The sequence below is a fragment of the Salmo salar genome, chromosome ssa20, assembly GCF_905237065.1.
Source record: "Salmo salar chromosome ssa20, Ssal_v3.1, whole genome shotgun sequence".
Classification (NCBI taxonomy): domain Eukaryota; kingdom Metazoa; phylum Chordata; class Actinopteri; order Salmoniformes; family Salmonidae; genus Salmo; species Salmo salar.
The window spans coordinates 71,949,630-72,020,796 of NC_059461.1; the positions used below are offsets into that span (position 1 = coordinate 71,949,630).

Here is a 71,167-nt window from a genome sequence, read left to right on the forward strand (position 1 = left end):
CATAGAAGTAGTTTAGCTTGTCTGGTAGGCTCGTGTCACTGGGCAGCTCTTGGCTGTGCTTCCCTAGTCTGTAATGGTTTGCAAGCCCTGCCACATCCGACAAGCGTCAGAGCCGGTGTAGTACGATTCGATCTTAGTCCTGTATTGACGCTTTGCCTGTTTGATGGTTCGTCGGAGGGCATAATGGGATTTCTTATATGCTTCTGGGTTAGAGTCCCGCTCCTTGAAAGCGGCAGCTCTAGCCTTTAGCTCAGTCCGGATATTGCCTGTAATCCATGGCTTCTGGTTGGGGTATGTATGTACGGTCACTTTGGCGACGACGTCTTCAATGCACTTATTGATGAAGCCAATGACTGATGTGGTGTACTCCTCAATGCCTTCGGAGTTTGTACTAGCAAAACAGTCCTGTAGCTTAGCATCTGCTTCATCTGACCACTTTTTTATTGATCTAGTCACTGGTGCTTCCTGCTTTAATTTTTGCTTGTAAGCAGGAATCAGGAGAATAGAATTATGGTAAGATTTGCCAAATGGAGGGTGAGGGAGAGCTTTGAATGCGTCTCTGTGTGTGGGGTAAAGGTGGTCCAGAGTTTTTTCCCTCTGGATGCACATTTAACATGCTGATAGAAATGGATTTTATTTTCCCTACATTAAAGTCCCTGGCTACTAGGAGCGCCGCCTCTGAGTGAGCGTTTGCTTATGGTGGAATACAGCTCATTCAATGCTGTCTTAGTGCCAGCCTCTGACAGTGGTGGTATGTAAACAGCTATGAAAAATACAGATGAAAACTCCCTAGGCAGATAGTGTGGTCTACAGCTTATCATGAGATACTCTACCTCAGGCGAGCAATAGCTTGAGACTTCCTTAGATATCATGCACCATCTGTTATTTACAAAAATACATAGCCCGCCACCCCTTGTCTTACCAGACGCCGCTGTTGTATCCTGCCGGTACAGCATATAACCAGCCAGCTATGTTGATAGTGTCGTCGGTCTGCTACAACTCCGTGAAGCATAAGATTTTACAGTTTTGAATGTCCCATTGGTAGTTTAATTTTGCGCATAGGTCATCTATTGTATTCTCCAAAGATTGTACGTTTGCTAGCAGAATGGAAGGAAGTGGGGGTTTATTCGATCGCCTACTAATTCTCAGAAGGCAGCACGCCCTTTGGCCCCTTTTTCTTCGCCTCCTCTTCATGCAAATCACGGGGATCTGGGCCTATTCCTGAGAAAGCAGTATATCGTTCGCGTCGGGCTCGTCAGACACGTTAAAGGAAAAAAAGGATTCTTCCAGTCCGTGGTGAGTAATCGCAGTCCTGATGTCCAGAAGTTATTTTCGGTCATAAGAGACAGTAGCAGCAACATTATGTACAAAAAACGTAAATAAACGAACGAAAAAACACAAATCGGTTGGGGACATGTAAAACGTCTGCCTTCTTCTCCGGCACCGTTTTTATGGGTTAAGGGGAAAGAGAAAGGTGAACACATGGCAAAACAGGAAGATGAGTGTTAGGCAGTTTGCATCAATAAGCTTTTATGGGGAAATAGTAAAATCAGGAGCATGACCATTAAAGGAAATTGATCAGACAGACAGGCCTTACACTCTGATTAAACAATGGGTGTATAGCACATTTCACACATTGTTTGTGTGTACAACAATGTTTGCCACGTCTCCTATAGGGGAGAGACTATCTTCACACTTTTTTCAGTCCTTATTATGTTCATAAAACTGCACTCTGTTCACTTGTGTGCTTGTGCATGGCTCATTACAGTTGGATAACAATGTTGAACCCATTTCTATGTCCTGTCCAGGGGTGAGTTTGGAAGCTGCAATCATCTAAACAGTCAGGATGCCATTCAATCTTGACCCCTAACAGGCTCTAGTGAAATAAATTAAATGCTTGGTAATAATTTTGTCCCAATGCTGTTAATCGAGGACAAAAGAGGAAAAAGTAGTTGGGAAGAGACGAGAACTCTCTCCCACCCAGGAAACAAAGTGGAGCAGTGTCATCAGAAAATCTCCCTGTCGTGTCCTTGAGGAATTGATCAGTCGTGGAGGAAAGGATGGAGCGCAGGAATGAGAGACGACAGGAGAGTAAAAAAAAAAGACAGAGGAAGAATGGATCCAGACGAGGCCTCATTATTTATTTAAAACTATAATTATTAAGGGCTGCTTTATCACCGTCTTCCTTCTCTGGTTTGAATTTTTTATGTTATTCATGAGAAGAAAAAAAAATAACTTTAGAAAAATCTTCCGTTTATTACTGCGGCACAACACTGTCGCATTACTTATGAGATGATTACTGTGCTGGAGCCCCCAACTGTACACCAACCAACACTGTATTTGGGAACACACAGGAGCAGACCTGAAAGTGCTAGCTACCTCTCAGGAATAGACAAGCGGGCGATGGAAGACTTCGGTATCATCCCTCCAAGGTTATTATTACCCAATCCGATGAGGCCGAGGCTTCACAACAAGGGCAGAAATAACTATTGCCCTTCCTCTGTAGAAGAAAAAAAAAGAAATGAGATGCCGGCCAGCATGCATGTTAAAAAATAAATAGTATTTTATCTCATAGTGGGAGTTTAGCAGGAACAATCTCATCCGCAGCCAAGTGAGACAGGCCATATTAAAGATTCTCATTACTGGGCCTCTCAGAGTGGCCCATCCCCACCAGAGACGGCCGGCCAGCCTCTTGACAAACATTAATATGGAATGAAAGTTGAAGGATGTATTCTCTGCTGCCACGTGGAGGGGAACGGTGGGCTTTACTGGGAGACCCAAGCCCGTTATTGACAGCTCCCCAGGGGCAAAAAATTGTCTGGCCAGCCCAAGCTATGAAGGTGTTATCATATTAATGGGTTGGCCTCGGTTGCATCACAGAAGTAGGCCACATGGCTCTCAAAAGGGAAAAGGCCACCCCAGAGACTGGCACCTTTCTCAAATCCCACTGGCCACATACTCCATCCCTGTACCCACTGGCTATTCACTACTACCCCATCACTGTACCCACTGGCCATTCACTACTACCCCATCACTGTACCCACTGGCTATTCACTACTACTCCATCACTGTACCCACTGGCCATTCACTACTACCCCATCACTGTACCCACTGGCTATTCACTACTACTCCATCCCTGTACCCACTGGCCATTCACTACTACCCCATCACTGTACCCACTGGCTATTCACTACTACCCCATCACTGTACCCACTGGCTATTCACTACTACTCCATCCCTGTACCCACTGGCCATTCACTACTACCCCATCACTGTACCCACTGGCCATTCACTACTACCCCATCACTGTACCCACTGGCCACATACTCCATCCCTGTACCCACTGGCTATTCACTACTACCCCATCACTGTACCCACTGGCCATTCACTACTACCCCATCACTGTACCCACTGGCTATTCACTACTACTCCATCCCTGTACCCACTGGCCATTCACTACTACCCCATCACTGTACCCACTGGCCATTCACTACTACCCCATCACTGTACCCACTGGCCACATACTCCATCCCTGTACCCACTGGCTATTCACTACTACCCCATCACTGTACCCACTGGCCATTCACTACTACCCCATCACTGTACCCACTGGCCATTCACTAATACCCCATCACTGTACTCACTGGCCATTCACTACTACCCCATCACTGTACTCACTGGCCATTCACTACTACCCCATCCCTGTACCCACTGGCTATTCACTACTACCCCATCACTGTACCCACTGGCTATTCACTACTACCCCATCACTGTACTCACTGGCCATTCACTACTACCCCATCCCTGTACTCACTGGCTATTCACTGCTACCCCATCACTGTACCCACTGGCTATTCACTACTACCCACATCACTGTACCCACTGGCTATTCTAACTACCCCATCACTATACCCACTGGCTATTCACTACTACCCCATCACTGTATATACTGGCTATTCACAACTACCCCATCACTGTACCCACTGGCCATTCACTACTACCCCATCACTGTACCCACTGGCCACATACTCCATCCCTGTACCAACTGGCTATTCACTACTACCCCATCACTGTACCCACTGGCCATTCACGACTACCCCATCACTGTACCCACTGGCTATTCACTACTACCCCATCACTGTACCCACTGGCCATTCACTACTACCCCATCACTGTACCCACTGGCCATTCACTAATACCCCATCACTGTACTCACTGGCCATTCACTACTACCCCATCACTGTACCCACTGGCTATTCACTACTACCCCATCACTGTACCCACTGGCCATTCACTACTACCCCATCGCTGTACCCACTGGCCATTCACTAATACCCCATCACTGTACCCACTGGCCATTCACTACTACCCCATCACTGTACCCACTGGCTATTCACTACTACCCCATCACTGTACCCACTGGCCATTCACTAATACCCCATCACTGTACCCACTGGCCATTCACTAATACCCCATCACTGTACTCACTGGCCATTCACTACTACCCCATCCCTGTACTCACTGGCTATTCACTACTACCCCATCACTGTACCCACTGGCTATTCACTACTACCCCATCACTGTACCCACTGGCTATTCTAACTACCCCATCACTATACCCACTGGCCATTCACTACTACCCCATCACTGTACCCACTGGCTATTCACTACTACCCCATCCCTGTACCCACTGGCTATTCACTACTACCCCATCACTGTACCCACTGGCTATTTATTCACTACTACCCCATCCGTGTACCCACTGGCTATTCACTACTACCCCATCACTGCACCCACTGGCCATTCACTAATACCCCATCACTGTACCCACTGGCCATTCACTACTACCCCATCACTGTATCCACTGGCTATTCACTACTACCCCATCACTGTACCCACTGGCCATTCACTAATACCCCATCACTGTACCCACTGGCCATTCACTAATACCCCATCACTGTACTCACTGGCCATTCACTACTACCCCATCCCTGTACTCACTGGCTATTCACTACTACCCCATCACTGTACCCACTGGCTATTCACTACTACCCCATCCCTGTACCCACTGGCTATTCACTACTACCCCATCACTGTACCCACTGGCCATTCACTACTACCCCATCACTGTACCCACTGGCTATTCACTACTACCCCATCCCTGTACTCACTGGCTATTCACTACTACCCCATCACTGTACCCACTGGCTATTCTAACTACCCCATCACTATACCCACTGGCCATTCACTACTACCCCATCACTGTACCCACTGGCTATTCACTACTACCCCATCATTGTACCCACTGGCTATTCACTACTACCCCATCACTGTACCCACTGGCTATTCACTACTACCCCATCACTGTACCCACTGGCCATTCACTACTACCCCATCACTGTACCCACTGGCCATTCACTACTACCCCATCACTGTACCCACTGGCCATTCACTACTACCCCATCACTGTACACACTGGCCATTCACTACTACCCCATCACTGTACACACTGGCTATTCACAACTACCCCATCTCTGTACCCACTGGCTATTCACTACTACCCCATCACTGTACCCACTGGCTATTCACTACTACCCCATCACTGTACCCACTGGCTATTCACTACTACCCCATCACTGTACCCACTGGCTATTCACTACTACCCCATCACTGTACACACTGGCTATTCACAACTACCCCATCACTGTACCCACTGGCTATTCACTACTACCCCATCACTGTACCCACTGGCTATTTATTCACTACTACCCCATCCCTGTACCCACTGGCCATTCACTACTACCCCAGCCCTGTACCCACTGGCTATTCACTACTACCCCATCACTGTACCCACTGGCTATTCACTACTACCCCATCACTGTACCCACTGGCTATTTATTCACTACTACCCCATCCGTGTACCCACTGGCTATTCACTACTACCCCATCACTGCACCCACTGGCCATTCACTACTACCCCATCCCTGTATCCACTGGCCATTCACTACTACCCCATCACTGTACCCACTGGCCATTCACTACAACCCCATCATTGTACACACTGGCTATTCACTACTACCCCATCACTGTACCCACTGGCTATTCTAACTACCCCATCACTATATCCACTGGCTATTTACTCACTACTACCCCATCCCTGTACCCACTGGCCATTCACTACTACCCCATCCCTGTACACACTGGCCATTCACTACTACCCCATCCCTGTACCCACTGGCTATTCACTACTACCCCATCACTGTACCCACTGGCCACATACTCCATCCCTGTACCAACTGGCTATTCACTACTACCCCATCACTGTACCCACTGGCCATTCACTACTACCCCATCACTGTACCCACTGGCTATTCACTACTACCCCATCACTGTACCCACTGGCCATTCACTACTACCCCATCACTGTACCCACTGGCCATTCACTAATACCCCATCACTGTACTCACTGGCCATTCACTACTACCCCATCACTGTACCCACTGGCTATTCACTACTACCCCATCACTGTACCCACTGGCCATTCACTACTACCCCATCGCTGTACCCACTGGCCATTCACTAATACCCCATCACTGTACCCACTGGCCATTCACTACTACCCCATCACTGTACCCACTGGCTATTCACTACTACCCCATCACTGTACCCACTGGCCATTCACTAATACCCCATCACTGTACCCACTGGCCATTCACTAATACCCCATCACTGTACTCACTGGCCATTCACTACTACCCCATCCCTGTACTCACTGGCTATTCACTACTACCCCATCACTGTACCCACTGGCTATTCACTACTACCCCATCACTGTACCCACTGGCTATTCTAACTACCCCATCACTATACCCACTGGCCATTCACTACTACCCCATCACTGTACCCACTGGCTATTCACTACTACCCCATCCCTGTACCCACTGGCTATTCACTACTACCCCATCACTGTACCCACTGGCCATTCACTACTACCCCATCACTGTACCCACTGGCTATTCACTACTACCCCATCCCTGTACTCACTGGCTATTCACTACTACCCCATCACTGTACCCACTGGCTATTCTAACTACCCCATCACTATACCCACTGGCCATTCACTACTACCCCATCACTGTACCCACTGGCTATTCACTACTACCCCATCATTGTACCCACTGGCTATTCACTACTACCCCATCACTGTACCCACTGGCCATTCACTACTACCCCATCACTGTACCCACTGGCCATTCACTACTACCCCATCACTGTACCCACTGGCCATTCACTACTACCCCATCACTGTACCCACTGGCCATTCACTACTACCCCATCACTGTACACACTGGCCATTCACTACTACCCCATCACTGTACACACTGGCTATTCACAACTACCCCATCTCTGTACCCACTGGCTATTCACTACTACCCCATCACTGTACCCACTGGCTATTCACTACTACCCCATCACTGTACCCACTGGCTATTCACTACTACCCCATCACTGTACCCACTGGCTATTCACTACTACCCCATCACTGTACACACTGGCTATTCACAACTACCCCATCACTGTACCCACTGGCTATTCACTACTACCCCATCACTGTACCCACTGGCTATTTATTCACTACTACCCCATCCCTGTACCCACTGGCCATTCACTACTACCCCAGCCCTGTACCCACTGGCTATTCACTACTACCCCATCACTGTACCCACTGGCTATTCACTACTACCCCATCACTGTACCCACTGGCTATTTATTCACTACTACCCCATCCGTGTACCCACTGGCTATTCACTACTACCCCATCACTGCACCCACTGGCCATTCACTACTACCCCATCCCTGTATCCACTGGCCATTCACTACTACCCCATCACTGTACCCACTGGCCATTCACTACAACCCCATCATTGTACCCACTGGCTATTCACTGCTACCCCATCCCTGTACCCACTGGCCCACCCTGTATACTCACCAGGGATGTACAGGTATAAAACAAATAGGTGGGTAAACCCTAATACAAAAAACATGTTTATAGTATTAAGTGAGAAACTGCTATTCCAAAAATAAAATGTGATTAATCTGAATTAACTTGAGTTTACCGTCCACTACACCACTGATTTTCACATGGGGAGGATCTTCAATGACAGGTAGAGCCGGCAGGGACAGAGAGATGATAGAGACAGAATAGAGACATACACCCTTTCTACCGCCATTCAGAAATGACATTTGCTAAAGTTACTACGACAAGTAGACTAGCAAGCATTTATCAAATCTGCACTGCTAAGATTTGAAGAAAAAGACAAGCATATAATTGATATTCACTGAGTGCTGCTGTGGAGTTAATCTCAGAAATAGCGAGAGGCTAGCTGCTCCTCTTCCTCTCCTCTCCACCGTGACCCATAGGGTGGGGATACAGTATATTTGATGAAGAACCCTCCAGAGCCAAGAGGTCCTTGTAGCAGTAGACAAAAAGTAGACCTGACCATGGCATTTAAACAATCTAGTCCAGCTCTTTAGCTTCTTTATCTGCTGGGAAGGAAGGGGTCTCTCACCACAGCCTGACCACTCATGGCACAACTAAATTAGGGGCACTGAGGGGAAACACACAATAAACACACACACCCACACACAGAGCTCGCTCGCTCAGCAGGACAAGCCATGGCTGGCTACTGCTTTTCAATGCAACTTTGTGGAGAGAAGTAGGTGCTTGTAGGAGCCCCTCAGAGGTAACATCAAATCCCTCTCCTCCTTCCCAATCAGAGGAGTGGGAGACCTGGAGCAGGTCTGGGTGTACTTTTAGCTGCGGTGCCAGAGGCAGCAGCTGCACTCTTTACTTGCGCTTATGGCATCAATATAAATGACAGATAATTAATTTTGTGACAATGTGACAATTAAATTAGTCTCAGCAAAACAACATAATGGCGATTTGTTATGCTCTAGAGAGCAATAACACACCAATCATAATCAGCAGCTATGGCTGCACAGAAATCTGCATGTTGTTGCAAACACAATTCAATTCCCCATTTAAACTTTCCTCCCACGCAAACTAGATCTAACTCTGGTTAAATATATTACACAATTTGGCCTCCTGAGTGGCGCAGCGGTCTAAGGAACTGTATCACAGTGCTTGAGGTGTCAGAACAGACCTTGGTTTGATCCCAGGCTGTGTCACAGCTGTCTGTGACAGGGAGACCCATGAGGCAGCGCACAATTGGCCCAGCACCATCCGGTATAGGAGGGCTTGGCCGGCTGGGATTTCCTTGTCCCATCGTGCTCTAGCAACTCTGTGTGGTGGGCTGGGCACCTGCAAGCTGGATGATGTTTCCTCCAACACATTGGTGCGGCTGGCATCCGGGTTCAGCGAGCAGTGTGTCAAGAAGCAGTCGTGTTTCGGGGGACGCATGGCTCTCGACCTTTGCCTCTCCCAAGTCTGTAGGGGAGTTGCACCAATTGGACAAGACTAACTACCAATTGGATATCACAAAAAAGGGGGGAAGGTCTAGTTGGGACTGTGTGAATAAAGTTAAGTTGATTATGTTGTTGTGTATGAGGGGAGAGCTACTTATTGAGAAATAAAGCAGTAAGATCTGTATAACTTTGATCTCTCTTTATCAAGAACAAGATAGAACACAAACTGTGCTTTTGGCTTTGAAATGGTTACAGCTCTGGACAAACAGCAATTACCTGACAAGGGAGGATGTGATGTTATCCAAACTGAAAATGTGCACACATAACTTCACGAAGGCTTCAATTAAAATGTGTCTCTGTATAAAGGCTTGGCACACAGTGCCGTCTGACAAAGAGAACAAAGAGCCCAGTGGTGTATTGTTAAAGAAATGTCAACATCGAGTCTGGCAGCAATACACTGTAACAGTTCCCTTAAAAACAGTCCTTCTCTGGTGCTGCTTCTTAACTCATTACAGCAGTCAGCTCCCATTCTTCCCTCCCCGCTGTCTCCTGCTTATAGCCTCCAGTCAGCTCCCATTCTTCCCTCCCCGCTGTCTCCTGCTTATAGCCTCCAGTCAGCTCCCATTCTTCCCTCCCCGCTGTCTCCTGCTTATAGCCTCCAGTCAGCTCCCATTCTTCCCTCCCCGCTGTCTCCTGCTTATAGCCTCCAGTCAGCTCCCATTCTTCCCCTCCCCGCTGTCTCCTGCTTATAGCCTCCAGTCAGCTCCCATTCTTCCCTCCCCGCTGTCTCCTGCTTATAGCCTCCAGTCAGCTCCCATTCTTCCCTCCCCGCTGTCTCCTGCTTATAGCCTCCAGTCAGCTCCCATTCTTCCCTCCCCGCTGTCTCCTGCTTATAGCCTCCAGTCAGCTCCCATTCTTCCCTCCTCGCTGTCTCCTGCTTATAGCCTCCAGTCAGCTCCCATTCTTCCCTCCCCGCTGTCTCCTGCTTATAGCCTCCAGTCAGCTCCCATTCTTCCCTCCCCGCTGTCTCCTGCTTATAGCCTCCAGTCAGCTCCCATTCTTCCCTCCCCGCTGTCTCCTGCTTATAGCCTCCAGTCAGCTCCCATTCTTCCCTCCCCGCTGTCTCCTGCTTATAGCCTCCAGTCAGCTCCCATTCTTCCCTCCCCGCTGTCTCCTGCTTATAGCCTCCAGTCAGCTGTAGCTACTGTCAAAGGCACTTGCTACTACAGTCCGGTTACTTGCTTATTCTTTGCCTAAAGTTCGCTGTGTGCAAATGTGGTGGCAGTTAACGGATTAACTTATTAGTAGCGATCATAGACAGGCAGGGAGGGGAGGGGCTGCATGCCAGGGTCTTGATGCTGTGGTTTGGGGAGACGTGTGTGTGTGTGTGTGTGTGTGTGTGTGTGTGTGTGTGTGTGTGTGTGTGTGTGTGTGTGTGTGTGTGTGTGTGTGTGTGTGTGTACCGTTGTGCTCCGGCCCTCCAGGGTGTGATGATACCCTAGGTTAGTGTCTTAGAGCCACAGGCATGGTGCTACAATATATACCCCAAGCTGCCCTTTCTCCACCACCAGGGATGGTGCTACAGTATATACCCCAAGCTGCCCTTTCTCCACCACCAGGCATGGTGCTACAGTATATACCCCAAGCTGCCCTTTCTCCACCACCAGGCATGGTGCTACAGTATATACCCCAAGCTGCCCTTTCTCCACCACCAGGCATGGTGCTACAGTATATACCCCAAGCTGCCCTTTCTCCACCACCAGGCATGGTGCTACAGTATATACCCCAAGCTGCCCTTTCTCCACCACCAGGCATGGTGCTACAGTATATACCCCAAGCTGCCCTTTCTCCACCACCAGGCACAGTATATACCAAGCTGCCCTCTCTCCACCACCAGGCATGGTGCTACAGTATATACCCCAAGCTGCCCTCTCTCCACCACCAGGCACAGTATATACCAAGCTGCCCTCTCTCCACCACCAGGCACAGTATATACCAAGCTGCCCTCTCTCCACCACCAGGCATGGTGCTACAGTATATACCCCAAGCTGCCCTTTCTCCACCACCAGGCACAGTATATACCAAGCTGCCCTCTCTCCACCACCAGGCATGGTGCTACAGTATATACCCCAAGCTGCCCTCTCTCCACCACCAGGCATGGTGCTACAGTATATACCCCAAGCTGCCCTCTCTCCACCACCAGGCACAGTATATACCAAGCTGCCCTCTCTCCACCACCAGGCATGGTGCTACAGTATATACCCCAAGCTGCCCTTTCTCCACCACCAGGCACAGTATATACCAAGCTGCCCTCTCTCCACCACCAGGCATGGTGCTACAGTATATACCCCAAGCTGCCCTCTCTCCACCACCAGGCACAGTATATACCAAGCTGCCCTCTCTCCACCACCAGGCATGGTGCTACAGTATATACCCCAAGCTGCCCTCTCTCCACCACCAGGCACAGTATATACCAAGCTGCCCTCTCTCCACCACCAGGCATGGTGCTACAGTATATACCCCAAGCTGCCCTCACTCCACCACCTCCTGCCTGCTCCATCTGTCAATAGTGCCTTTTCCATCATTATTTAGAAATAAACACTTTGGCAGAAGGTAAGCACAGAGAGAGACGTGGCTAAATGAGAGACTTTAATGTGCTGCATGGGCCTCGAGAGCTCTCCAGGCCTGGTCCTTTTCAAGCTAATCGTGAGCTCTGATGAGATTTTAAAAAGCGAGCTTAAGCTGTTGTATGCAATTTACGCTTATTAGGAGGCCATTTCACAAGGATTAATTATCTGGCCAATTATTTTGAATTGTATCATGCGAAAGGTGCTGTAGGTGACAGGGGCGAGGGAACAGCCTGGGGCGGAGCCCAGAGTGAGCCTGTGCATTTTAATGCCGTCTGAAATTAACAAGCCTGCAGAGCAAATTACATTGACCTGGATCACACACACGTCAAGAGTGAGGAGACAGAACCTGGCAGGAAACCTTTTAACCCTTTACCCGGCCATGGACACAGTCAGCCTGCCAATTGTACTTGCAGACAGACATGAATAGGGAGAGACATAGTCTACCAACACCACTGCTTGAGTTGAACAGTTTTTAATATTAATTTTCAAAGAAGAAAATCGTGCAAAATGCACCTTTAAATGTCTACATGGCACAACGCTCATTTAAACTTCGGACGAAGATCTCCAATGAAAAGATGCCCAAGCCACGGGAAAAGAGAACTGCGAAGAGATTGTACTTTAAGACCAGCGGCACAAGAAGCATGCCCTTATCTGTTTGGAACTTGTCTTCGAGTTATGGAGATTTGGTCTCACGCTTAGACTCCCAGCACAGAGAAATAAATAAACAATAAATAAAACAAACAACAGACAAGCAGGTCCCAATCAATACCCTGACCAGTACACCGGTATAACAGCCTTTCTTCCAAGCCACCCGCCCGAGCTGCTTGCGGAGGAGTAAGACAAACAGGGTTTGTGAAAGGGCCCCAGCCCCCAGTGGAGCCAACCTGCCATTGATTATGGTGATGTCCTTTACCATCCGGGCGCCTCGCTCTGCCACCACCCAGACAGACGGAGACGAACCAGACCAGTGGTCCACTGTTTATCTTCAGACACTGCATGCTTGCAGAACGATATGAATAAGCAGTCAACATTTTTTTAAAGGGACACTTCACCAAAATTACAAAATGCATTGAACTATGGATAACTGGTTCAAACCACAAAGGAAGCACCTCCTTTACACACGTAGTCTTAATCCTGGTGTTGTGAATACATATTGTAGGTCTAACGCAAGACAGTTATACTAATCTCATTAAGGTATTTATCAATGAGCAGATAAAAAACACAATCTGGGATATTTCTAACATTTCAATAACCCAGACAGATGGACACCTGTCTAAAATTGTACCACAGACAGCCACAGAGTGGAGGCTCTGAATTGAACTTCTCAGCTCTTTGACTGGCTGGCTCTCTGGGCTGGAGTGTGTGTGACTACTGTATCTGCATAATACATCCTGTGGCATTTGCCACGGCTGGCGGTGGAGGGGGATGAAGGGAGCAGGCGGCTGCCAGTCATCCAGTGCTCAGTGTGACATTTGTTCCTCTTCAGTTGTCATGGGTACTCGCTGATGTGTTCACACTCCCGTTTTATCTGGGTTTTGGTTGGAGGGGGCAAGACACCGCAAATCTAACCCCTTAAAACGCTCATATAACCCGGTCTCCCGCCTCTCCCTCCCTCCTTCTCCCTCAGAGCAACCGTTACGCTCCTCTGAATTTACTACTTTCACGCCTCTTATTGTCTAATTCCATCTGCACCTGGGCCTCGTGATGAGACTTCAGCCCTGATGCTAGCCAACCACACACTACCAGCAACTTAACTCTCATTGTAAGACAAGGGTCTAAACATGAAGACAGAGACAGATATACAAATGCACCCTTACACACCCACACACCCACCCACACAGACACAAAGAGTTAATTTAAGTATGTCCCTCATATGTCCAATTAAAGAAAGCTGCCATTATGAGTTTTGTTTTTCCCACCCACTTTACCCATTTTTCACTGGTAAAAATACACATTAATTTAATTGCATTCAACATAGATTTTGTTACTGTCCATCAATTCCACTAATGGATTAGTGCTTGCTTGAACAACTAGACTGATGTGGACAACGTTGGTATTGGACATGTCAAAGATGAATGCTTCCCAGTTGCCAAGTAGGAGATGGTGGCTTCACTCAATCAACTTGATGTGTGCACATAGAGCCAGGGCAGTAGCACTAAGGAAGCGAGAGAATGCTCTCCACACACTGCAAAAACAAGATTTTAAACTCAATTCATATTATTTTACATATCACATAGTGGTTTTGTAAAAAATAACAATATAATTCAGGTGCAGGTTTTAGAGCCAGGTCAAGCAAACCGTTCAGGGTGACATTATTATCATCCAAGCCCACCCAGTTTCCCAGTTGGCCTAATGTAACCTAATCTAATTAATGGAACACAGAACGTTACCGTGCTAAGTGACTGTGCCCGTCTCTATTATCCTTGGAAACTCAGTGGCTAATCCCAGAAGCTAGTCATTTTGCACGTTCATGTACGGTATGTAGCCTCATACAGTAGTCTTTCTGAAGCAAGTCGGGCGACAGGTAGCCTAGTGGTTAGAGCGTTGGACTAGTAACCGAAAGGTTGCAAGATCGAATCCCCGAGCTGACAAGGTAAAAATCTGTCGTTCTGCCCCTGAACAAGGCAGTTAACCCACTGTTCCTAGGCTGTCATTGAAAATAAGAATTTCTTCTTAACGGACCTGCCTAGTTAAATAAAAGGTAATGTTTTTTTTTTTACTGAATTCTCATGCATTTAGATTAATGCAAAATGTTTTGGACACTGATTAACACCAACGATGACACAGCCTACAGGGATGAGGTGAGAGTCCTGGATGGGCGGTGCCAGGAAAATAACCTCTCCCTCAATGTCAACTAAATGAAGAAGCTGATAAGAGACTACAGGAGACATCAGAGAGAGCACACCCCCCCATCCACAGGACCGCAGTAGAGAGGGTCAAAAGCTTCAAGTTCCTCAGTGTGCACATCAATGACAACCTGAAATGGTCCCTTCACACAGACCGTGTGGTGAAGGCGGCGCAACAATGCCTCTTCCACCTCGGGAGGCTGAAGAAATTCGACTTGGCCCCCTCACGAATTTCTACAGATGCACCACAGAGCATCCTGTCGGACTGTATCACCGCCTGGTATGGCAATCACACCGTCCGCTGCCGCAGGGCTCTCCAGAGGGTGGTGCGGTCAGCGCAACGCATCACCCAGTGTAACAGGATGGCCAAGAAGATCACCAATGACCAAGCCACAGCCTGTTCACCCCGCTACCATCTTGAAAGGTGGAGACAGTACAGGTGCATCAAAGCTGGGCCCGAGAAACAGCTTCTATCTCTAGGCCATCAGACTGTTAAACAGTCACCACTAGCCGGCCTCCACCCAGTACCCTGCCCAGAACCTTAATCACCGCTGACTCTGCTATAGAGGAGTAATAAAGACCAGGTTTATTCATTTGTTGGAATAAAAATGTTTTACTTAAAAAAAAATATATATATATATATATATTGATTTATCAGGCACGCAGCACCCGTACTTCCTGCGGCTATGCTCTCTGACAGAGGAGTTATGGTGCCTTGGGGAAAGAAATGTAATGGATGGATGACTGGAGAAAATGACCTTACAAAAGGATGTTGCGACTGAAGTAAACTGAGAAAAAGCTGTATTTTCAAGGAGGATATCTTAAAATGCCTGCTATACATACACAAATGACAGGCATGCTCTCCCACATTAGACATTTTGTGAACCCTTCTCCCTTGCAAAGTACTTGTAATGTGAGTAAGGTGACAAAAGAAGTGACAGATTTTGATCAATCACGTGTCTTCCTTTTTCTCCTATTTATTATATATTTAGTAAATCCAAACTCAGTCACAGGTAGGGGGAGGAAAACTAAGGCCTTGTAAAAAATATTGACAAGATCATTTAAATAGGAAGAACGCTGGAACAAGCATCTGCCCTTCAATTTGCCACAGATGACAATTACTCACTGAACTGTGTTGTGTATGTGCGTGTGCATGGGTAGACCCCAAAAAGGGAGAAATACTCCGTGTATGATTGGGGTGCCACACAGTGGCTGAGAAAGCTCTCACTTTCAATCTCTCTACAATGGGCGAAATCCTCATAGCCCGGGGTTATTATTCAACAATGACATTTCTCAGCCAATCAATATCTCATCATTGGAGTCGACACAGCCAGAGGGGTATACTACGAAGCAAGCTAGATCTAATCAGGGTTTTCTAACCCTAGCCAGCTTCAGTTGGCTTCCCATTCCAGCTCAGGCTTCATTTGTACTACGTTGGCGGATTTTGCATGTCAACCTGCTGCTAACTCTAGCAGCTTTGTAGCTGCGCGTGGATGTTGCACGTGGCTAGTCGAACGCTAAACTCATCATTGAGACAATGCTTAAACATCAATCCACATGGGCAAATCAGTGTCACATTTTAATTTGTGCCGGAATCAAAATGAAAGAAAATTTCTTGCAAATTCAGCAGGCTATTGTGTGAAATAATTTAAAAAATGTGCCGTATTTCTGTTATTACTTTCGTGTGGTTATCAATGCACAGCACATTTTTTCACTCCCATTGATCAAATAATTGTATTTGAATTCTGTCTGTTTGAACGCCTATTTTTATATGTTTACATACCCCTTTATATATGAAGATTAACATATGACTGCATTGAGTTTGAACTGTTGTATGCATTGCCCAGCCCAAATCAATAGCTCTTCCAGGTAAAACTACACATCAAGTGAAACACTGTCAAACTTTAGGCTGTTTAAGGTGGAAAAGGATGGTATGATAAGGGCATAATGGGCATAGTAGGATATCAAATGTAAAAAAAATAAAACATGACACTAAAAAAAACATTTTAACTCCCTCACCCCACTGTCTTGCAAATTGTGATACAGTTATCCTCCAAAGTGACTGACAAGCCAGGCTTTATCGTAACCAATAGAAAGGCAAAACAATTAAGGCAGTTTCACACACCGACTGTACAATGCCAATGAGATGAGATAGCTTTGTGACAGCACTGCCAGTGAGCAGGAAGAAAAAGACAGAGTGGGAGAAAGCATTGAAGAGAAAGTTCAATTTACATTTTGACCCATTTATGAATATGGAAAATGTAAATACAGCCATTGAATGAATTATTGAATGTTCTATTGTATATAGGCTATGGTAGGGTATATACAGTGACACACACGCACACTCTACAGCCCCTTACAAACCAGAATAAAAAACACATTCAATTATATATTTTACACAACCTAGGCTACCCAACATTGAGAAAATACATTGTTACATATTTAATGAATTCAGTTTTATTTTCTACCACTGATCACATTTGACAACCAACCAGGTGCCAGGTGTAAACAAGTAAGAATAGTTTTGTGGTTACATACAGTGCCTTCGGAAGTATTCAGACTCCTTGACTTTTTCCACATTTTGTTACATACTTATTCTAAAATGGATGAAAAAATAAATAAATCCTCAAATCGACACACAATACCCCACAATGACAAAGCAAAAACAGGTTTTTAGAATTGTTTGCAAATGTAGTCAAAAAAACTAACAGAAATACCTTATTTACATAAGTATTCAGACCCTTTGCTCTGAGACTAGAAATTGAGCTCAGTTGCATCCTGTTTCCATTGATCATCCTTGAGATGTTTCTACAACTTGATTGATGTCCACCAGTGGTAAATTCAATTGATTGGACATGATTTGGAAAAGCACACACCTGTCTATATAAAGGTCTCATTGTCAGGGCAAAAACTAAGCCATGAGGTCGAAGGAATTGTCAGTATAGCTCCGAGACAGGATTGTGTCGGGGCACAGATCTGGGAAAGGGTACGTACCAAAAACACAGTTGCCTAAATCATTCTTAAATAGAAGTTTGGAACCACCAAACACTCTTCCTAAAGCTGGCCGCTAGGCCAAACTGAGCAATCGGGGGAGAAGGGCTTTGGTCAGGGAGGTGACCAAGAACCTGATGGTCACTCAGAGCTCTAGAGTTCCTCTGTAGAGATGGGAGAATCTTCCAGAAGGACAACCATCTCTGTAGCACTCCACCAATCAAGACTTTATGGTGGAGTGGCCAGACGGAAGACACTCAGTAAAAAGGGCACATGACAGCCCGTTTGGAGCTTGCCAAAATGCACCTAAAGACTCTCAGACCATGAGAAACAAGATTCTCTGGTCTGATGAAACCAAGACTGAACTCTTTGGCCTGAACGCCAAGCGTCACGGCTGTAGGAAACCTGGCCCCATCACTACGGTGAAGGATGTTGGTGGCAGCATAACGCTGTGGGGGTGTTTTTCAGAGGCAGAGACGGGGAGATTAGTCAGGATCGAGGCAAAGATGAATGGAGCAAAGTACTGGAGAGACCCTTGATGAAAACCTGGTCCAGAGCTGTCAGGACCTCACTGGTGCGAAGGTTTACCTTCCAACAGGACAACGACTAAGCACAAAGCCAAGACAATGCAGGAGTGGCTTCAGGACAAGTCTCTGAATGTCCATGAGTGGCCCAGCCAGAGCCTGGAATTGAATCTGACCGAACATCTCTGGAGAGACCTGAAAATAGCTGTGCAGCAACGCTCCCCATCCAACCTGACAGAGCTTGAGAGGATCTTCAGAGAAAAATGGGAGAAACTCCCCAAATACAGGTGTGCCAAGCTTGTAGCGACATACCCAGGAAGACTCGAGACTGTAATTGTTGCCAAAGGTGCTTCAACAAAGTACTGAGTAAAGGGTCTGAATACTTATGTAAATGTGATATTTCAATGAATTCTAACTTTTTTTATTAGGAAAAAAAATCTAAACCTGTTTTTGCTTTGTATTGTGTGTAGATAGATTTTTTTCCTCAATGTAATACATTTTCGAATAAGGCTGTAACCTAACAAAAGCAGAATTCTCGCCCAAACACTTTTCACTTACAGAATTCATTTTTATTTAGTCTCTCCTCCACAGCTTCTTTAGAAATCTATGCCAGAAGCAGTAAACTGTTATCCACACTCCAATGACAGAGAGAATGGCATTTTGATCAATTACATTTCAGTCCATGCTCAATTGGAATCATTTGTATCCAGAGGTCCTTGCCAGAAGCCTGGCAGAAAAAATGTATTATCTGCCTGAAAATACCTTTTGAAAGGAAATATTGAGAAATCTTGTGGCTGCTGCCAAGAAGCCATCTACTGCCAGACAGTGTTTCTCTAGTTAAAGGCCTCCTTCGTGAAGTTCATTGTATTAATTCCATCTCAACAATGGTTGCTCTCCGCATTTCTCCACCTAGAACTTACAAACTCAACCATACAACACGTACAGAAAGCATGTCAGAATATTCAGTAGGCTACAGTTGAAGTCAAAAGTTTACATAAACGAGTTTTAATGACTCAAACCTAAGTGTTTCAACCACTCCACAAATTTCTTGTTAACAAACTATAGTTTTGGCAAGTTGGTTGGGACATCTACTTTGTGCATGACACAATTGTTGGAAAAATTACTTAGTGAATTATAACTGAAATCATTTGTGTATCACAATTCCAGTGGGTCAGAAGTTTACATACACTAAGTTGACTGTGCCTTTAAACAGCTTGGAAAATTCCAGAAAATGTCATGGCTTTAGAAGCTTCTGATAGGCTAATTGACATCATTTCAGTCAATTGGCAGTGTACCTGTGGATGTATTTCAAGGCCTACCTTCAAAATCAATGCCTCTTTGCTTGACATCATGGGAAAAGCAAAAGAAATCAGCCAAGACCTCAGAAAATAAATTGTAGACCTCCACAAGTCTGGTTTATCCTTGGGAGCAATTTCCAAACGCCTGAAGGTACCACGGTCATCTGTACAAACAATAGTACGCATGCATGAACACCATGGGACCACACAGCCGTCATACTGCTCAGGAAGGAGACGCGTTCTGTCTCCTAGAGATTAACGTACTTTGGTGCGAAAAGTGCAAATCAATCGCAGAAGAGCAAAGGACCTTGTGAAGATGCTGGAGGAAACAGGTACAAAGTATCTAAATCCACAGTAAAACTGTGTAACCTGAAAGGCCGCTCAGCAAGGAAGAAGCCATTGCTCCAAAACCAACATAAAAAAGCAAGACTACAGTTTGCAACTGCACATGGGGCCAAAGATCGTACCTTTTGGAGAAACGTCCTCTGGTCTGATGAAACAAAAATAGAACTGTTTGGCCATAATGACCATCGTTATGTTTGGAGGAAAAAGGGGGATGCTTGCAAGCCGAAGAACACCATCCCAACCGTGAAGCACAGGGTTGGCAGCATCATGTTGTGGGGGTGCTTTGTTGCAGGAGGGACTGGTGCACTTCACAAAATAGATGGCATCATGAGGGAGGAAAATTGTGTGTATATTTTGCAGCAACATCTCAAGACATCAGTCAGGAAGTTAAAGCTTGGTTCAAATATTTATTGTATTTATTTTGCTCCTTTGCACCTCATTATTTCTATTTCTACTTTGCACTTTCTTCCACTACAAATCTACCATTCCAGTGTTTTACTTGCTATACTGTATTTACTTTGCCACCATGGCCTTTTTTGCCTTTACCTCCCTTATCTCACCTCATTTGCTCACATTGTATATAGACTTATTTTTCTACTGTATTATTGACTGTATGTTTGTTTTACTCCATATGTAACTCTGTGTTGTATGTGTCGAACTGCTTTGCTTTATCTTGGCCAGGTCGCAATTGTAAATGATAACTTGTTCTCAACTTGCCTACCTGGTTAAATAAAGGTGAAATAAATTCAAAAAATGGGTCTTCCAAATGTACAATGACCCCAAGCATACTTCCAAAGTTGCGGCAAAATGGCTTAAGGACAACAAAGTCAAGGTATTGGAGTGGCCATCACAAAGCCCTGACCTCAATCCTTTAGAAAATTTGTGGGCAGAACTGAAAAAGCTTGTGCGAGCAAGGAGGCCTACAAACCTGACTCAGTTACACCAGCTCTGTCAGGAGGAATGGGCCAAAATTCACCCAACTTATTGTGGGAAGCTTGTGGAAGGCGACCCGAAATGTTTGACCCAAGTTAAACAATTTAAATGCGATGCTACCAAATAGTAATTGAGTGTATGTAAACTTCTGACCCACTGGGAATGTGATGAAAGAAATAAAATGAGCCTGTGGATTCGGCAGACAGACAAGGATTGTTCTTCATTCCGAACCCAACTCTCCCTCCTTCTGATTCTTTCCCTTCTCTACCTGATTCTATCCTTTCTGTTCATTAGGCCCTCAGACAGTCTAGCCATCCATCCGCCACAGAATTGCTTTCTCTTTGACTGTGTGCAGACAATCACCCATTCCATTACTCTGGTGATATCATTTCTCCTCTCCATGCGAGCGCAGAATAGACTGTGAGATGGACAGTTCTCTTTCGATAAACAGAAAGACGGCTGATAATGAGAAACACCGCCAAGGTCATCTCTTTGAAAAGATGGTGGAGGAAAGAGGGGGGGGAACTTTGGAACTGGGAAAACGCTCATGGATGCAAGTTTTTTTGTCGAGCAAATAACCCCGACCAGTACTTCTCTATATCAAAGCCAAGGCTCTAGATAGAAGCGCGGTTTAGATTTATTTTCAAATGGCAGTTGAACTGCAGGGCTGCTAGGTCATACAGTGGATCAAAGTCTCTCCAAGCAATGAGAACAGGAAGAAGGATGATCATCCTGATTAGAGAGAAGAGAAAAGGTAACCTGCAGAGGTTCTAATAACTGGTTACTTCGTATGTTATTCTGGTGCGCTTTGAGATGTTACTGAATCTGAAATACACATGGAAAAACACATGCCAAGATTATGTTCAGAACAATATGCAATGTTGGTGTGGTGCTCATTTGAATTGTGGCAGTAGAAACTAATCTTAATTTAAATATAGTTGTGGAATTTAATTACCAATCATTCAGTGCATATGTGTTGATGTCAATCCTTTCCTATCTGGTGGAATACCTTCCACAGATGTTACCTTGCATTTCTTTTAATGTGGCACCTGTGATGCTTATTTACTCATCCCCAGTCGGCTGATGTGGTTATGTGCTCAGTGGTATTTCTCTGTGAAGCAATACGGCATTAATATCTCCATTTCATCCCAGAAGCTCAGGCAGCAGACACTGCTGAATTAGACTGTCACAGCAGCAAATGGAGAATGCAATATCAACACTCACTCACAGCTTGCTTGTCTTGCATGAGTGTTCTACAGCGTAACTGAAAGATAACGGAGGGTGAGCAACAGAGGAAAAATGGAAGAGAGGCCACATTCTAGAATATATAATTACTTTACTGATCACTCTGTGCCAATCAATAATCACAGCGACGTCACCTATCAACAGGGGTGGCCTGTCGAAAGTCAAAGCACACTGCAACGTAAGCATCATCTTGCAAGTGAATACTCAAGAGTTCAGTAGGACATACAATATATATTACACACATTGAATATGTATTTACAGCCTTATGCATAACATCAGTCTTACAAAGTTCCAGACCAGAAATGTACAATAACTTGGAATCCTACACATTACCGGTCGAAAACCTGCAGTCAAGATAGAGGGTTGTGAAAGCTGCCCAGGCCCACCCAGAAACACTGAACAAGAAGTCTTTCTTGTTGATCCATTGTTCAGAAAGTCTGGACTGAGGAGTATCAGTCTAGTGTTGGACAGATACTGAAAGTCCCTTTTTAGTCAGTGGAGGTGGATGGTTGGTTCCATCAGTAAAGGCTGCTGAGAGGAGGACGGCTCATAACGCCTGGATCGGAGCAAATGGAATGGCATTAAACACATGGAAACCATGTGTTTGAGACCATTCCACTTAATAAGCTCCAGCCATTACCACAAGCCCCCCCTCCTATGGGTTCCATCTAGGTGAAGAGTGTGGTTGAAGCCATGTTGCAGAGGCCTACTGTGGAGTCACTGGTGCTTGTGGATCTTCTCCTGGTGTCTGTGTTTCGCCAGGTGCATCTGTCTGCAGTTCCGCCAGCATGTCAGTCAGCTTCATGCCCAACACTGGATCCCTGGTCTCTGACGCCACCTGCAGGTCAACCGGCAAAAGTGCAGCCATTCCGTTACAAACAGAAGGTCTCATGTTTGTAAGTGATTAGTATATACACTATACAGTACCAGTCAAAAGTGGACAGCCCTACTCCTACTTCCAGGGTTTCTTTATTTTTACTATTTTATACATTGTAGAATAATAGAAGACATCAAAACTATGAAATAACACATGGAATCATGTAGTAAGCAAAAAGTATTTATATTTGAGATTCTTCAAAGTAGCCACCCTTTGCCTTGATGACAGATTTGAATACTCGTGGCATTCTCTCAACCAGCTTCATGAGGTGCATTTCAATTAACAGGTGTGCCTTGTTAAAAGTTAATTTGTGGAATGTCTTTCCTTAATGCGTTTGAGCCAATCCGTTGTGACAAGGTAGGGGTGTTATACAAAAGATTTGGTAAAATACTAAGTCCATATTATGGCAAGAAAAGCTCAAATAAGCAAAGAGAAGTGACAGTCCATTACTTTAAGACATGAAGGTCAGTCAATCTGTAAAATTTCAAGAACATTGAAAGTTTCTTCAAGTGCAGTCGCAAAAACCATCAAGCGCTATGATGAAACTGGCTCTCATGAGAAACTAGCTTCAACAGGAAAGGAAGACCCAGAGTTACCTCTGCTGCAGAGGATACGTTCATTAGAGTTACCAGTCTCAGAAATTGCAGCCCAAATAAATGCTTCAAGTAACAGACGTCTCAACATCAACTGTTCAGAGACTGCGTGAATCAGGCCTTCATGGTCAAATTGCTGCAAAGAAACCACTATTAAAGGACACCAGTAAGAAGAGACTTACTTGGGCCAAGAAACACGAGCAATGGACATTAGACCAGTGTAAATCTATCCTTTGGTCTGATGAGTCCAAATTTGAGATCCATTGTTCCAACCGCTGTGTCTTTGTTTGACGCAGAGTAGGTGAACGGATTATCTACGCATGTGTGGTTCCCACCGTGAACCATTGAGGATGTGTGATGGTGTGGGGGTGCTTTGCTGGTGACACTGTCAGGGATTTATTTAGAATTCAAGGCACACTTTACCAGCATGACTACCACAGCATTCTGCAGCAATACGCCGCCCCATCTGGTTTGCGCTTAGTGGGACTAACATTTGTTTTTCAACAGGACAATGACCCAACACTTCCATACTGTGTAAGGGCTATTTGACCAAGAAGGAGAGTGATGAAGTGCTGCATCAGACAACCTGGCATTCACAATCACCCGATCTTAACCCAATTGAGATGGTTTGGGATGAGTTGGACCGCAGAGTGAAAGAAAAGCAGCCAAGTGTTCAGCATATGTGGGAACTTCTTCAAGACTGTTGGAAAAGCATTCCAGGTGAAGCTGGTTGAGAGAATACCAAGCGTGTGCAACGCTGTCATCAAGGCAAAGGGTGGCTACTTTGAAGAACCTCAAATAAATCAAATCAATGTAACACTTTTTTTGGTTACTACATGATTCCATGTGTGTTATTTCATAGTTTATGTCTTCACTATTATTCGACAACGTAGAAAATAGTAAAAAAAATAAAGAAATACCCTTGAACGAGTAGGTGTTTCCATACTTTTGACTGTTACTGTATATGCAAACGTTTTTGGACAACACTTCAAAATAGTAGATTCGACTATTTCAGCCACACCTGTTGCTGTATAAAATTGAGCACCAGCCATGCAATCTCATAGACAAACATTGGCAGCAGAATGGCCTTACTGAAGAGCTCAGTGACTTTCAACGTGGCACCGTCATAGGATGCCACCTTTCCAACAAGTCAGTTCGTCAAATTTCTGCCCTGCTAGAGTTGCCACGGTCAACTGTAAGTGCTGTTATGGTGAAGTGGAAATGTCTAGGAGCAACAACTGCTCAGCTGCGAAGCGGTAGGCCACACAAGCTCATGGAACAGGGCCTCCGAGTGCTGAAGCGCTTAACCTGTTTAGGATAGGGGGCAGTATTGACACGGCTGGATAAAAAAACATACCCGATTTAATCTGGTTACCACTCCTACCCAGTAACTAGAATATGCATATACTTATTACATATGGATAGAAAACACCCTAAATTTTCTAAAACTGTTTGAATGGTGTCTGTGAGTATAACAGAACTCAAATGGCAGGTCAAAACCTGAGAGATTCCTTTACAGGAAGTGGCCTGTCTGACCATTTCTTGAACTTCTTTTCCATCTCTATCATTTACTAAGGATCTCTGCTCTAACGTGACACTTCCCACGTCGTCCATAGGCGCTCAGAGCCCGGGAAAAAACAGAATGTCGTCATTCCAGCCCCAGGCTGAAACACATTATCGCCTTTCTCAAGTGGCCGATCAAGGGACACTGGCCTTATGCACGTGACCCCGACCGCCCCCGCCTTTGGGATTTTTTCCTCTGTTTGCCGAAAAGGAGATTCCCTGTCGGAATATTATCGCTTTTCTACGAGAAAAATGTCGTAAAAATTGATTTTAAACAGCGGTTGACATGCTTCGAAGTACGGTAATGGAATATTTAGAATTTTATTGTCACGAATTGCGCCATGCGCGCGACACTTCTTTACTATTTCGGATAGTGTCTGGAGCATACGAACAAAACGCCGCTATTCGGATATAACGATGGATTATTTTGGACCAAACCAACATTTGTTATTGAAGTAGCAGTCCTGGGTGTGCATTCTGACGAAGACAACAAAAGGTAATCAAACTTTTATAATAGTAAATATGATTATGGTGAGTGCTAAACTTGCCGGGTGTCTAAATAGCGAGCCCGTGATGCCTGGGCTATGTACTTAGAATATTGCAAAATGTGCTTTCACCAAAAAGCTATTTTAAAATCGGACATATCGAGTGCATAGAGGAGGTCTGTATCTATAATTCTTAAAATAATTGTTATGCTTTTTGTGAACGTTTATGGTGAGTAATTTAGTAAAATGTTAGCGAATTCCCCGGAAGTTTGCAGGGTCGAAAGGATGCTAGTTCTGAACGTCACATGCTAATGTAAAAACCTGGTTTTTGATATAAATATGAACTTGATTGAACAAAACATGCATGTATTGTATAACATAATGTCCTAGGGTTGTCATCTGATGAAGATCATCAAAGGTGAGTGCTGCATTTAGCTGTCTTCTGGGTTTTGGTGACATTATATGCTGGCTTGAAAAATGGGTGTCTGATTATTTCTGGCTTGGTACTCTGCTGACATAATCTAATGTTTTGCTTTCGTTGTAAAGCCTTTTTGAAATCGGACAGTGTGGTTAGATTAACGAGAGTCTTGTCTTTAAATAGCTGTAAAATAGTCATATGTTTGAGAAATTGAAGTAATAGGATTTTTAAGGTTTTGAAAATCGCGCCACAGGCTGCCAGTGGCTGTTACGTAGGTGGGACGAATTCGTCCCGCCTAGCCCAGAGAGGTTAAAAATCGTCTGTCCTTGGTTGCAACACTCCCTACCGAGTTCCAAACTGATTCTGGAAACAACATCAGCACAACTGTTAGTCGGGAGCTTAATGAAATGGGTTTCCATGGCCGAGCAGCCATACACAAGCCTAAGATCACCATGGGCAATGCCAATTGTCAGCTGGAGTGGTGTAAAGTTCTCCACCATTGGACTCTGGAGCAGTGGAAACGTGTTCTCTGGAGTGATGAATCACACCTCACCATCTGGCAGACCGACGGACGAATCAGGGTTTGGTGGATGCCAGGAGAATGCTACCTGCCCCAATGCATAGTGCCAACTGTACAGTTTGGTTGAGGAGGATTAATGATCTGGGGCTGTTTTTCATGGTTCGGGCAAGGCCCCTTAGTTCCAGTGAAGGGAAATGTTAACGCTACAGCATACAATGACATTCTAGATGATCCTGTGCTTTCAACTTTGTGGCAACAGTTTGGGGAAGGCCCTTTCCTGTTTAAGCATGACCATGCCCCGGTGCACAAAGCGAGATCCATACAGAAATGGTTTGTCGAGATCGGTGTGGAAGAACTTGACTGGACTGCACAGAGCCCTGACCTCAACCCCACCCAACACTTTTGGGATGAATTGGAACACCGACTGCGAGCCAGGCCTAATCGCCCAACATCAGAGCCCAACCTCACTAATGCTCTTGTAGCTGAATGGAAGCAAGTCCCTGCAGCAATGTTCCAACATCTAGTGGAAAGCATTTAATACTCCATATTACTGCCTATGATTTTGGAATGAGATGTTCGACGAGTAGGTGTCCACATACTTTTGGTCATGTAGTATGTCTGTCTATAGAGTATTTGGAAAACAGGCAGCCAGCATTAAAATGATTGAGTTGTATCATTTGAACAGTCTACTCACCGCAGGACCACCCCTCCTCCTTAATACTAAGCCCTCGGCAAGGAGAGCTTTCCCAGTCTCCTCAAACAGGGACTGTTTCTCCAGCTCTCCCCAGCTCTCTAACTCTGTATACTTCTCCACAAACCTACACAAAGGAAGAAAAAAAACACTTTATAGAACTGCAGTAGTTAGGATCCAGCATTGTATGAGGAATCTTAAAACCTGACGAACCTATGATCAATGTGATTTATTGCCCATACCTTTGGCATGTTGAAACAAAGTTGGATTTGGAGAGATCAAAAGCTCTGGGCCCTGTTCCATACACCTCATAGAATTTCCTGGAACAGAGACCGATGCTGATCAACACATGTATATTCCTAACAGCTTTTGAATGGCAGTAAAACGCTTAATTAGCTTACGCTCTGATTTCATCCTCTCTGTAGAAGATGTCAGGCACAGCCTCTTCTTTCTTCCCATAGATCTTGGCCACTGGTCTGACATAAAGTGGGTCTTTCTTGGGTGGAAAGGCCTTGTATACATCATACCAAATGGGCTTGTCAGACTGTTTGACAACTCCAGAACGCATAAGATCTCTGACTCTGAAAATGAAACCAGTGCATTTGCTCCATTGTTGCATTCTCATTTTCACATGCGAAGAGCTAGACTAGCTAGCTAACGTTAGAATGTATATTATGCGGAACCATAGCCTTGATAGCATTGACTACCAGTTGCTGAAAAGACACTCCAACATCAAATAAAATGGTATCTAGTTAACCTAGCTAGAAAACTCTAAAGGGTCTAGAAAACTAGATGGCATCCTCCAGTAACCTTGAATGACAGAAATTAAGCTGGCTAACGTTAGCTAGCTAGCAACACGACATTTTGACCTACCGCGTGAACACTGTTCCGAATTTTTCAAGTCGACTTCCAGCCATAATGGACTTGAATTTAACTACACTATGCGCGTAAAATGCAGCTAGGTAATTATCCAGTAAACTCAAAGACCAGAGTTAGCAAACACCAACTACAGGGCCTCTTTTCACGTGCATGGACGACCACCACTTCCGCAAGTAATTTCTGCAGGGATAATTTGCACCGAAAGCGCACTGTAAACATGGGGCGCGTTCCAGAACATCTACATTTTAAGCGCTGCAGGGGCTGATATTCTTCTTCTATGATCTCATGGCGGTCAGCAAACAATCATGTAATTGCATGCCGCCACCTACTGTGCTGGAATGTACGCTCAATCATGATCTGCCCAATTCTGAACTACCATGAAAATTAAATAAAAAACATATAAATCCCTACTAACTTCTACCAGAAACACCAGCCCTGACATTAGGTCCACTTACTACAGGAGCAGCCATGGAAGCTCCATCATTCCACACTGTAGTTACACCAATCTGTCTTACAGCCTCTGCATACGATACATCATGACTAATTAAAGATCTCTGAGCCTCTCTCTCTGCACCTAACATCCACCACATACTGCACTATGTTACCCCCACAATTACAACACTTCACCTTCACATTGTTCCCACATTCACCTTAATCATGTTCCTCTCCACACTTGGCATATATTTTCCTTCCTTTACATTGAACAGCTACATGTTCCATTCTTTGGCATTTAAAACACTGCAATGGGGATGGGACCAATTCTCTGACATTTAAACTAAGGAATCCTAGCTGTACTTTCCCAGGCAGAAACTCCTCAAACCTCAGCAGCACTGATAGGCTTTTACTTCTTTGACCTTCTTGTGGTCACTGATACTCTGAACCAGAGGCTTGCAAGAAGGCATCAACTACAATTATTATGTAATATTATTTTTATTCAAATTAATATTCACAATGAGTAAAACACATTCGGATTACAAGCATATTTCTATTATGTATAATTCAGATTCAACAATCCCACATTCTATTATATTGTACAAACACTACATATACGTATCACCTATGCATCTATAATCTATCTTTAATATCATGACGTGAATGTAAATGTTATAATCATCTCTTTGAAATATACTTACAGTGCTTTAAAAATAAAGTGAAAACAGTGAAATTGGGTACTTTTTCAAGCAGTGGGCCAAAGGATGGCTAGCTGGTTTGTTTGGGACCACCAACAGCTACAAACATGTTCCAAAGTGACAATCCTAATCTATCACCAAAAACAAAAACAGGGCATCACAAGCATAGAGGAAAATGCATGCTATGTGTAGATCTTTCTCCATCCAGATCACCTCACTTTTGAAACTGGGCTCCAAAAATGTCCTCATGGTACCTCTTCTGAATCTTCAAATAAAGAAACAAACATACAAACCATAAAAGCATTGTAAAACACTGTCCACTTACTACAGTATTGGAACTAGATTAAGAGGATACATAGCATTCACATTCGTTTTCATATTAGTGATTGAGAGGAAAGGTGACCCAACCTTCAGTTGGGCCAGGTATTCTCCTGCCTGTGTGAGGGTAATGCCAAGCTGGCTGCTCAGAATCTCCTGTACTGCTAGAGTAACTCCCTGGGCCATGTTCACACCCCCGCACACGTAGAAGTGACCCTCTTTCTGTTGCAACACACTCAGCACCTCCCCTGCCATCTTCTCCCTCAAGACATCCTGGACATAGATCTGCTGACACACAGAGGTCAAAGGTTAGGAATAGGAGGCACAGTACAGGGAGATAGGAAAAATGTTACGCTTCAACCTTCACTTGAATCTCAAGCCAATCAGATTCAATCAAGCTTTTCAAGTGCTCACTCAGTACATGATTTCTTTCAAAATGACAATGCAACAGTACCTTTGGGTGACCTGGCTAGCGGGAATATGTGGTTGTAACACTCTTCAGGACCCCTTGTCTTCTCATCTCCAGTGCCTCCTCTTTGTCTCCGAACTCTGGCAGCCAAACACCAGGCTCATAGGACTTCCAGAGAACCTTGCCAAGACAAAACCATAGCCCTTAAGGTCAGAGATTTTGTATCAACAGACACACAAACAGACATACAGACACACACACTACCTGGATGTTTCATGTCATGTAGCCGTTGTTGCCAGAAGCTTCGGAAGGGCGCAATGCCACTGCCAGCCCCCACCAGAATGACTGGAGTGCTGGGCTCTGCTGGGAGGTGGAACCCACCTGAACTGTAAACAATAACACAATCAGTTAGCTTCACTTAAAATAATAATCTCAATCAATTATACTGGGGATAGGCTACAACCAAGCATTTGGTACAATTGGAGAATGTACCAGCCTACTGACATACAGTATGTTACAGTACTACGTTCTATACCTGTAGATGAAACATGGTACCAGGTCTCCTTTCTTAATGGTATCCAGCCAGGTGCTGCAGACCCCGTGGTGAAGAGGACCCTGTCCATCTATAGGTAGTACAGAAAAATACAGTACAGTTACTTTCACAGCCAAGAGATAGCAGTTCAAATTCCTTTCAAAGCATTTGATAACTGATGTATTGTAATTTCTAAGGTGAGTTGCCCTGTCCTGTACCTTGGATAAAAATGTTTGCTAAGTGACAAAAATGTCAAATCTAATGTCCCATACCTTGTGTGTGATAGTTGAGCACCGTCAGAGTGAGATGTAGCTCATTGGGGTGGAGCTAAGGGGAGGAGCTGATGGAGTAGAGGCAGAGCTTGAGCAGGGGCAGCTGGCTGAGGAGGAAGGCTGCAGAGGGTTCTAAAGACGGGAACTCCTCCAGGACTTCCAGGAAGTTGGGAACACGGAAAATCTTCCAGGTCGTGTACTCCTGAGAGTCCTGACGGCAAATTAAGACAGAAGCTAAATAACGAGAAATATCTGTTTATATAATTTTTTGGAAGGTGCATCAGCTTACAGAGTTATATGTATGAAACATAGTATTTTCTTCAATTCTATACAATTCCAAAGGGTGGTAGGTTAAAGGCTTTTTTTTCATGATTTATCTCATTTTTATTTCAAGAGACAATAATGAACACAGTAGTCCTTGAGACAAACAGAAGTTACCTTTGCCAAGGTCAGCAGATGCTGGCAGTGCCCCTCCTGTCTTGCCAGCTGAGAGAGCTTGTGGAGGAGGTTCTGACAGGGGGGCGTGGTCACATCCAGGAAGTAGGTGAGCGCCTGAGACAAAGGGCATGCTGGGATGCGTCTGACAGTTTTTCTCATCATCTGTTGGGAAATAGAAATGCAGAGTCATTTTAACAGTGTCCATTTTTTGAAGATGATGTCTTCCTAAAAAAAATCTGATTTTACCGTGGTTACCAATCACCACCATTATTACTGAATAGTGTTGTACCAAGGCAGGAGTCAGAGCGGTATTCCAGTCGTAGGGACTGGTTGGTTGGGAGTGTATGGGGAAGGAACTTTAGGATTCCAGCCACCAGTTGAGGGAGATTCCCTGGGAAAACACCAACATGGTCTCCTGGAGCAAAGTTCATGACCTCTGCACTTGTCTCCCTCTCCAGCTCCACCAGAATGGTGGACCGGCTAGAAACAAGAACGACAATGCTGAATTAAACCCTGTCAATATTGAGTCCTGTCAATAATGTTAAAAGTATTGCAACAATAACAATGCTAGTGGGTAAAAAAAATTGTGTGGAAGATGACAAGAAATTAACCTTGAATGGGGGTTCTGTAGATTCTGTCTCCTCTTCAGTTTCATGGGGAAGACAGTTTTAGAGTGAATGGCTGAAAGTGCTGCGAAAGAGAGGACAGTGAAAATCATCATGTACAACTGGCTGACTGAAATACAAGATTAGTTTATAATGCTTTAGTGCTACACCAGTCCCTTGTCAAATGTCCATCCCCTGGCCCAGGTGTAGTACATTTACATTTACATTTAAGTCATTTAGCAGACGCTCTTATCCAGAGCGACTTACAAATTGGTGCATTCACCTTATAATATCCAGTGGAACAACCACTTTACAATAGTGCATCTAAATCTTTTAAGGGGGGGTTAGAAGGATTACTTTATCCTATCCCAGGTATTCCTTAAAGAGGTGGGGTTTCAGGTGTCTCCGGAAGGTGGTGATTGACTCCGCTGTCCTGGCGTCGTGAGGGAGCTTATTCCACCATTGGGGTGCCAGAGCAGCGAACAGTTTTGACTGGGCTGAGCGGGAACTGTGCTTCCTCAGAGGTAGGGAGGCGAGCAGGCCAGAGGTGGATGAACGCAGTGCCCTTGTTTGGGTGTAGGGCCTGATCAGAGCCTGAAGGTACGGAGGTGCCGTTCCCCTCACAGCTCCATAGGCAAGCACCATGGTCTTGTAGCGGATGCGAGCTTCGACTGGAAGCCAGTGGAGAGAGCGGAGGAGCGGGGTGACGTGAGAGAACTTGGGAAGGTTGAACACCAGACGGGCTGCGGCGTTCTGGATGAGTTGTAGGGGTTTAATGGCACAAGCAGGGAGCCCAGCCAACAACGAGTAGCAGTAATCCAGACGGGAGATGACAAGTGCCTGGATTAGGACCTACGCCGCTTCCTGTGTGAGGCAGGGTCGTACTCTGCGAATGTTGTAGAGCATGAACCTACAGGATCGGGTCACCTGTGATGTGGTCCTGGGAGCAGCTACACAGTATCTCAGAGGTTCCCAGGCCTCGCAGAGTCGCTCTGCCCCAGATCAATAAGATATGCAAATGCTTATGAAATTAAAGATCATAACAGGTATTTTTTGTAATGTTACTTGAGCATATAGTAGACATACCAGGAGTATGTTAATATGTATACTATTAAATACACTGCAAAAATGATCATCAACACGTAGCTAAGATCCACTTTTAAGCCAGAGAGCCATCCTTCCTTGTCTGCCTACCTTGAGAGCGGTGAGAGCCCAGGAAGAGAAGGCCTCCTCCTGTCCGTTCAGTTCATCCCCCTCTCCAGTGGGCGTCACCCGCTCTGCCCCCAGCTCCTCCAGCTTGGCATCCACGGCATGGGCAAATGCACAGAACTGTGGGTACATCCTCGAGCCCAGTCCAAACACACAGTACCTGGGGGAGGAGAGGGGAGATATGACCAGTTTCAAAACCAAAGAGAGGTGTCAGAGACTGTAGTCAAGCCGCCACTTCATCAAATTAGTACATCTTAAAGACATGTACATCACCGGAGGTTGGTAGCACCTAATTGGGGAGGACAGGCTTGTGGTAATGGCTGGAGCGGAATCAGTGGAATGGTACCAAATCCATGGTTTCCATGTGTTTGATGCCATTCCATTCGCTCCGTTCCAGACAATATTATGAGCTCCCCTCAGCAACCTCCACTAATGTACATGTACAGCACAGTACGGAGAGCCTATGCAGAGAGAAATGCTTGAGATACTACTTACCTTAGCTTGTTCCTGAGACACTGCAAGGAGAAAAGCTGCTTCTTGAAACTCTAGAGAAATAAATATTAACATGTGGTGAATATTTAGACATTACATTTTATAAACGTGGGGAAAAATATTATTGTTAAATATCTTCAAAATACAGAAACTCACCTCTCCATTTCTAGGGGAGTCTCCATTCCCAAAGGCGCTTGTTACCACAACCAGAAGGCTCTCCTGTTCCATGTTCACTGACGTTATAGTCCTCCTTACAGAGCAACTTTGAAGATATACAGAGCAGCTTTAGTTAACTTTATAACATTTCTGGGAACTTCTGTATTTTGAGGACAGTAGTGACTTAAGACATCAACAGATTGTACATTGTACAAGCACATCTACTAGCTAGCTAACTTCCCATTGCTTGTTCTGTAAATGAACTCTAAATGAGCTCAATATAGTCCTCACATACATTTAGGTTCCAATTAAACTAGAGTTTTACATTGATTCACAGTGCTTAACACACACAAATGCCCTGAAGCACATTAGCCTGAGGCAGTAGGCCCCCTATCATCCTTCATAGAGATGAGATGGATCTCCTACCCTGCAGTTGAAGGCACAGTTTAGCATGGAGTTCAGTCTCTGGGCCAATGTCTGTGATTTCCCTGTTTCAGTAGCGTACAGGACAGTGCAACGCAACCTGTTAGCCAGCACTCTGCTCATAAGGGTTGAAGAAAAGAGCGCCGCCCTATAGGAGGGAACCAGCCATGAACGATAATACTTTGTAATGCATTATGAGCATGGCTTAGCTCAACCTCAACCATTATATGCATTTATAGCTATGTCAATAATATGATTAGGACTGCATTCTAATTTATAACGCATCATGACTGTGTTCATAAAGCATTACAGATATGGGTGTCATAGTCCATGGAAGATTACCTGGCCACCACTTTGAAGCTGATCTGTTGCTTCCTCAGGCACTTCTCCCCATTTCTCCAGACATGGGTCGTCCAGGGGTCAGGCTTCAAACAACAACAACAACAACAAGTTACAGATGATCATTCAGCAACTGCACTGTTGCCCTGGTGGAGCTTAACCAGATGAATGACATAACCTATATACTATGCACAGTACAAGATGGTGTCTCAGTATCTACCTGGTAGTAGAAGAAGGGAGAGAGGATGTAGTTGACCATCTCCTGGTGGAAGACGGGGGTGAGGGAGCCAGACATGGGAGGAACCAGCCAGGCCCAGTCTGCAGGGCAGCCGCCACGCAGACGGAACTCTGTCTCCATGTGCTTCATAAAGGACTCAGCTGCAGAGTGGTGGTCTGTGATGGTCACCTTGTTCTTCTACAGCGAACAGTAATGAGACAAAAGGAGTACATTTATCTCAAGGAAAACTCCAGTTGATGGCTGAACAGTCGTAGCATCCTCCGGCTAAATATTATTGGATGGAAGTATCTTATTTAAAATTGTAGGTATTAAAAAAACGAATTATGTAACAAAACAGCAACAACAACAACATGGGATATCTACTGGGAAAAACATGCCTTTGGATTGGTCCTGTATACGTGAAAACCATAGGTTACCTGGAAACTGTATATGACTGCAACATTGATGGTCACCAAGGCCTGGTCCTTCCACAGTGAGGACAGCTTGTGTGTCTCCAGGCCCATCCTGCGACCAACTTCCTGTACGGACAGGAAGCCAAAATATCTACAATCATTGCATCATTATCAAGTCAGCCAGGGTTGTGTTGCAGAGGTATGAAACAAGAAAACATTTTTAAACAGAAAATTATATTTTTGGTTATTCCAGACGAGGTTTCCGTCCATTTCAAAACATGCGCTACTCCTGCTGAGCACGACCCTGTGCTGTAGCCATGGTGAGTACCTGTGAAAGTGAGCCTTACCTCCAAGACGTTATAACGCTGATAGTCACAGAAATCCCTCACACCAATTTCAGTGCCCATGTACCAGCCATTAAAGGGACAGGCTGTGAATTCAAGTCCACCAATCTCCAGCAGCATGTTGGACACCACAGGCACAGCATACCACTTCAGTCCAAGGTTTTGGAACCACTTATACCTAATGAGGAAAGATCAACACAATATATCTGATAATACTATATAAAAGAGCATGCCCAAAAACACCACCACTAGGATAGATGTGTTTAGTTTCTATAGTGAATCATTCAGTCCTCATTGTGACACCTTTTTCATACAGAATGAGTTACGCACACACACAGTTGATGTGCTCACTCTACCAAAGGTGCTTGAAACACTTGACTCAACTCAGTATTGTGTCCAGTGAAATGAATGAAGGACCACTTTGGAGTGGTTAGACATTTAAATAAAAGAAAATGATACAGGTCATTGGGCCATCCTAGACCTGGCTTTGGGAAACTATTTGGATAAAGGAATGTGCTGCGTAGTTAAGTTCTATAGAGCTCTTCACTCTCTCCTATTCAGCTCCGTTCCTCAAGAGCTCCAGACGGAGGATTTTAAAACCTTTTTTTTAGTTCAAGCTCTTGAGCGACTGGGGGCAATGGTTTGAATTTACCCAGGCAGCTACATAAAACATTGATTTAATTAGATAACTCCTACTTAAAAACATCACCATGGCTATGGAGGCCTGATGATCTGAATACTGTGTCTCTGATGAATCCAATCAATGTCAAATCTAGTATGGAATCAAACGGATTGCATACACGTGTCATAACATAACTGGACACCCCTTTTGTAGCGGTATCGTAACCAATGAATGTCGTTGTATGTAGTGGAATAGCTATGATGACACTCTGCAGGCTTAACATTGTATTTGTTCTCAAAAGTGTGTTTACATAATCATTCAATAGAAATGAGGCTAAAGTCACTCACTGAGGGTGTTCCATGGAAACTCCAGGATCAGGTGTGGAGGGATTTCATAAAGGTCTGGGTCCTCCCCGTTGACCTGCAGGACTAGTGGCAATACATCGAAGAGGCCGTACTGAGGTTTCCATCCAAGCTGGATACAGATCTTTAAGAACACGGCACAAAAGTAACAGCAACTTTAAAAATGTATATTTTCAAACAAGTACATACAGTATGTGAGCCTGTTTGAATGCATGTTATTGAAATAGCTGGGTGGATCCTGGTGGCTATAGCTACTTTATATAGTACCTTAGTGAATTCTACACTGGATGGGTCTCCCTGGATACTGCCATCAGGCATCTGGTAACCTGCATACTCACCAACTGGCTGTTCCACACCCGGAAATCTTGCATGTCTTCCTTTCTCAGAGGGAAGACGGTAACCGCAGACCTGAAATAAATAAGACACAAGAAAGAAGAAGATATGTAATAACAGACAAACTGAAATACTCATGGAAGGAGCTTGTGAAACTGGCCCATAACAGAGTGAATGTCCTACAGCAGGGTTCCCCAATAGGCAGCCCATTGGCAATTTTATATCCAGAAAAAAAAATAACTAATTGCCTAATAATTTAGTTGTTGACATAAAATACTAAAATCTAGGAAATCAGCTCCAAGTTATTGACATTTTTAATTTAAAAACACATTAAGCAATATGCCTGGGGGGGGGCCCTAAAAAATTATTAGAACATTAGGTACATTTTTTTCAATTATTAACCTATCATCATTAATATATTATTTTACTTACAATGTACTAAAAAAAGTAACTGTTTCTTTTTCTTTTCTTGTTTTTGGCAAAAAGTAAACATCCAGAGAGCCTCTGTATGTAGTCCGTGAGTGGTGGAAATGAACCTGATAGCTTAGTCCGTAGTGAAATAGGCTACTTTTGCTCCCCTAACATTAGTTACTTCATATCTTCACAGAAAATTCAGGGTGTTTACATTTCACTCCTCTTTTAGCCAACATTTAATCAATGCAGGCACATGTTTAGCAAGCTATTCATAATAAATCAGTTGTCCCTCCCCCTGCCTGGTGCCAGGCCCAACAGATGAAGCTTCAGGCTCAGCAGCCCTGTCTCCCCATCCCCATACCCCTGGACCAGCCCTGTCTCCCCATCCCCATACCCCTGAACCAGCCCTGTCTCCCCATCCCCATACCCCTGGACCAGCCCTGTCTCCCCATCCCCATACCCCTGAACCAGCCCTGTCTCCCCATCCCCATACCCCTGAACCAGCCCTGTCTCCCCATCCCCATACCCCTGGACCAGCCCTGTCTCCCCATCCCCATACCCCTGAACCAGCCCTGTCTCCCCATCCCCATACCCCTGGACCAGCCCTGTCTCCCCATCCCCATACCCCTGAACCAGCCCTGTCTCCATCCCATACCCCTGAACCAGCCCTGTCTCCCCATCCCCATACCCCTGAACCAGCCCTGTCTCCCCATCCCCATACCCTGGACCAGCCCTGTCTCCCCATCCCCATACCCCTGAACCAGCCCTGTCTCCCCATCCCCATACCCCTGAACCAGCCCTGTCTCCCCATACCCCTGAACCAGCCCTGGCTCCCCATCCCCATCCCCCTGAACCAGCCCTGTCTCCCCATCCCCATACCCCTGAACCAGCCCTGTCTCCCCATCCCCATACCCCTGAACCAGCCCTGTCTCCCCATCCCCATACCCCTGAACCAGCCCTGTCTCCCCATCCCCATACCCCTGGACCAGCCCTGTCTCCCCATCCCCATACCCCTGAACCAGCCCTGTCTCCCCATCCCCATACCCCTGAACCAGCCCTGTCTCCCCATCCCCATCCCCATACACCTGAACCAGCCCTGTCTCCCCATCCCCATACCCCTGAACCAGCCCCTGTCTCCCCATCCCCATACCCCTGAACCAGCCCTGTCTCCCCATCCCCATACCCCTGGACCAGCCCTGTCTCCCCATCCCCATACCCCTGGACCAGCCCTTTCTCCCCATCCCCATACCCCTGAACCAGCCCTGTCTCCCCATCCCCATACCCCTGAACCAGCCCTGTTTCCCCATCCCCATACCCCTGAACCAGCCATGTCTCCCCATCCCCATACCCCTGAACCAGCCCTGTCTCCCCATCCCCCTGAACCAGCCCTTTCTCCCCATCCCCATAGCCCCTGAACCAGCCCTGTCTCCCCATCCCCATACACCTGAACCAGCCCTGTCTCCCCATCCCCCTGAGCCAGCCCTGTCTCCCCATCCCCATACACCTGAACCAGCCCTGTCTCCCCATACCCCTGAACCAGCCCTGTCTCCCCATCCCCCTGAACCAGCCCTGTCTCCCCATCCCCATACACCTGAACCAGCCCTGTCTCCCCATCCCCATACCCCTGAACCAGCCCTGTCTCTCCATCCCCATACCCCTGAACCAGCCCTGTCTCCCCATCCCCATACCCCTGAACCAGCCCTTGTCTCCCCATCCCCATCCCCCTGAACCAGCCCTGTCTCCCCATCCCCATACCCCTGAACCAGCCCTGTCTCCCCATCCCCATACACCTGAACCAGCCCTGTCTCCCCATCCCCCTGAGCCAGCCCTGTCTCCCCATCCCCATACCCCTGAACCAGCCCTGTCTCCCCATCCCCATACCCCTGAACCAGCCCTGTCTCCCCATCCCCATACCCCTGAACCAGCCCTGTCTCCCCATACCCATACCCCTGAACCAGCCCTACTCCCAACTGAAGAAGGAGGTGAGCAGCATTGTGTTGAATGACATGTCAGTTGGCATAATTGCAGGTACTGCAATGCATTGAGAACAGGAATGTGATTCTCCAGTCAGGAAAAATCTCACTTGACACAGAGGCAGCCAATATCAGAGCCTTAAAGGAAGAGATGCAGGGTTCTTAGAGATGGATGGGAGTCTCTTCTGTCTGAGGCAACGTTACACCTCTATTTAACAAGGAACACAGCCGCCAGAGGAAAAGGAAGAGATTCCATGATGAGACCTCTCAAGAGGATACAGCTCAGGACAGTGCAGCAACAGTGTTTCAGAACACAGTGTTTTTTACTGCTATGGACAACATCATAAGTAACTTGGACACTAGGTTCCAGAACACTGCAAAAATTGTAGAATACTTTTCTGCTGTTCTGAAAGATGGGCAGATTAGTGAGGATAAAGTCCCTTCTGTGTGCCATCCACTGATCATGAAGTATTCCAGAGATCAGAGATCTTACACCTGAGTTTCCAAATGAAGTAAGACACCTGAACACTGTATATGCTGCCACTTTCCCCCCTAACTTGTCCCCTCTTGGTCTCCAGAATGCGATTTGTAAGATGCAGCTGCAAAGCATTGTTGGAGAAGTGTGCATTGCTTTACGTATATTTTGCACACAGCCTGTGACTGTTGCTGGTGGCGAGAGAGCTTTCAGTAAGCTAAAACTGATAAAAAACTATTTGAGGTCCACTATGTCCCAGGACAGGCTTTGAAGTCTTGCCATGCTGTCCATTGAAAGTCAGTTAGCTAGAAAGCTGGACTTCAAAGACTTGATCAGTGACTGCTAGCAAGAAGGCTCGGCACTGGGCTCTTGGTGAGTAAGGCTGAGCAAGGGCCAGTGATAACTGTTAAATGGCATGGCTATGGATATTGGATCACTACACACATGATGCCCACAGGCTGAGAACAAGACTGAGAACAAGATATATCTCAAAGTAATGGCTGGATTGCCATAAAATTTGTTGTGCACAATCAAGACTAAGTGGAAGAAACCTATTGATTTGGTGACCACTTGACCTTTCCTCTAGCGCCACCATCAGGCCTTTTCGTTTCTATTTTGTTTTCCATTTCCACTTTTACCGCTGCTTATTTTCTAGTTGGTATGTATACTTAGTTAAATCATTCTATAGATGATAATGTTAATTTATTTTAATTGAAGAGGTTAATGTATATTTAAGTTGTATTTATTTTAAGTTATTCATTAATGTTAAGAGAATTTTCCATTCAAGAATTTTACCATTAAAATTACATTTAGACTGTAAAAGATTTCTTAGAGACGGGTGTTTCAGTTGTTTGGTCTTTTTTATTTGTTTATTTCACCTTTATTTAACCAGGTAGGCTAGTTGAGAACAAGTTCTCATTTACAACTGCGACCTGGCCAAGATAATGGTCTATCAATAATCAGATCAGTAGCATGCCAGGCCAACCAGATCAGTAACATCATTTGCATGACCATACCAACTTCATCCCCAGAAATAACGCATGAGACAGGAGTATTAGTATAATTACTTTTACATTGGTGCATTTACATTTTAGTATTTTAGCAGACATTGTTATCCAGAGCGACTTACAGTTAGTGAATGATTTACAGTTAGTGGGACAAATCTGTAGTTTACATTTGACACATTTCTAACTACATACAGGGTTCATCTTTACTCAGTGTTTTCTGCCCTCTGCCTCATACTTCTCTATCCTTTCATGTTTCACAAAGAACGCTGCAGTAGTTAGGCTACCTCAGAAAGTAGGGCTGTTGGTCACCTAGGCCTAGATTCAATCTGTGTGGAAGCGTGATTTAAATCGAAAGGCAATCTTCCCGCATTCGCAGAGACTGCATTCACGTAAACACTGCATATGATCTCTCAATCGAAAATTACCTTATAGTTTCAATCGCGCTATAACGCAGATGTTTGGATTGAAACTAGTCCCTGCTCTTTGTCCGAACTCTTTGTTTACCTTAGGTTTCCTCCATTTGTGGCAAACTGTAAGTGTTTGCACAGAGACTTGAACATATCCTGAGTAGTCTTGCACTTTCTGGCGTCAAACACCTGCAGAACAATCCAAGAAACATGTTGGTGAGTATTGGTTAAGTGGGACACCTAGCAAAGCTTTATAATGGATATCTTTAAATGTGTACAATAACATAACAAACAATCAATGCCTGTGTGTTAGTGAGGAAGTATGTGATAAAACATTGATTCAATGGGTGTGACATAATTGTGGGCGTGGCATCCCGTGTAATGACATGTCTCTAATGGTAAGTAAAATGACATAGGATTCTGAGATAATGTTAAGCTTATAAAAAATTAAGAATGGATATTCAGCTTTTCATTACAACATATTTTGTAAATGTAAATCATAATGACTGTAAATGGTTATTTTACTACTCTCACCTTTTTAGAATATTTGCCTGCTGCCAAACTGGGACATCCTGTTACTGTCACACTGGACACTCTAGGCCATTTTAAGGCAGTTTTTTCCCGGGGGGATTATGAAATACATGTTGTTTTCTTAACAGAAATCAATTTTCTAAATAGGATCAAATGTTTTATTACATTTTCCTCAAATCTGCTATCATCTAGCTTGCAAGCAAAAACAATCATTGCTGCATTTTACTTGGAAAGATATTACCTCACCAACATAAAAAATCCTAGCTAGCTATATTCATAACCATACAGGTAATATGATGATTAAAGAAGTTTATTTTGCTGTATTTGACACTCTGGTGACAATAAAACAGTCATTGACATGTTTGAGGGGTGAGGTCTTAATGGTTTCATTCTACAAAATGTCGACTAGAGTGTAGTTTGAAGCTGGTGTACAAAACCCTAAAGTAAAAGACAAAACAAAAAAAAATGTAAGAACTGGAAGCATTACAATAGCGCACATTGAACAGATCTACCACTTCTTAGACTTGCTTTCAGGTAGAATGATGGATCTATAACTCACATTTCTATGTGAATTTGGTTGGGTTGCCCAAAAAGTTACATATTGCCACTTTAATGTTCCACAAAATGACCTAAAGAATGTTTTAATACATTTAATTTGTATGAATAATTGAAGTTTATTATAAAAATATAGAAATTTCTCATATACTCTAATTTATCCTTCTTTACAATAAAGAATGAAGTGTCCCACTTTGATTATCAAGGTGTCCCAATTTGCCAGTATCTACAGAAAAAATGTGGTCTCAGGACAATTTATGTTTGAAGAAGAGCCATCCATCCTGTGTTATATTGTTTGGGTAGACTGGAATGACAACAATGCCTTCTAATAATTTGAATGGAATATGTTATTAGTTATTGGTGGTTTTTAGATAAACTACTAATGCCATGTTTTAGTCCGCTGGAGAAAGCGAGTCATGCTCGCTGGGCTATATCGGGCTGTAAGGGACGCAGTGGGACATTTGAAGCCTGAATAGTTGGATTGGAGATGTTCTTTGACAGTTTCTGATTACTGTTGCTTGGTTTTATAGTTTAGGTAACACCAGTTAATTTGAGCATTAAGTTAATGTATTCTAACATTATAATCTGTTTCCATTACGTGGAACAATGTCCGGTCATTAAAGTGGATTGCAGTTTGAGTTTGAGTTTATTTTTACATGGACAGTGCACATTAATTAACGTTTCAGTTAAAGTTCTGGTTTTAGCCAGCGGGCTAATTTTCAACCGCAGTCCCTGTGCAGGTTATTAAAAACAATTACAATAACATTACAGACAATCAATGAGCAGTGAGCACACGCAGAGCAACATAGAACAAGTAACACGTAGCACGCAAAAAGCAACAAAACAAAATACATAAAAGTGTTTCCGCACCTCACCAGCTACAGACAACAGGGAAAGCATACCAAGGCCCATATCATGTTCCAAACATACCAAGACAGTGGTGAAGAGGGCACGACAAAACCTTTTCCCCCTCAGGAGACTGAAGAGATTTGGCATGGGTCCTCAGATCCTCAAAAGGTTCTACAGCTGCACCACCGAGAGCATCCTGACCGGTTGCATCATCGCCTGGTATGGCAACTGTTCGGCATCTGACCGTAAGGCGCTACATAGGGTTGTATGAACGGCCCAGTACATCACTGGGGCCAAGCTTCCTGCCATCAAGGACCTATATAATAGATCAGAGGAAAGCCCATAAAATTGTCAGAGACTCCTGTCACCTAAGTCATAGACTGTTTTCTCTGCTACCGCACGGCAAGCGGTACCGGAGCGCCAAGTCTAGGACCAAAAGGCTTCTCAACAGCTTCTACCCCCAAGCCATAAGACTGCTGAACAAATTAATAAAATCGCCACCGGACAATTTACATTGACCCCTCCTTTCGTACACTGCTGCTACTCGCTGTTTGTTTGTCATCTATGCATAGTCACTTCCCCCCACCTACATGTACAGATTACCTCAACTAGCCTGTACCCCTGCACACTGACTCGGTACCGGTGCCCCCTGTATATAGTCTCGTTATTGTTATTCCTGTTGTGTTACTTTTTATTATTACTTTTCATTTTAGTTTACTTGGTAAATATTTTCTTAACTCTTCTTGAACTGCACTGTTGGTTAAGGGCTTGTAAGTAAGTATTTCACGGTAAAGTCTACACTTGTTGTATTCGGCGCATGTGACAAATAAAGTTTTATTTGATTTGATTTGAAAGCGGTAATACACAGCTAGGGATTATTTTCACTAGTCTGATTGGCCTCTAGCCATGGGAAGCTCTCACAGAGAAAGCAGATTGACTAAAGGTGCTTTTCCTTAAGGGAACTATACAGTCACCTCTCAAAGCAGACCTTGTAGATCTGCTGCCATAGGTGTGGGTTTTCTGTTTAACAAAAGTATTGAGTGGAGGGGGAGCCAGGTCACTTAGGATCTTGAATACAAGACATGCGTCGGTGTGTTGCACAAGATTTTTCCAACTCAGGAGCTCATGCTTCCTGAGGATGTAACAGTGATGATGGCTGTTGGGCTTCCAATCAAGCACCCTGAGAGCCTGTGTGTAGACAGACTGAATGGGCTTTGATGTTGTACAGCAAACTTGGGCCCAACTAGTCAAGCAGTATGTTAAGTAGGGGAGTATCATAGATTTGAAGTACAGTTTTGCTACCTCTGTAGTCAAACAATTTCGTGTATATATCGGAAATTAGCTAGGTTGAATTTGGTTATTTGAGTAACCTTTTTCACCTGCTTTTTAAAAGAGAGGTTGGAATCAAGTATGATGCCAAGGTACTTAAAATCGGATACCAGCTGGAGCTTCTCCCCTGACACATAGACATCTGGCTCAGTGGCATCAGTTGCCCTCTATGTGAGGAACATGCAGACTGGATTTTTAACATTGAGATGTGAACATGAGTCACTGAGCCACTTTGTAACCTGGACCATTACAGTAGTGAGTTCTTGTGTAGCTTGTTGTTTGCTCTTTGCATGCACATACACTACCGTTCAAAAGTTTGGGGTCACTTAGAAATGTCCTTGTTTTCCATGAAAACATACATGAAATGAGTTGCAAAATGAATAGGAAATATAGTCAAGATGTTGACAAGGTTCAAAATAATGATTCTTAATTGAAATAATAATTGTGTCCTTCAAACTTTGCTATCGTCATAGAATCCTCAATTTGCTGCAATTACAGCCTTGCAGACCTTTAGCATTCTTCCTGAAGCACCTCCCACAAGTTGGAATGGGCACTTTTTACGTACCATACGGTCAAGCTGCTCCCACAACAGCTCAATAGGGTTGAGATCCGGTGATTGTGCTGGCCACTCATTTATAGACAGAATACCAGCTGACTGCTTCTTCCCTAAATAGTTCTTGCATAGTTTGGAGCTGTGCTTTGGGTCATTGTCCTGTTGTAGGAGGAAACTGGCTCCAATTAAGAGCCGTCCACAGGGTATGGCATGACGTTGCAAAATGGAGTGATAGCCTTCCTTCTTCAAGATCCCTTTTACCCTGTGCAATTCTCCCACTTTACCACCACCAAAGCACCCCCAGACCATCATGTCGCCTCCACCATGCTTTACAGATGTTGTCAAGCACTCCTCCAGCATCTTTTCATTTTTTCTGCGTCTCACAAATGTTCTTCTTTGTGATCCGAATACCTCAAACTTAGATTTGCCTGTCCATCACACTTTTTTCCAGTCTTCCTCTGTCCAGTGTCTGTGTTCTTTTGCCTGTCTTAATATTTTATTTTTATTGGCCAGTCTGAGATATGGCTTTTTCTTTGCAACTCTGCCTAGAAGGCCAGCATCCCGGAGTCGCCTCTTCACTGTTGACGTTGAGACTGGTGTTTTGCAGGTACTATTTAATGAAGCTGCCAGTTGAGGACTTGTGAGGCGTCTGTTTCCCAAACTAGACACTCTAATGTACTTGTCCTCTTGCTCATTTGTGCACCAGTGTCACGCTTGTCGTTGGAAATGGAGGACCAAAACGCAGCAGGTATGTGTATGCTCATCTTGCTTTGTAATAAATACAAAATGAACACCAAAATAACAAAGAACTAGAACGAACGAACAACAAACAGTCTGGCAAAGCAATAAGCTCAACACAGAACAATCACCCACAAATAACAAACACACCCTCATATATGGGACTCTCAATCAAAGGCAGATAGACAACACCTGCCTTCAACTGAGAGTCCCAACCCCAATTAACCAAACATAGAAACAGACATACTAGACAAATCATAGAATACCTGAAAACCAAACAGTGCCCAAAAACCCCGGAATACTTAAACCAAATGCCCCTTCAACAAAACACACCACCCCGAACCACATAAAACGAATACCCTCTGCCACGTCCTGACCAAACTACAATACCAATTAACCTTATACTGGTCAGGACGTGACAACCAGGGCCTCCCACTACTTTTTCTATTCTGGTTAGAGACAGTTTGCGCTGTTCTGTGAAGGGAGTACTATACAGCGTTGTACGAGATCTTCAGTTTCTTGGCAATTTCTCGCATGGAATAGCCATCATTTCTCAGAACAAGAATAGACTGATGCGTTTCAGAAGAAAGTTCTTTGTTTCTGGCCATTTTGAGCCTGTAATCGAACCCACAAATACTGATGCTCCAGATACTCAACTCGTCTAAAGAAGGCCAGTTGTATTGCTTCTTTAATCAGTTTTCAGCTGTGCTAACATAATTGAAAAGGGGTTTTCTATTGATCAATTAGCCTTTTAAAATGATAAACTTGGATTAGCTAACACAACTTGCCATTGGAACACAAGAGTGATGGTTGCTGATAATGGGCCTCTGTAAGCCTATGTAGATACTCCATTAAAAATCAGCCGGTACCAGCTACAATTGTCATTTACAACATTAACCATGTCTACACTGTATTTCTGATCAATTTAATGTTATTTTAATGGAATGGTAGTGCAGTGTAGTGGAGTTCTTAAGCTATTTAGAATGGTATCATGTTGGGGGTTAAGACAATGGGATGATTCTGTAAGGTGTTCCAGAAAGCATATTTTCATAAAGTGTCCCACTTTAACAATACTCACCCTCATCATTCATTAGGTTAACCTACACATAGACACCCATGTGCATGCATGAAAAACACATACAAGAATATAATATATACTGATATTGATTCCTAATAGATAATGAGAAACGGAAATGTATCTTCTGCCTTGTTAGTATGTTTTCTTACTTGTAAATTGGACCACTGAATCCTGCCGATGCATCTTGGGGCGTTCCTCCATGCTTGTCGAGCACCAAACACTAATTCGTCCATAGTCAGCGAATATGTTCCTGTGGAACCTATCTCCATAGCAACTTCCTCCAATCTGGCAAGGTGGTGTTCAGTTTTGGGGCTCTGCATTTGAGATTAAATTAGGCTATGTGTAAATCATTGAAAACAAACAAATCATAAAATAGAGGGGATTTACATTTTTCCCATTGCAAACCTTTTGTAAGGCCCGCATAGATGCTTCATAAATGATCTATAAGCAAATTCGTACAATAGGCTATAAAGGCTAACTGGCTTAAATATTTTCCCATACTGTCATAATATATGAAGCATCTAAGAATACATTGTACAGTAAAGGCTTTATAAAGGCTCATAAATGTAGTACAGAAAATATAGGCAACAATCTATAAATGCCTAAAAGGCATTAAACAATATTGCAATTTTAAGCAACAGTGTGTCTTTTACAGATTCCACACTTGGGTTGAACAATTTTGCAATAATAATAGTCATCGTCTTTAGAGAAGTATTACACTTAGGCCTATTAGTTACATTTTGAAGGACTTGTAGTATTGGTTGATTAGGTCGATCAGCTGAGGTAGGATCTCAAGAGGAGTGTCTTTGGGACAGCGCGTTAGAGCCTTGGGAGTCATGACAGAACCTTCACAAACTTGTGATGTACATTGTTGGTTCTGCATATGAAATAAAATAAGACAATTTAAATTCAAATGTATTGCTTTATTTTATAGTGTTCAATCTTTACTGAAATAGAAAACACTCAAATTGAGGCGCGGCTTCATAATTTGAGCAAAAGAGCCAAGCAAATAAGTTGCGGTACGGTACCACACAAAGCATCATAAACTGTAAACACACCTTAACTGCAGCATATCATTGAGACTTGAGCCATCCTTCACGTTACGCACAGGTATAGACAACGGACACCTGCTTGCTCTTGTTTCCCACTATGGGATGAACATAGAGGAGAAACGGGTTTAACATATGTCACTTGCTTTTAGCACATTTTCTAATATTAGTCACTTTTTTTTTTTTACTTTTTAGTCATTTAGCAAACACTCTTATCCAGAGCGACTTACAGTAGTGAAGGCATACATTTCATACATTTTTTCCCCGTACTAGTCCCCCGTGGGAATCGAACCCACAACCCTGGCGTTGCAAACACCATGCTCTACCAACTGAGCCACACAGGACCGTAATCTCAATTCGTACCTTCATTGGTTTAGTCTGGAGAGCTATTTTGGTTTCATCATCTTGAAGCACCATCTCCATAATTGTAAAATAAATGCAGTTCATTATCATATATGTTAATGCCATTTATCTAAATAATTCAAACATTTGTAGCCTATTAGATCGAAATGTTAGTGCTTATAGGCTATTTTGCTTTGAGTAAAATCATTTTGAATACCTTGGTAACAAAAAAAAACATGAATATTTAGTTTAATTAAAAATGTTAAAGTTAAAATGTGCTCAATAGCCTTCAGTGTTGTGGCATAAACTCTAAAACGATCGAATTCGAGGTGAGACAGGCATCAATTCCTCTCTGAAACTTTTCCTCCTGAGATTTTTCAATTTATACCTGCCTGTAACGAAACATGGGCAGGCTTCTAGGAAAATTCCCTGGTTGTGTTCCAGGTAGGTAGGCTAAAATGAATTACAATTAACATTTTTGTGGCCAACCGGTTTTTCAGTTGTTTGGTCTGCCAAGAATCAGATCAGTAGCATGACCAGGGCAACTAGACCAGTAACTACTGCAGTCCAGAGGTATGGGGGTTTTCCAGGAGTGTGGAGGTAATAGTGCTATTCGTGACATTATGGGAAACAAGACAACTTCCTGCACTGTAAAAAATATGGTGCTCCTTTTACATAAAAAAATATAGGTAACTATTTGCATCAGCTCTTTAAGTAAATCCAACAAGGAGGATCTTTTAAGTATAATATACTTCGCTTTTAGTGTATGACAAACTCAAATATATTAAGTGCAAACAACTAACTGGATCTCAAAAATAAATTCCGTTCATTCTGTAAGGCGTGTATATGGGAGGCGAAGTCAAGTGCAGGAGAGCGGAGTATAATGAACAGGCGCACTTTAATACCGGTTAACATATGACAGCAACTAACACATACTAGTGCCAAAATCACGGTCTAAAACAAAAGTGCAGCGCCTGACAAATATCCACGTAACAATAAACAATCACTCACAAATACAACATGGGGAACAGAGGGTTAAAGAATAAACAAGTAAATTGATTGAGTGAAGCCAGGTGTGATAAGACAAAGACAGAACAAATAGAAAATTAAAAGTGGATCGGCGGTGGCTAGAAAGCCGGTGACGTCGACTGCCGAACGCCGCCCGAACAAGGAGAGGGACCGACTTCGGCGGAAGTCGTGACAGTACTCCCCCTTGACGCGCGGCTCCAGCAGCACGCCGACATCGGGGACGACCCAGAGGACGAGGCGCAGGGCAATCCGGATGGAGACGGTGGAAATCCCGCAGCAACGAAGGGTCCAGGACGTCCTCCACCGGCACCCAGCATCTCTCCTCAGGACCGTACCCACTCCACGAGGTACTGAAGGCCCCTCGCCCGACGCCTCGAGTCCATGATGGCTTGAACAGCATACGCCAGGGCCCCCTCGATGTCCAGAGGGTTAGGAGGACCCTCCCGCACCTCAGCTTCCTAGAGTGGACCAGCCACCACCGGCCTGAGGAGAGACACATGGAACGAGGGATTAATGCGATAATCTGGGGGAAGCTGTAACCTGTAGCATACCTCTTTCAGTCTCCTCAGGACTTTAAATGGCCCCACAAACCGCGGATCCAGCTTCCGGCAGGGCAGGCGGAGGGGCAGGTTTCGGGTCGAGAGCCAGACCTGGTGCGGTGGCGGTCGGCGCTCTCTTTTTGCCGCCTCACGGCCCATTGTAGGTGCACATGGACGGCGTCCCAGGTCTCCTCCGAGCGCTTGAACCACCGTGCGCTTAATCTCCAGACCCTGGACGTGAACTGGGGACCCCGATCAGAAACTATGTCCTCAGGCACCCCGTAGTGCCGGAAAACATGTGTGAACAGGGCCTCCGCAGTCTATAGGGCTGTAGGGAGACTGGGCAAAGAGGAGACTGCAGGACTTAGAAAACCATCCACAACGACCAGGATCGTGGCGTTGCCCTGTGATGGCGGAAGATCCATCAGGAAGTCCACCGACAGGTGCGACCAAGGCCGTTGTGGAACGGGTAAGGGTTGTAATATCCCTCTGGGCAGGTGCCTGGGAGCCTTGCACTGGGCACACACTGAGCAGGAGGAAACATAAACCCTCACATCCTTGGCCAAGGTGGGCCACCAGTACTTCCCACTAAGGCAACGCACCGTCCGACCAATGCCAGGATGACCAGAGGAGGGTGACATATGGGCCCAATATATCAAACGGTCGCAGACAGCAGACGGAATGTATAGGCGCTCAAGGTGGACACTGGGGGGGAGTGGGCTCTGTGCGTAACGCCCGCTCGATGTCCGCGTCCAGCTCCCACACCACTGGTGCCACCTTAGCGTTCTGGGAACCTGGTCTGTAGGATAGAGTGAAAACAAAACGGGTAAAGAACATTGAACCCTCGCCAGGCAAGGTGGGCTGTCTCCTCGCAGCCCAGATGTACTCCAGATTGCGGTGATCAGTCCAGATGAGAAAAGGGTGTTTAGCCCCCTCAAGCCAATGTCTCCACGCCTTCAGAGCCTTGACAACAGCAAACAGCTCCCGGTCCCCCACATCATAGTTTCGCTCTGCCGGGCTGAGCTTCTTCGAAAAGAAAGCACAGGGGCGGAGCTTTGGTGGCATGCCCGAGCGCTGAGAGAGCACGGCTCCTATCCCAGCCTCGGACGCGTCCACCTCCACTATGAACGTCAAAGAGGGATCCGGATGAGTCAGCACGGGAGCGGAGGTAAACAGAGCCTTCAGGTGACCAAAAGCCCTGTCCGCCTCAGCCGACCACTGCAGCCACAACGGTCCCCCCTTCAGCAGTGAGGTAATGGGAGCTGCTACCTGACCAAAACCCCGGATAAACCTCCGGTAGTAGTTGGCAAACCCTAGAAACCGCTGCACCTCCTTTACCGTGGTGGGAGTCGGCCAATTACGCACGGCTGAAATGCGGTCACTCTCCATCTCCACCCCTGACGTGGAAATGCGGTACCCTAGGAAGGAGACGGACTGTTGGAAGAACAGACATTTCTCAGCCTTGACGTACAGGTCATGCTCCAACTGTCGACCAAGCACCCTGCGCACCAGGGACACATGCTCCGCGCGTGTAGCGAAGTATATCAGAATGTCGTCGATATACACCACTATACCCGGAAAATCTCGTCAACAAAGGCCTGGAAGACTGATGGAGCACTCATCAACCTGTACGGTATGACGAGGTACTCATAGTGCCCTGAGGTAGTACTAAATGCCGTCTTCCACTCGTCCCCCTCCCTGATACGCACCAGATTGTAAGCGCTCCTGAGATCCAATTTTGTGAAGAAGTGCGCCCCGTGCATTGACTCGATCACACTGGCGATGAGACGCAGCGAGAAGCTGTACCTCACAGTGATCTGATTGATACGTGGATAGTCAATACACGGGTGCAGACCCCCATCCTTCTTCTTCTCAAAAAAGAAACTTGAGGAGGCAGGTGAAGTGGAGGGCCGAAAGTATCCCTGCCCCAGGGATTTGGAGACATATGTTTCCATAGCCACCGTCTCCTCCTGTGACAGAGGATACACGTGACTCCTGGGTAGTGCTGCGTCTACCAGGAGCTTTATCGCACAGTCCACCCATCGATGAGGTGGTAATTTAGTCACCCTCTTCTTACAGAAGGCGAGAGCCAAATCGGCATATTCTGAGGGGATGTGCAAGGTGGAGACCTGGTCTGGACTTTCCACCGTAGTCGCACCGATGGAAACCCCCACACACCTCCCTGAGCACTCTCGTGACCACCCCTTGAGAGCCCTCTGTTGCCACGAAATAGTGGGGTCATGACAGGCCAACTAGGGTAAGCCCAGCACCATGGGAAATGCAGGTGAATCAATAAGGAAGAGACTGATTCTCTCCTTATGACCCTCCTGCGTAACCATGTCAAGTGGAGCGGTGGCCTCCCTAATCAGCCCTGACCCTAATGGTCGACTATCTAGGGCGTGCACAGGGAAGGGCATATCCACAGGAACAAGGGGAATCCCTAAACTATGAGCAAATGAATGGTCAATAAAATTCCCAGCTGCGCCTGAATCTACTAGCGCCTTATGCTGGGAATACAGGGAAAACTCAGGAACTGAAATAAACACATACATGTGAGCAACAGGGGCTCTGGGTGAGCCTGGTGCCGATTCACCTGGGGTGACACGATATTGCCCTGCCTGCTGCCTCGACTCCTTGAGGAACCCCCCCAGCACCGACCAGCAGTGTGCCCTCTGCGGCCACAGATGGTGCAGGGAATGGCCCCTCCTCCGGTCGCCCTAAGTGCAGCACCTCCCAGCTCCATGGGCGTCGGAGCGGAGGTGCTGGGGGATGGAACTGACAGGTCCCGATCCGGACGTCCGCGGGCAGTCAGCAGGTTGTCCAACCGGATGGACAGGTCCACCAGCTGGTCCAATGTGAGGGTGGTGTCTCGGCAGGCCAACTCCCGACGGACGTCCTTGCGCAGACTGCACCTGTAGTGATCGATCAGGGCGCTGTCGTTCCATCCCGCGCTGGCGGCCGGGGTCCGGAAGTCCAAGGCGAAATCCTGCGCGCTCCTCGTCCCTTGCCTCAGGTGGAACAGATGTTCACCCGCCGCTCGACCCTCAGGCGGGTGGTCGAACACTGCCTGAAAGCGGCGGGTGAACTCTGCGTAATGGTCCAACGCCGCGTCTCCCTCACTCCATACGGCGTTGGCCCACTCCAGGGCTTTGCCTGAGAGGCAGGAGATGAGGGCGGACACACTCTCACGCCCCGAAGGAGCCGGGTAGACGGTCACCAGGTAGAGCTCCAGCTGTAGTAGAAATCCCTGGCATCCGGCAGCCGTCCCATCATACTCCTTCGGGAGCGCGAGTCGAATCCCGCTGGGACCAGGTGAAAGAGGGGTGGACAGTGGGACCTGTTGTAGTGGGGCTGGTGGAGGCGCTGAAAAACCTCCTCCTCTCTCCACCTTTGCCTTCTTGGGTACAGGAACAATGGTGGCCATCTTGAAGCATGTAGGGACAGCAGATTGGGATAGGGAGAGATTGAATATGTAAACACACCAGCCAGCTGGTCTACGCATGCTCTGAGGACGTGGCTAGGGATGCCGTCTGGGCCGGCAGCCTTGCGAGGGTTAACACGTTTAAATGTTTTACTCACGTCGGCCACGGAAAAGGAGAGTCCACAGTCCATGGTGTCACAGGTCAGGGTTTCTTCCTGGAGTGTACTACCTATGGTTGCCACTGGAGAGCACTCTTCAGTTTCCTCTAGTATCCAGGTGACCCTGATTGGGCTAATTGGGATTACCTGCTGGATGACTATTTAGGTTCCTCTGTGGACTGGGCCAGTTGCTCAGGTCTCATGGTTTGTTCAGTGATCTCGTGTGCCCTTGCTTTGTTGTTTTGCTATGAAGACCTTAAGTAAATATTCTGGATTTACCCTTACCTCTGCCTGCTGTGTTTCTCTGCGCCTGGGTCCAAGTTCGTACTAGCACTATTGTCACAGTAGACCTGAGCCCACAAAATGGACCCAACAGAGATTTCTACATCGTCCGAAGGACACTCCGAGCTCCACCACTTACGGTCGGCTCTCACTCACCATGGAACAGTGATTGGTTGCCATGAGGCGCGGCTGAAGACTTTGTCGGAGGATTTAGGAACTCTTGTTCACTCTGTAGACCGGACAGATCCCGGTCTACAGGACTCCCTCCCCTCGGGATCCTCATCTCTCAGCACTGGAGTGCTATGAGGGGCATCCTGGGAGGTGTCGTGGGTTCCTGCTCCAATATTCACTGGTCTTCGAGCTGCAGGCATCAACGTTTCCCACCGAGCGTTCCAGAGTGGCATATGTCATCTCCTTGCTCTCAGGACGAGCTCTGGCCTGGGCTACTGCCATCTGGGAGCAGCAATCAGACATTTGTTTCAATTGGCAAAGCTTCACCCAGGAGATGAGGGTTTTTGATCATCCTATCAGTGGTAGGAATGCTGCTCAAAGATTGATTGCGCTTTGGCAGGGCAGCCGGAGCATAGCTGATTACGCCATTGACCTTCGGACGCTCACCATTGACCTTCGGACGCTCGCCGCTGAGAGTGTTTGGAATATAGCGGCACTTCACTCAATCTTTCTGAATGGACTCAGCGAGGTTCTCAAGAATGAACTGGCTTCCCGGGACAACCCTGACACTCTGGAGGAGCTTATCGTTCTGGCCATCCGGATTGACAACCGGCTTCGGAAATGTCGTCATGAGAGGACGGAGAGGTCCCGAGTTGGTTCCAGTGTTTCGGGCCCCGCTGAGGGAGTCCACTCTTCATTTGTTCCAGTGCCATGTGCTGGGCCTGCTTGTCCTGCACCCCGTCAGGGTTCTCAATTCAGCTATGGTTCTCCTTCATATCCTTTAGAGGAGCCGATGCAATTGGGAGGCACCAGACTTTCCGCTCTGGAGAGTCAGATACAGTCTCCTACATCCGATATGGTACGCACCTTGCTTCCGGCCAACCTGCGGTGGGACAAGGGACAGTTGGACATTCCGGCTTTCATAGACTCTGGGGCTACCGGCTGTTTTCTGGATCGCACATTAGCTCGCCAACAGAGGCTGCCACTCACTAAACTGGACATGCCATTGTCGGTCACTGCGCTGGATGGTCTACTCCTAGGGTCTGGGAAGGTGAAGCAACTCACCATGCCTATCCAGCTACGAGTTCTGGATGACCATGTGGAGCTTATCCATTTACATCTGGTGGACTCTCCTGAGCTTCCCCTGGTTCTTGGACATCTGTGGCTTTCCACACATAATCCTCAAATTGACTGGCCTTCGGGAAGAGTTTTGGGATGGAATCCTTCATGCCAGTTCACCTACCAGCAACTCTCTCCACAGCTTTCCGGCCCTGCTCGTCTGGAGACTTCCGATCTTCCTGTTCCTCTGGGTGGGAATTACAAGCCTGATCTTTCTCGCATACCTCGGGATTACTGGGATTTGGGTCAGGTCTTCAGCAAAATAAATGGCCAACAAACTACCTCCTCACAGGCCCTACAATTGTGCCATCGACCTCCTGTCCGGCACCACTCCTCCGAGAGGAGGGCTGTATTCTCTCTCAGGTCCAGAGACTGCAGCCATGAACAGTTATATTGAGTAGGCGCTGGTGGCTGATTTGTTCGGCCATCCACTTCACTTGCAGGAGCGGGTTTTTTCTTTGTTGGGAAGAAGGATGGGGATTATGCCCCTGTATCGATTACCAGCGTTTAAAATAACATTACCATCAAGAACAGTTACCCCCTTCCTCTTATGCCATCAGCTTTTGAGAGACTCCAGGAAGCTACGGTTTTCTGTAAATTGGATTTACGGAACGCGTACAATCTGGTGTGCATCAGACAGGGACACAAGTGGAAGACAGTGTTCAACACTCCTAATGGTGATCATGAGTACCGGGTCATGCCGTTTGGACTTACTAATGCTCCAGCCATTTTCCAGGCCCTGGTCAATGATGTGCTGCGTGACTTCCTTCACCAGTTCATGTTTATGTACCTGGATGACATCCTCATCTTCTCCAAGTCCATGGTTGAACACGTCTAACATGTCCTCAAGGTTCTTCAAAGACTCCTCGCTCATCACCTGTTTGTGAAGGCCAAAAAGTGTGAGTTTCACGTTCCTCAGATCTCCTTCCTGGGGTACATTGTGTCTCAGGGCTGTGTATGGATGGACTCCCGAAAGGTAGGAGTGGTGGTCAACTGGCCGCGACACAGCATGGTCAAGCAAGTTCAGCGTTTTTTGTGTTTTGCTAATTTCTACCGGAGATTTGTGAGAAACTTTAATGCTGTGGAGGCGCCATTGACAACGCTCACCATGGGCTCGGCTGGGCATGTATGCTGGACCCCTGCTGCTGAGAAGGCGTTCCAGGTCCTGAAACGTTGGTTTTCTTCTGCACCCATTCTCGTTCATGTAGACCCTTCTCTCCCCTTCGTGGTAGAGGTGGATGCCCCTGAGGTTAGCATGGATGCGGTTCTGTCGCAGCGCCTGGTGAAAGACCAAAAGCTCCATCCCTGTGCCTTCTTCTCCAGGCATCTCACTCCAGTGGAGAGGAACTATGATGTCGGCAATCGGGAGCTTCTTGCGGTCAAACTGGCTTTGGAGGAGTGGCGGCACTGGTTGGAGGGCTCGGAACATCCCTTTACGGTTTGGACTGACCACAAGAACTTGGCCTACATCCAGGAGGCTAAACGCCTCAACCCCCAACAGGCTCGTTGTGCTCTCTTCTTCACTCGGTTCAGATTCACGTTATCTTACCGTCCGGGGTCTAAGAACGTGAAGCCGGATGCCCTTTCTCGCCTGTTCCCCAGCTCCAGTGAGGATCGGCTGCTTGAATCCATCATCCCCAGGGCGCTCATCCTCGCGCCGGTGTCCTGGGGTATAGAGACTGTAGTGAGGTAGGCAGTTCCAGACAGCTGTCCATCTAACAGACTTTTTGTTCCTCTTGGGGCACGGTCCACTTCAGTGGGCTCACTCGTCGCGTCTCACCTCTCATCCGGGAGGGCAGCAAATGCTAGAGTTTTTTTTGAGGAGGAAGTAATAGTGGCCCTCGCCAGAGGCGGACACTCTGTGGCTGCCTGTCCGACATGCGCCCGGAACAAGACTCCTCGGCAGCAGCCTCTGGGGCTTCTTCATCCGCTGCCAACACCTTCTCGACCATGGTCCCGTCTCTCTATGGATTTCATCACGGGCCTTCCATCCTCAGAGGGACACACGATCATCCTGGTCATTGTGGACTGCTTTTCCAAGGTGGCACATTTCATTCCGCTGCCTAAGCTTCCATCTGCCCGTGGGACTGCTCAGCTAGTCATTCAGAATGTTTTCCGCCTTCACAGACTTCCTCTGGACATAGTCTCCGACCGGGGTCCCCAGTTTGCCTCCAGATTTTGGAGGTCATTCTTTACTCTTCTGGGGTCATCAGTCAGTCTGTCCTCGGGTTATCACCCTCAGTCCAATGGTCAAACTGAGCAGGTGAACCAGGATCTGGAGACCGCCTTACGGTGCTGTGTGTCTGTCAACCCTGCCACTTGGAGTCAGCACCTTCCCTGGGTGGAGTATGCACACAACACTCTCCAGTGTTCCTTCACTGGCCTGTCACCATTCCAGGTGTTGTACAGGGCCACATTGGTGGCACTGTGTTATCATCAAAGCGTGCGAAGAATGTGTTTAGCCTGTCCGGAAGCAAGACGTCGGTCTCGGCGACATTGCTGGTTTTCCTTTTGTAGTCCGTGATTGTCTGTAGTCTCTGCCACATACGTCTCGTGTCTGAGCCGTTGAATTGCAACTCCACTTTATCTCTATACTGATGTTTAGCTTGTTTGATTGCCTTGCAGAGTAAATAACTACACTGTTTATATTCTGCCATATTACCGGAGTGAATAACTACACTGTTTATATTCTGCCATAAAACAGTGCCCTTCAGTATCTTTCCCAGCACAGGAATAAAAAGTCCTTCCTCCTCCAATTGTGCAAGATCTTTTAAAAGTGGTTCTAGCACCTTTCCATATCTAACAGCCTTGAAGAGAACAGCTAAGTAAATAGACTTGAGTGTATACCTAAACTGTAATGGGACCTTTGCTAACACCCAATAGACTCCTGTGATTTTGTGCTTTTTGTGGGATATTCCAAGGGGATTGCACACTTCAAAGTCAACAACATAGAGAAGTAAAGATAAACATTTCAGTGAAATGTGTGTCATCATAAAAAGACTTGTATCGAGAAACTATTTTTTTAAAAGCTTTCTCCTGAATGTCCTTGTTGCTCAATACTTGTAATAGTGACTGTGGAATAGGAACATACTGAAAGCTTCTTCCTTTCTTTGCATCAACTATATATTCTACCGGCTCCACCACAAAGTTTTTCTTAAACTCCTTCCGCTTGTACGGTGTGGCGAGGGGTCCATCCGGCTCTAAAACTGTGCTCATGGGATTTGTCTCACAGACATCTTAAACCAAATCTGAGATCATGTCATTGTCAATGACACAGCCATGTTCCCTGACACAGAGCACGATATGTACTGCAGCTCCTCTACTACCTCATTGATACACTTGTTTGACATGTTGTAAATAGTTTCCAATTTGAGCAAAAGGTGACCTTTTTTTTGCTCAATGTCATTTTGCAATTCTGGTTCTTCTAAAGTTTACTCCTCTTCATGGACTTGTGTATTTGAATGTTCAATATGTTTTTGTATGACTCCAGTTCTAAAGTTGCCCAGAGAATGAGGATTGTGTTTTCAACTCCTATGAGATGTAAAGGTACCATATACATTTGTTCTAAATCCGCACTTGTCAAATACGCAGAGGACAGTTTCGTGTTTCTTTAGATAGTTTCCAAGGTGTTAAAAAAAAAACTTGTCTGTTGAGAAACTGCAAGCTCTGCAAATTTCACATTTAAAAGAAAAGACCTCTCCTGGCCTTACTGACTTGTCAGTTGCATGTTGCCTTGACAAATGTACCTTAAGGGGACCCCATGTTTTGAAGGAACAGATGCAATCTGGTTGGAGGCAGGGCAGTGGTTGATTGTCCATGTCTCAGTCTATAGTGTTTCAAAAGTTCTGTTTGTTTGAACGCAGCAAAACTTCAGATCTTACATTGCATGTGCCGCCTGATCCCCATGGAACTTAGATAAAATCAATAATTTTTTGTGTATACATAAGAACTACAAAAGCTCAAAACATATTATTACTTACACATCCCATATGTTCTCATTCTAAAATAAGGAACACATTGTCAATACCTGCCTCGGCAACAATGCATTGTGTAAAACACTAATAGGGCCCTATGAAATCCTTGTTATTTTTTCCCAAATGTGGTTTTATTTTCCGGAATTCAGTGTAAACTTTTTGTTGCCTAACATGTTCAATCCATTTGGTTGATTTAAAAATACAGTATATATGTAATACCTATTATTCACACTAATGTTGGGTTACTGTAATAAAAATATCCTGTGTATCCTGTCTGAGGGGTACCGTGTATTCTGTTGAAATTTCTGGATTCCATAGGATTCTGTCTGAGTTTTCCGCATTGCCCTACAAGCCCTAATGTGAGCTACAATGAAAATACGCAGACATTTGAATACATTTACATACCTTGTCAATGTATTCTGGAAAATATGGTCTGTCCAGTATTCAGGAATGTATGAATACCTATACCTAAAGAAGAGGAGTTGAATTAAAATCTATGACAATGTCAGGAAAATGACTTCAGCTTTAGCTAGTTAGCTAAACGGATACATTGCAATCCTAGCTGACTTAGATAACAAGCAACTCTTCCATCTTACTAGCCAGCCCAGTTATTTAATTTAGCTAGTTTGGCTGTTAGATTATTGACTAGATAACTACTGCACAAGGTCAACGTTTGCAGTGCTGCCTTGAACATGTTGTCAATACGTGTACAACAAGAAGGTTTCTGCAAGGACAGGTGTAGCTAGATAGCTAGGTGTAGTTAGCTAGCTAGCTACGTATTGTTCGTTCCTGTCTCTGCCTGGCCAGCTTGCCTAGCAGGCAAACATTAAATTGTAGGGGCACCATGTGTTCAGTTCTACTGTAATGTTTGCTGATTATGCATTTTTTGGTAAGCTAGGTAGCTAATATGTTACATAGCTATTTCGGCTAATATAAACCTTACAAAAAAATAACAAAGGTTAGAAACAGCGCTGAGGTGAGTAAATGCACTGCTAACTTACTAGCTAGTAGCATGCCCACCACTAGCTGACTATACAGACACCACAGCTGTTAACTAGCTAGCTTATCAACGTGCAAATATATAACATACTCTGGCAACATAGCGAGCTAAAGGCTTTTCATACTTGAAGAATATTATTTAACGTTTTCCACTAATATTTTTTACATTTCATTGAAAATATGTGTAGAGAGATCCAAACTACATTACAAGTTATAATTTGGTCCTTACCTGCCACATGGCCATTCCAGAGGACAAAGATCAAGACGACGTCCGTTGAACTTTTCCAAGCACAATTGACGTTCAGAACTAGATCTAGCATGTCAGTCCAACATAATAATGATAATTTGAATATTCTATTTTTAAGTTGTTGGTTGTTACTTAGAAATATTTGTTCAAATTTAGCAGCATATTACCTTGGATTTTTATTTTCAAAAGCCAGTCTTTTTCAACACACATAATTTAGGTACTATATACAAAACTGTAAGTAAAACCAGAAACCTATTATTTTAAGTAAAAATCAATCAATCAAATGTATTTATAAAGCCCTTTTTACATCAGCCAATGTCACAAAGTGCTGAACAGAAACCCAGCCTAAAACCCCGAACAGCAAGCAATTCAGATGTAGAAGCACGGTGGCTAGGAAAAACTCCCAATAAAGGCAGGAACCTACAAAGAAACCTAGAGGGGAACCAGGCTCCGAGGGGTGGCCAGTACTCTTCTGGCTGTGCCGGGTGGAGATTATAACAGTACATGGCCAAGATGTTCAAACGTTCATAGATGACCAGCAGGGTCAAATAATAATAACCACAGTGGTTGTAGAGGGTGCAACAGGTCAGCGCCTCAGGAATAAATGTCAGTTGGCTTTTCATAGTCGATCATTCAGAGTTCGAGACAGCAGGGACAAGGTAACATGTCCGGTGTACAGGTCAGGGTTCCATAGCCGAAGGCAGAACAGTTGAAACTGGAGCAGAAGCACAACCAGGTGGACTGGGGACAGCAAGGAGTCATCAGTCCAGGTAGTCCTGAGGCATGGTCCTAGGGCTCAGGTCCTCTGAGAGAAGAAAAATAGAAGGAGAGAAAGACAATTAGAATGAGCATACTTAAATTCACACAGGACACCGGATAAGACAGGAGAAATACTCCACATATAACAAACTGAACCTAGCCCCCCGACACAAACTAGTGCAGCATAATTACTGGAGGCTGAGACGAGGGGTCGGGAGACACTGTGGCCCTGTCCGACTATACCCCCTGACAGGGCCAACCAGGCAGGATATAACCACCCACTTTGCCAAAGCACAACCCCACACCACTAAAGGGATATCTTCAGCCACCAACTTACTACCCTGAGACAAGGAAAAGTATAGCCCACGAAGATCTCCCCCACGGAATGAACCCGAGGGGGGCGTCAACCTGGACAGGAAGATCACGTCAGAGTAGGGCTGGGCGAAATGGCCAAAATCTCATATCCGATATACAGTTGAAGTTGGAAGTTTACATACACTTAGGTTGGAGTCATTAAAACTCATTTTTCAACCACTCCACAAATTTCTTGTTAACAAAGTGTAGTTTTGCAAGTCGGTTAGGACATCTACTTTGTGCATGACACAAGTAATTTTTCCAACAATTGTTTAACCTGTTTGGGCTTGCCCCCCTTCTTCTCAATTTCCGCCTGAAGACATACCCTAATCTAACTGCCTGTAGCTCAGGCCCAGAAGCAAGGATATGCATATTCTTGGTATCATTTGAAAGGAAACACGCTGAAGTTTGTGGAAATGTGAATGTGAATTGAATGTAGGAGAATATAACACAATAGATCTGGTAGAAGAAAATACAAGGAAAAAACATACGTTTTCAGTTTTTTATTGTTGTTGTATCATCTTTCAAATGAACAAGAACAGCCAAACATTCAGATAGGATGCTGGGGATACTTTCAATGAAGAACATAAGAGGGCAACAGTAGTTGAGCAAAGTTTCAGACAGATAACTTCAGGAATGAGTGAGCTACATGACTGAGCATGAAGTCACCCAGGTGTCCCACACAAGTTGCCCAAAAGTTGCCCAAAAGTGGCCGAATTTGTACAGTGATACATTTTGATGCAAATAACTATACACAAAATACTACATTTATTTTTTTTGAAAAATTGATACAAAATAACAAGGGTAACTATTTACACACTTTGAATTCACAATATTGTGCTGCTGATGCCATAGCCCATAGCAGTCTCTTTCTGGGTCACCGAACAAGTGGTGCAGGTGCCGGGGGATTTCATGTGGCAAAGAGCACAACGACACCTCCCTACTGTGACATTTTTGTTTTGAGGCACATTCATGTCTGCAGAGATGAATGTGGGCATGTGAACACCACTGGTTGAAGGAGCAGAAGGGACAGAGGTAGAGGGGACAGAAGGTGATGGAGTGGACTTGCTGTAGCTAGCAAGCTCCTGGATGAGCAGCTCTCTGAAGGCTAGCTGTGAGATGGGGGGCTGTCCACAGCTCTTAGCCATTTCCTTCTGGAGGATGAATGAATTCACCACAGCAATGTCAATGAAATGATAGAACAATGTCTTGTACCATTTCATTGTCTTGTGGAGAACATTCTAGTAACCTATCAGCGCGTCTGACAGGTCCACACCTCCCATGCTCTTGTTGTAATCCTTCACAGCAGCTGGAAAGGGGACATTTTTGGTGGTCCATGCCCCAGTAGCGTCCTTCACATGCCTGACAACGTGATCGCCACTGAAGGACTTGTGGATAGTGGTGCACATGACCACCTCTCTGGTATCCATCCACTTCACAAAGAGCAGGCCATCTTCACGAATCCATCGCATGGTACCCTGATCAGCCCGCTTAGGCATGTCGTTCACCTTGGTTTTTGGAAAGCCCACTCTGTTGGTACGAATGGTGCCACAAGCCCACAAGCTGGATACTTCCTCAGGTCTGTAAACAGGGTAGGGCTTGTGTAGAAGTTGTCCACAAACAGTTTGTAGCCCTTCCCCAGCAATTGAAAATCCAATAACTCCATAACGGAATCATAGCTAAGTCCCTTACCGGTTGCAAAACGGCTCTTCCCCTCATAAACAAAAAAATTGCACGTGTATGCACACGCAGAATCAGCCAAAACAAACAGTTTGTAACCCCATTTAGTAGGTTTGTTACGCAAGTAATGTTTGAGGCCAATTCTGGCCTTTGAGGCTACCATCCTCTCATCTATGGAGAGGTTCTGGGCAGGCTGAAAATAGGTCTTGAAGGCCTCAACCACGTTGTGGTAGAGAGGTTGGATTTTGCAGAGCCTATCAAACCTTGCTGTGCCTCTCCTCTTCTCATTATCCTCATCAACTTCTGGGTCACTGATATGAAGCCCCGTGAGATAGTCAGAAGCCTTTTGGAAGATATGACAGTGGTGGGGAAAGGCAGTTGATAGAAGGGTGCCGTTTTCCAGTAGTTCTTCAGGGTTTTTAGCTTCACAAGACCCATGTAAATGACCATTGAAAGGTAACAAGAAAGGTCTGGCATGGAAATGGGCTTCTATGCCTCTTTCTTGCCTGCCTACTTCTTAGCCCCATACTTATTAGTGTTATAGACCAGGGAATCAACAACTGATGAGGTGAAAAACAGCGGAAAAAGTTCAGGGGGCTGTACTTTGCAGTCATGTCTAGCTGAGGGCCTGGCTGCCTTTTTGGTCGAAATGTTGGTGGATGTGGCACCACATCATCTTTGAACACAGTGTGCCCCTCTGGCTCTTTTTCGGCAGGTTTCACACTTCCCCTCCTCCGCTTCTTTGTCACTGACTTCACACCTCTTGATGGCCGGGCGGGGGTAGGTGTGGAGCCGGAGACAGCAGGGGTCTGGCTGGATGAACCAGCTTCAGTGGGGGATGGGCACCGTGGCACCGGGGGCTCCCAGTCAGAGTCGGTAGGACTGTGAAAGACAGAAATTCAGTAAGAATACTTTCACGTCTGAGCCCTGTATCAACACGTAAAATAAACAGATATGTATTATATAGAGATGAGGGAACCCAATCACTATGGTGAAGTGCTGTTCCATTCTACTCCATTCCATGTTTATATAAAATAAATACAAAAAATATCTAATATATAGAGACACACAGACACACACACACAGACACAGACACATATTATATAGAGATGAGGGAACCCAATCACTATGGTGAGGTGCTGTTCCATTCTACTCCATTCCATGTTCAAAGGTAAGTGATTTATTTTATTGCTATTTCTGACTTTCGTGATTCCTGTGCTTGGTTGGAAAATGCTTGTTATGCTTTTGTAAGTGGGGCGCTGTCCTCAGATAATCGCATGGTATGCTTTCGGCGTAAAGCCTTTTTGAAATCTGACAAAATGGCTGGATAAACAACAAGTTAATCTTTAAGCCGATGTATAACACTTGTATTTTTTATGAATGTTTATTATGAGTATTAATGTATTTTGAACTTGACACACTGCAATTTCACCGGATGTTGTCGAGGTGGGTCGCTAGCGGAACGCCTGCGCCAGAGAAGTTAAAGAAAGATTATTTCACTTATAACTCACTGTATCACAATTCCAGTGGGTCAGAAGTTTACATACACTAAGTTGACTGTGCCTTTAAACAGCTTGGAAAATTCCAGAAAATGATGTCATGGCTTTAGAAGCTTCTAATAGGCTAATTGACATAATTTGAGTCAATTGGAGGTGCACCTGTGGATGTATTTCAAGGCCTACTTTCAAACTCAGTGCCTCTTTGCTTGACATCATGGGAAAATCAAAAGAAATCAGCCAAGACCTCAGAAAATAAATTGTAGACCTCTATAAGTCTGGTTCATCCTTGGGAGCAATTTCCAAATGCCTGAAGGTACCACGTTCATCTGTACAAACAATAGTATGCAAGTATAAACACCATGGGACCACGCAGCTGACATACCGCTCAGGAAGAAGACACGTTCTGTCTCCTAGAGATGACAGCAAAGGACCTTGTGAAGATGCTGGAGGAAACAGGTACAAAAGTATCTATATCCACAGTAAAACGAGGCCTATATCGACATAACCTGAAAGGCCGCTCAGCAAGGAAGAAGCCACTGCTTCAAAACCGCCATAAAAAAGACAGACTATGGTTTGCAACTGCACATGGGGACAAAGATCGTACTTTTTGGAGAAATGCCCTCTGGTCTGTTGAAACAAATATAGAACTGTTTGGCCATAATGACCATCGTTATGTTTGGAGGAAAAAGGGGGAAGCTTGCAAGCCGAAGAACACCATGCCAAACGTGAAGCACGGGGGTGCCAGCATCATGTTGTGGGGGTGCTTTGCTGCAGGAGGGACTGGTGCAATTCACAAAATAGATGGCATCATGATGGAGTAAAATTATGTGGATATATTGAAGCCACATCTCAAGACATCAGTCAGGAAGTTAAAGCTTGGTCACAAATGGGTCTTCCAAATGGACAATGACCCCAATTAAACTTCCAAAGTTGTGGCAAAATGGCTTAAGGACAATAAAGTCAAGGTATTGGAGTGCCCATCACAAAGCCCTGACCTCAAGCCTATAGAAAATGTGTGGGCACAACTGAAAAAGCGTGTGCGAGCAAGGAGGCCTACAAACCTGACTCAGTTACTCCAGCTCTGTTAGGAGGAATGGGCCAAAATTCACCCAACTCATTGTGGGAAGCTTGTGGAAGGCTACCCGAAACGTTTGACCCAAGTTAAACAATTTAAAGGCAATGCTACCAAATACTAATTGAGTGTATGTAAACTTCTGACCCACTGGGAATGTGATGAAATAAATAAAAGCTGAAATAAATCATTTTCTCTACTATTATTCTGACATTTCACATTCTTATAATAAAGTGGTGATCCTAACTGACCTAAGATAGGGAATTTTTACTAGGATTAAATGTCAGGAATTGTGAAACACTGAGTTTAAATGTATTTGGTTAAGTTGTATGTAAACTTTCAACTTCAACTGTGTGTTTGTCAAAAGAGAGATCAGGGTTACACCGAGGTCCTTTACAGTTTTATTTGAGAAAACTGTACAACCATTAAGCTTAATTGTCAGATCCAACAGAACATCTCTGTTTCTTGAGACCTAGACCTAGCATCTCTGTTTTGTCTGAGTTTAAACGTTAAAAAAAATGACACCATCCACTTCCTTATGTCTGAAACACAGGCTTCCAGGGAGGGCAACTTTGGGGCTTCACCATATTTCATCGAAATGTGCTGTGTGTCGTCCGCATAGCAGTGAAAGTTAACATTATGTTTCCGAATGACATCACCAAGCGGTAAAATATATAGTGAAAACAATAGAGGTCTTAAAACGGAACCTTGAGGAACACTGACATTTACAGTTGATTTGTCAGAGGACAAACCATCTACAGAGACAAACTGATATCTTTCCGACAGATAAGATCTAAACCAGGCCAGAACTTGTCCATGTAGACCAATTTGAGTTTCCAATCTCTCCAAAAGAATGTGGTGATCGATGGTATCAAAAGCAGCACGAATGTCTAGGAGCACGAGGACAGATGCAGAGCCTTGGTCTGACGCCATTAAAAGGTCAGTTACCACCTTCACGAGTGCAGTCTCAGTGCTATGATGGGATATAAAACCAGACTGAAGTGTTTCGTATACAATGTTAGGCTTCAGGAAGGCCGTGAGTTGCTATGCAACAGCTTTTTCAAACATTTTTGAGAGGAATGGGAGATTCGATATAGGCCGATCATTTTTTTAGATTTTCTGGGTCAAGGTTTGGCTTTTTCAAGGGAGGCTTTATTACTGCCACTTTTAGTGACTTTGGTACATATCTGGTGGATAGGGAGCCATTTTATTATGTTCAACATAGGAGGGCCAAGCACAGGAAGCAGCTCTTTCAGTAGTTTAGTTGGAATAGGGTCCAGTATGCAGCTTGAGGTTTTAGAGGCCATGACTATTTTCATCAATGTGTCAAGAGATATAGTATTAAAAAACTTGAGTGTCTCCCTTGATCCTAGGTCCTGGCAGAGTTGTGCAGACTCAGGACAACTGTGCTTTGGAGAAATACGCAGATTTAAAGAGGAGTCTGTAATTTGCTTTCTAATGATCATGATCTTTCTATCAAAGAAGTTCATGAATTTATCACTGCTGAAGTGAAAGCCATCCTCTCTTGGGGAATGCTGCTTTTCAGTTAGCTTTGCGACAGTATCAAAAATAAATGTAGGATTGTTCTTATTCTCCTCAATTAAGTTGGAAAAATAGGATGATCGAGCAGCAGTGAGGGCTCTTCGGTACTGTCTTTCCAAGCTAATCGGAAATCTTCGAGTTTGGTGTAGCGCCATTTCTGTTAAAGTTTTCTGGAAGCTTGCTTCAGAGCTCAGGTATTTTCTGTGTACCAGGAAGCTAGTTTCTCATGACAAATGTTGTTTTTGTTGTTTTTGGGGTGCGACTGCATCTAGGGTATTACACAAAGTTAAATTTAGTTTCTCAGTTAGGTGGTTAACCGATTGTTGCACTCTGACGTCCTTGGGTAGGTGGAGGGAGTCTGGAAGGGCATCTAGGAATCTTTGGGTTGTCCAAGAATTTATAGCATGGCTTTGATGATCCTTGGTTGGGGTCTGAGCAGATTATTTGTTGCGATTGCAAACATAATAAAATGGTGGTCCGATAGTCCAGGATTATGAGGAAAAACATTAAGATCCACAATATTTATTCCAAGGAACAAAACTAGGTCCAGAGTATGACTGTGGCACTGAGTAGGTCCGGAGACATGTTGGACAAAACCCACTGAGTCGATGATGGCTCCAAAAGGTTCTGTGGACTTTTCCATGTGGATATTAAAGTCACCAAAAATTAGAATATTATCTGCCATGACTACAAAGTCCGATAGGAATTCAGGGAACTCAGTGAGGAACGCTGTATACGGCCCAGGAGGCCTGTAAACAGTAGCTATAAAAAGTGGTTGAGTAGGCTGCATAGATTTAATGACTAGAAGCTCAAAAGACAAAAATGCAGTATTTTTTTGGGGGGGGTAAATTGAAATTTGGTATCGTAAATGTTACCAACACCTCCACCTTTGCGGGATGTGCGGGGGATATGGTCACTAGTGTAACCAGGAGGAGAGGCCTCATTTAACACAATAAATTCATCAGGCTTAAGCCATGTTTCAGTCAGGCCAATCACATCAAGATTATGATCAGTGATTAGTTCATTGACGATAACTGCCTTGGAAGAGAAGGATCTAACATTAAGTAGCCCTATTTTGAGATGTGAGGTATCACAATCTCTTTCAATAATGGCAGGAATGGAGGATGTCTTTATTCCAGTGAGATTGCTAAGGCGAACACGGCCATGTTTAGTTTTTCCCAACCTAGATTGAGGCACAGACACGGTCTCAATGGAGATAGCTGAGCTGACGACACTGACTGTGCTAGTGGCAGACTCCACTCCTCAGCAGGCCAGACTTGGTCCTGTTTGTGGGTGAGTCCCAGAAAGAGGAGCAATTATCTACAAATTCTATCTTTTGGGAGGGGCAGAAAACAGTTTTCAACCAGCGATTGAGTTGTGAGACGCTGCTGTAGAGCTCATCACTCCACCTAACTGAGAGGGGGCGAGAGACAATTACTCGATGCCGACACATCTTTCTAGCTGATTTACACGTTGAGGCTATGTTGCGCTTGGTGACCTCTGACTGTTCATCCTAACATTGTTGGTTGCCGACGTGGATAACAATATCCCTATCTATACTCTCTACACTCGCCAGTTTTAGCTTTAGCCAGCACCATCTTCAGATTTGCCTTAACGTCGGTAGCCCTGCCCCCTAGTAAACAGTGTATGATCGCTGGATGATTCTTTTTAAGTCTAATACTACGGGTAATGGAGTCGCCAATGACTAGGGTTTTCAATTTGTCAGAGATAATGGTGGGAGGCTTCGGAGTCTCAGACCCAGTAACGGGTGGAGGAGACACCAGAGAAGGACAAGATTGCTGCTGCCCCCTGGGGGAAGTGTGGAAGTGTATCCTGGAGAGTGTGTCTACACTGCGTGTACAAAACATTATGAACATCTCTTTCCATGACAGACTCTACTAGGTGAATTCAGGTGAAAGATATGATCCCTTATTGATGTCACTTGTTAAATTCCCTTCAAATCAGTGTAGATGGGGGCAGGTTAAAGAAGGATATTTAAGCCTTGAGACAATTGAGATATGGACTGTGAACCATCAGATCCTCCTCTCCACCCTCTCCGAGCTGGGCATCTCCGGCGCGGCCCACGCTTGGATTGCGTCCTACCTGACAGGTCGCTCCTACCAGGTGGCGTGGCGAGAATCTGTCTCCGCACCACGTGCTCTCACCACTGGTGTCCCCCAGGGCTCTGTTCTAGGCCCTCTCCTATTCTCGCTATACACCAAGTCTCTTGGCTCTGTCATATCCTCACATGGTCTCTCCTATCATTGCTATGCAGACGACACACAATTAATCTTCTCCTTTCCCCCCTTCTGACAACCAGGTGGCGAATCGCATCTCTGCATGTCTGGCAGACATATCAGTGTGGATGACGGATCACCACCTCAAGCTGAACCTCGGCAAGACGGAGCTGCTCTTCCTCCCGGGGAAGGACTGCCCGTTCCATGATCTCGCCATCACGGTTGACAACTCCCATGTGTCCTCCTCCCAGAGTGCTAAGAGCCTCGGCGTGACCCTGGACAACACCCTGTCGTTCTCCACTAACATCAAGGCGGTGACCCGATCCTGTAGGTTCATGCTCTACAACATTCGCAGAGTACGACCCTGCCTCACACAGGAAGCGGCGCAGGTCCTAATCCAGGCACTTGTCATCTCCCGCCTGGATTACTGCAACTCGCTGTTGGCTGGGCTCCCTGCCTGTGCCACTAAACCCCTACAACTCATCCAGAACGCCGCAGCCCGTCTGGTGTTCAACCTTCCCAAGTTCTCTCACGTCACCCCGCTCCTCCGCTCTCTCCACTGGCTTCCAGTCGAAGTTCGCATCCGCTACAAGACCATGGTGCTTGCCTACGGAGCTGTGAGGGGAACGGCACCTCCGTACCTTCAGGCTCTGATCAGGCCCTACACCCAAACAAGGGCACTGCGTTCATCCACCTCTGGCCTGCTCGCCTCCCTACCTCTGAGGAAGCACAGTTCCTGCTCAGCCCAGTCAAAACTGTTCGCTGCTCTGGCACCCCAATGGTGGAACAAGCTCCCTCACGACGCCAGGACAGCGAAGTCAATCACCACCTTCCGGAGACACCTGAAACCCCACCTCTTTAAGGAATACCTGGGATAGGATAAAGTAATCCTTCTAACCCCCCCCCCTTAAAAGATTTAGATGCACTATTGTAAAGTGGTTGTTCCACTGGATATTATAAGGTGAATGCACCAATTTGTAATTCGCTCTGAATAAGAGCGTCTGCTAAATGTCTTAAATGTAAATGTAAATGTGACTGTGTATATGTGCCATTTAGAGGGCAAGAAAATATTTAAGTGCCTTTGAACGGGGTATGGTATTCGGTGCCAGGCACACCGGTTTGTGTCAAGAACTGCAACGCTGCTGGGTTTTTCATGCTCAACAGTTTCCTGTGTGTATTAAGAATGGTCCACCACCCAAAGGACATCCAGCCAACTTGACACAGCTGTGGGAAGTATTGGAGTCAACATGTGCCAGCATTCCTGTGGAATGCTTTTGACACCTTGTAGAGTCAATGCCCTGATGAATTGAAGCTGTTCTGAGGGCAAAAGGGGGTGGAGCAACTCAAAATTAGGAAGGTTGTCTTAATATTTTGTGCACTCAGTGTATATTATCAGCAACTTCTAAACTTGAGCTAATTGTTTTAGGCCTATACAGCTGTGACATTTTGAGCTCTTATTTGAAACCAGATCATTTAAATGTGTATTGAGAAATAAGAATACAAAATAAAGGATTGTTGTTGCATCATACAGTGTAAACCCGATAAATTCTATGAACAAACTTTTTGGGAAACAGATTACCTAGAAAAATGTTTGTTAAAGTTTAAAGTAAGGTCACACCTAATTAATGGTTTTATGCGAACATTTTTTTTAAACTGTACTTAACTTAAATATTGTTTGATTAAATACATTTAATTCCTGCATATTTAACTGCTATGCTTAATCTGTAGTCAACTTTGAGTAGTGCAATAGTCATACCAACTCAAAATATGAGCCTTAAATGAAAGTCATTCTTATGACCTTACTCAAACCATTTTTGGAAACCGATTACCTCGATTTAGTTAGGTACTATTAACTAAAAAATGTACCAAACCATACTATTATTCTTAGTACACACAACTAAAAGTCA

The 71,167-nt window shown here is 45.2% G+C and overlaps 1 protein-coding gene, 2 long non-coding RNA genes and 1 pseudogene across 3 annotated transcripts; all 4 read right to left on the reverse strand.

The window, feature by feature from the left end:
• Positions 1-22,309: 22,309 nt before the first annotated feature.
• On the reverse strand, positions 22,310-28,541 carry LOC106581268 (28S ribosomal protein S23, mitochondrial). The gene is made up of 5 exons (XM_014163224.2): positions 28,259-28,541; positions 27,787-27,966; positions 27,628-27,705; positions 27,389-27,512; positions 22,310-23,076 (listed from the first exon to the last, which is right to left on the reverse strand). Exons 1-5 carry the CDS (start codon positions 28,300-28,302, stop codon positions 22,945-22,947), a joined length of 558 nt encoding a protein of 185 aa, XP_014018699.1. The 5' UTR covers positions 28,303-28,541; the 3' UTR covers positions 22,310-22,944.
• Positions 28,542-29,319: 778 nt separating this feature from the next.
• On the reverse strand, positions 29,320-36,916 carry LOC106581243 (nitric oxide synthase, inducible-like; annotated as a pseudogene).
• Positions 36,917-41,238: 4,322 nt separating this feature from the next.
• On the reverse strand, positions 41,239-48,047 carry LOC123723858 (uncharacterized). The gene is made up of 4 exons (XR_006761014.1): positions 47,846-48,047; positions 47,525-47,664; positions 46,937-47,101; positions 41,239-41,343 (listed from the first exon to the last, which is right to left on the reverse strand). It is a non-coding gene; the product is annotated as an uncharacterized lncRNA (long non-coding RNA).
• A 1,010-nt stretch (positions 48,048-49,057) lies between these two features.
• Positions 49,058-60,188, reverse strand: LOC106581269 (uncharacterized). The gene is made up of 3 exons (XR_001323058.1): positions 60,100-60,188; positions 59,277-59,339; positions 49,058-49,690 (listed from the first exon to the last, which is right to left on the reverse strand). It is a non-coding gene; the product is annotated as an uncharacterized lncRNA (long non-coding RNA).
• Between the last annotated feature and the right edge of the window lie 10,979 nt (positions 60,189-71,167).

Coding starts and splice junctions, on each gene's coding strand:
- LOC106581268 (XM_014163224.2), bottom strand. CDS start 28,302: ATGGCTGGAAGTCGACTTGAAAAATTCGGAACAGTGTTCACGCG. Junction 27,967..28,258: donor TTCGGAACAGTGTTCACGCG/GTAGGTCAAAAT, acceptor TTTCATTTTCAG/AGTCAGAGATCTTATGCGTT. Junction 27,513..27,627: donor TTTGTTTCAACATGCCAAAG/GTATGGGCAATA, acceptor TCCTTTGTGTAG/GTTTGTGGAGAAGTATACAG.